This window comes from Corylus avellana, chromosome 11 (genome assembly GCF_965113065.1).
Source record: "Corylus avellana chromosome 11, dhCorAvel1.hap1.2, whole genome shotgun sequence".
NCBI classification, from domain to species: domain Eukaryota; kingdom Viridiplantae; phylum Streptophyta; class Magnoliopsida; order Fagales; family Betulaceae; genus Corylus; species Corylus avellana.
In genome coordinates this window covers 262515-316209 of record NC_142500.1, presented here as the reverse complement: position 1 = coordinate 316209, position 53695 = coordinate 262515, and the positions used below count along the sequence as shown (strand labels likewise).

At 36.2% G+C, this 53695-nt stretch overlaps 6 protein-coding genes across 10 annotated transcripts; 2 read left to right on the top strand and 4 right to left on the bottom strand.

Annotated features, from left to right (window-relative positions):
- Positions 1-209: 209 nt before the first annotated feature.
- Positions 210-4851, bottom strand: LOC132165324 (P-loop containing nucleoside triphosphate hydrolases superfamily protein). Its single transcript, XM_059575836.2, has 10 exons — positions 4667-4851; positions 4421-4493; positions 4195-4304; positions 3666-3809; positions 3447-3555; positions 3001-3350; positions 2848-2921; positions 1706-2010; positions 951-1197; positions 210-805 (listed from the first exon to the last, which is right to left on the bottom strand). The coding sequence occupies exons 1-10, from the start codon at positions 4803-4805 to the stop codon at positions 557-559; spliced, it is 1800 nt and encodes a 599-aa protein (XP_059431819.1). The 5' UTR covers positions 4806-4851; the 3' UTR covers positions 210-556.
- A 233-nt stretch (positions 4852-5084) lies between these two features.
- On the top strand, positions 5085-8666 carry LOC132165325 (uncharacterized). 4 transcript variants are annotated; one of them, XR_009438485.2, is made up of 8 exons: positions 5086-5614; positions 5862-5955; positions 6876-6994; positions 7081-7164; positions 7433-7531; positions 7621-7678; positions 7760-7907; positions 8382-8666. XR_009438485.2 is itself a non-coding variant. In XM_059575837.2 (7 exons), exons 1-6 carry the CDS (start codon positions 5312-5314, stop codon positions 7675-7677), a joined length of 756 nt encoding a protein of 251 aa, XP_059431820.1. In that variant the 5' UTR covers positions 5085-5311; the 3' UTR covers position 7678; positions 7760-8666. The 4 variants fall into 4 exon arrangements, 3 of the variants coding, with proteins under 3 accessions (XP_059431820.1, XP_059431822.1, XP_059431821.1); XM_059575837.2 differs by having other exon boundaries at positions 5085-5614; positions 7760-8666; XM_059575839.2 differs by lacking the exon at positions 7760-7907.
- Positions 8667-16822: 8156 nt separating this feature from the next.
- FAB1 (fatty acid biosynthesis 1) lies at positions 16823-24217 on the top strand. Of its 2 annotated transcripts, none has more exons than XM_059575998.2 (14): positions 16823-17597; positions 18818-19023; positions 19097-19300; positions 19728-19838; positions 19931-20026; positions 20175-20220; positions 20320-20399; positions 20874-20942; positions 21326-21410; positions 22432-22586; positions 22705-22785; positions 22967-23023; positions 23281-23441; positions 23774-24217. In XM_059575998.2, exons 1-13 carry the CDS (start codon positions 17240-17242, stop codon positions 23395-23397), a joined length of 1665 nt encoding a protein of 554 aa, XP_059431981.2. In that variant the 5' UTR covers positions 16823-17239; the 3' UTR covers positions 23398-23441; positions 23774-24217. The 2 variants fall into 2 exon arrangements, with proteins under 2 accessions (XP_059431981.2, XP_059431979.2); XM_059575996.2 differs by having other exon boundaries at positions 22967-23026.
- Positions 24218-25395: 1178 nt separating this feature from the next.
- On the bottom strand, positions 25396-36376 carry LOC132165389 (ARM repeat superfamily protein). Its single transcript, XM_088511719.1, has 18 exons — positions 35724-36376; positions 34198-34717; positions 33792-34052; positions 33437-33528; positions 32296-32505; positions 31798-32202; positions 31237-31415; positions 30960-31053; positions 30767-30835; positions 30253-30387; positions 30046-30117; positions 29260-29373; positions 28843-29004; positions 28584-28712; positions 28374-28475; positions 28218-28294; positions 26766-26915; positions 25396-26319 (listed from the first exon to the last, which is right to left on the bottom strand). Exons 1-18 carry the CDS (start codon positions 36186-36188, stop codon positions 25749-25751), a joined length of 3807 nt encoding a protein of 1268 aa, XP_088367845.1. The 5' UTR covers positions 36189-36376; the 3' UTR covers positions 25396-25748.
- A 2130-nt stretch (positions 36377-38506) lies between these two features.
- On the bottom strand, positions 38507-39926 carry LOC132165873 (Plant invertase/pectin methylesterase inhibitor superfamily protein). The gene has a single exon (XM_059576564.2). The coding sequence runs from the start codon at positions 39671-39673 to the stop codon at positions 39080-39082; it is 594 nt and encodes a 197-aa protein (XP_059432547.1). The 5' UTR covers positions 39674-39926; the 3' UTR covers positions 38507-39079.
- A 6387-nt stretch (positions 39927-46313) lies between these two features.
- On the bottom strand, positions 46314-47372 carry LOC132166307 (uncharacterized). Its single transcript, XM_059577105.2, has one exon. It carries the CDS (start codon positions 47162-47164, stop codon positions 46466-46468), a length of 699 nt encoding a protein of 232 aa, XP_059433088.1. The 5' UTR covers positions 47165-47372; the 3' UTR covers positions 46314-46465.
- Positions 47373-53695: the final 6323 nt, after the last annotated feature.

Below are 53695 nucleotides of genomic sequence, written 5' to 3'. Positions count from 1 at the left end.
AAGCCAAACCCGCATTTATCTCCCCACACTCCTTTCATAATTCACACTCCAATCTTTTTCTAAATTTTTTAATCAAGAGCTGTATTCAGTATTATCAGTATGATTTGAGTTATTCCACTTCAACATTATTCTGTATTGGGCCTGCAGGAAAGACAGTTGTTGAATAACCCAGTCTTGGGCTCAGGCAAGCAGTTTGGAGACAGGATCCGTTCACAAACAAAATGCCTTTATATTCTCTGTTTGTGTGTCAAAACTTTAATCACCAAATCTCAATACAAGCTCCTAAACTACAGTAGAACTACATGACCCTCAAATCATTCCTGAACTAAGAACAATACCTTTGGCATATGCAATTGCTTTGGCCCGCTGCAAATGAACCACTCAAAAGCATTGACCTATTCAATTCCCTCACTCCCAGCTTCCATTCGTTTAGCCATCGTCTGCTACCTAGACAATGTAAAAGCTATAAACAATTTACCAGCATAGCTTTAATAAGCAGCAGCAGCATCCCCCCCTCAACAACCGATTCACATTGTTGCTGCTTGATATTCAGCATTCATGTTTTACGCACAAACTTCCTCTTTTTCGACAGCCCCCTTTGCTTTTCATCTCTCTTTCTCTTCTTTGTTTGCTTTTGGAATGACTGTCCAACTAAGGAGGGTTGTTCTTTCAATGCAAAGCTCTTTGCGACATGCCCCAAGTGAAGTTTCTTCAGCATAAAAATTCTTTTCAGCTCACCACGATGGGCAGTGTATGCACGTACCCAGGAGCAAAATGCGTTCTTGGCTAGGTTCTTGATCGTAGGCTAAGGAAAGATATGAAAGGAAAAACATTAAATTTAGAAAGAATAAAAAGCAACATACTAATTGTTAAAGATGAAATATGTGATTATCCTAGTGTACCCAAACAGAGGGAGTAATTTATTACGGATCAATGTGCAAAGATTATACCTCGGATAGGATAAATGATTCAAGTGCCTTCTGCACAAGTAGCACCCAGGGATGAAACTCTAAAGTCAGAACCTTCTTGACATAGTTCTTCTCATTGTACAATGGAAAACTATCCAACACTTTAAGGAGGGGATACTCAGTTAGTGATATGCCATGTTTCTCCAGGTCCAGTAAATAATCCATTTCAACTGGTTGCAAAAACAACAATGAATCTCCTCTTTCACCCAAGCGAGCAGTTCTTCCAACTCTGCATCACGGATCAAAGAAAGCATTAAGCTCCTATGGACCATTTATACTACATCAACAAGAAAGCTGCATGGGCTAGATTTACATATTCTAAGGACCCAGCCTGGGGAATCTCAAATGCTCATGTAACTTTAACCTCCTATCAGAGCACTATTCTGACGATTCCAGTAAGATACGAGGAAAACACATTTGCTGTATTTTTCAAAGATGTTTGAATGACTTAGGATGCCTCTGTTCTGAGATGCATTCAACCAGATGAATCTGGTGTACTCTCTGCCCTGTATGAATCTCATGCTCAGACATGGGCATATTATATAATGATGTTTGTCAATTGAATTCTAGATAAAATTCATTGAATGGTCATCTTAGACCGGACATGAAATCAGATAAGAGAACTCCTGGCACCACTAACAGTCACCGAGAGAGAAAAAGACTAGAGCAGCAAAAAGTTAAAATAATAACAATAGCAATAAAATCTTGAAACAAAGAACTCAGGAAGTCTCTGATACCTATGCACATATTCTGTAGCCTCTCCTGGAGAATCATATTGTATGATAAATCTAACTTCTGGAAAATCCAAGCCTCTAGCAGCAATATCTGTGGACAAGAGAAGAGACAATTTTTCTGTTTTGAAAGCCTGAAACGTGGTTCTTCTATCCTCCTGCTTCATATTCCCATGTAATCGAAAAGTTTTGCAACGAACTAACATCTGTCTTAGTTCTTCATCTGGTTGTGAATGAGCCGAGAACTTGAATGCACTTAACAGATAATAGTGAAAATCTACTGCATCGCATGTTGAAAAGAATACCACAATCTGTATAATGAGTATGTGAGGGAGCTTAGACAAATTGAACCATAAAAAGGAAAAAACTATTACATCAGGAAGATAAACTTTTAGAATCAGTCTGGAAGTAGAGGCAACAATGGCCGTATCCTCAGGAAAAGTATAATCCTTAATAATAAAAGGACACAATTGCAGTAAGTAACAACATTTATCAGTGAAATCTGGCAAGTACAAAGAGCTTCACATTTTGCTAAAAATTTAGGAATCCGTGAGGATATCGCAAATTTTTTGAGAATATATATTATGGAAAATAAGAAATGCTATTGATGCTCCAGAACTGGCAGTGGACTATAGTCTCTTGATACACTCGGAAACTCTAAACATGTGAAGATAATTCACCAAGATATTTGGACTAGATGATCAAAATCAAAGTTAGGCAGCTCAGGTAAAGCCAGCTCATATAAAATTCATACTCAAAGTGATCACTGTTTTGGTCAATGGTGATTCCCTACAACTAAAATAAACCCCACACAAGGATTCTGTTTTACATTTGGCGGGGTGGTGGGCAGGGAGGATTACACTGGGAGCACAGAAGAATGTAAACCTGACACAAGGAGTCTATTTATATTACTTACTCTCTTCTTTCCTTTTGTGAGGTGGTGGTGGGCAAGAGTGGGAAGGGAAGGAGGGGGACGGGGGGTACACAATTACACTGGGAACAGAAGAGGATATAAACAGCTGTGGTTAAACATGTAGTTAAACCTTTTTACCCGCCAAATCCAGTTTAAAGCAGTTTAGGGCATTACAAAACTAGAACCTCACATGATACATAAAACAATGGAAAGTTTAAAAGTTCAACTGTCTTACCTTTTGGCTTGTTCCTCTCTCAAAAAGATGCTTTAGAATGGAAAGAAGTACAGCAAGCCGTGAGCCACAGGGTACTGCATAGAAATTGGATCAAGACTTTTGTATAACAATGCTGTGAAGGTTCATAAAATCAAGCTTTCTATCAGCATATACCTTTCACATATCTCTGAACTAATTGATCTGGAACCCGGAAATCTCCAATTGAAGAGCTCGTGGATTTAACAGGATATTCAAATTCATCATTCACGTTAGATCCCAAACCTTTAAATGATAATACCGGCTGTATCTTCTTGTCATCAAGGCCAATCATAACAGGATTCTCTAAACTAATTTTAGCAAGATGATTTACTTTTTCATTTAAGGTAGCTGATAATAACACATTCTGCCTCTGAGGTTTAGAATTATATGAATCATCATTCTCCTTGCCAACATGGCCCTTTTTCCTGGAACCCAAAAGATCTAGTATTTCCTTTATTTCTTTCCCAAATCCTAATTCCAAAATCCTGTAAAGCACAGGGAGATACATCGTTATAACAGTACTATATATGTCATGGTTAAAAGTACCATAGGAACCAGAGATTGTAGGGTTTAGACTATACCTATCTGCTTCGTCAAAGATTATCCAACGCAAATTAGTGTGCAAGAAGGATGTTGTATTCTTTAAGTGGTCCAAAAGGCGCCCAGGAGTTGCAACAAGAATAGATATGCCTGCAAACGGACAACATAGAATATCCAATATATTTTTATGGACGTGTCCAAAGATATGACAATAGAAAGGAAACTGATTTATTATATCAAAACTAGACACAATTTCTTACCTTTGCGCAGCCTGGCTTTCTCCTTTGACCTGTTTTCACCACCCGTTATATAACCCGGGACAATCCAATGAAATCGGTGCAATAACTTCTGCAAAATTTCATAAACCTGCATGCATAGCTCCCGCGTTGGTACAAGGACCAACGCTATAACCAGCAGATCAATTAAAGTTGAGGATTAAAAAAAAGAAAAAACGAAAAGAATAAGAAAAAAAAAAAGAGAGCCTATAATGGCATTGACAGGAATGAATGGCAATATATCTTGGTTCTAACAATAAAAACATGTTAAAAACCAATATTATTTCTCCAGTAAAACGTGATTGAGCAAAATCAGCTACAAAAAACTCAAAATTCCACTTTCATAACAATGAATAGAGTTACTAAGACGCTCGTTCAATGCCTGGATTTGAATCCCACCACTATCATTTTATGTCTCTCTAAAAGAACATAACATGGAAAGCTCAACAAGCAAAGCATATGCATGACTAAAGAGTACGAGGATGTTTTACTCTCCATTAAAGAGACCACGCACCAAAAGTTCCATCAGAGCGCTGAACACGAGGTTGGTCCCCCTGCAAGTGATGAATAATCGGAGCCAAGTACGCCACCGTTTTGCCCGTCCCAGTAGCAGCATTCACAAGTCTACAGCACTCAATATTGAAGAGCACAAAACAGCAAACAGATGAAACTCTCTAAAGAAGAGACAAACACCAACAAGTAGAAGAAGAAGAAGGAGAAGAGAGAAAAGAGAAGCATACACGTGACGCCCGGAGAGAATAACCGGAATCGCTTGGGCCTGTACCAGGGTCGGGACTTCGAAGCCCATCCTTTCTGTTTATAACAAAGCAATGCGTTTCCGATTAGTGAAGCTAATTTCAACCAAAATATTAAACAAAAGAAGGTTTCTTTATCCAAATTTCTAGCTGGGTTCTATGTAATCAGTAACATAGATTTCTCACAGGTTCAGTACAATGAGAGAGAGAGAGAGAGAGAGAGAGAGAGACCTCGGAGCTGGTCGCATAAGGAGACTTGGAGGCCGAGGCTGGAGAAAGAGCATGATGCGAATATCTCGCTATCTTTGAGTTCCTTGCTCTTCGTCTCTGCTTCTTTACTACTGGCTTTTTCGCTTCTCTTCGTCGCCATGACTTGGAGGAGGGGGAGGACCTTCTTCCGCTTCAGGTTCTTAACCTAAATCGGAACGGTGTCGTTTTCTTTATCCATTTTATAGAGTCCGGATCAGGGTCTTATCGGTTTGTACAGTACTTGTATTTCACTACCCGGAAACCGACCCGAACGCCAAGGTATACCATGCTCCACTACCAGTGGGCTTGATTGGGCCGGATCAGCACCGGAGCCCGATCCTAGAGCAATTATCAGGCCCGATCCTCCGTCTACTACTTGTAAGTCAGCTGCGAAAACTTCCGTTGAAAGAGCGTCAAATCAATTGCTCAGGTAATAAGCTTTCAATAGCTCTCGCCCCTTTCTCTGTGCCTGGACTCTGTTACTTGGCGTTGTTTGGTTTTAGGTATAGATTAGGGTTTTGCATTTCGGTTCTTGAAACAAGTTCCAGCTCGATTGAGATTTCGAAAAGCTTGGCTAATTTCGCTGGAACCAAACAGAGAAGTTGCCGAAGATTGAAGGCTTATTCGATGGCGTCGAGAAATGAGGTCGAAGAAATCGATAACTTGGAGAAAGGTTTGTTGTTGTCCCAGCAGAAACTGGAAGCCGAGGCCGAAGACGAAACAGTTCTGTATACGGCGTCGTTCCAAGAGACGGAAGAGAATTTCGTCAAGCATCAGACGGCTCAGTGGGTTCTCTACTCGTTGCTTCTGATTCTGGCCTGGGGGGTTGGTTTGTTCATGTTGCTTTATCTACCAGTCCGAAGATATATAGTGCGCAAAGATATCCGCTCCCGAAAGCTCTATCTCACTCAAAACGCCATTGTATACAAAGTAAAATCAGCAATTCCATTTTCAAGTTAATTCTTTTGGATCACATGCAAAATTGATATTAGAAACTGCGATCACTTATAGTTTTCGAATTTTTTGCCTTTGTTCCTTTGAGTAGTTCGTCGGTAATTACTCGTGAAAATTGTTGGATCCCCTTTCATGGATTTAAGACAATGCTTTTCTTGATGCTATGCGGAAAGTGTACTATATGTGGAAACCATTTGGATAATACTCTGTTTCTTTAGCTCAGGTTACGAGGCCCGTACCGTTTCCATGCTTTGGAGTGTTGAAGAAAGAGAAGCATGTCTTGTTGCCTTCGGTTGCCGACCTTGTAATTGAACAAGGTAGAAAGTGTTGGCATTACTCTTTTGCATTATCTCAAATTTCTGGCAAATTTCATCAGTGTTCTATTGTTGATTGTTTCTATCAAACTTGCTCTTTAATTAGGATTAAGTAATGGTTAATTGCTTTTTACTAGCCCAAAGTAAGGGGGAAAAAATGATAACTAGTGAGGACTGATGTAACGACCCAAGGAATAGCGATAGCCACATTTGTGCTATCACCGCAAAAGGACTAGTTAATTTGAAACTTCCCTAAAATTCTTTATAAAAGCCCAATTTCACCTAAAAACTAAGCAACATAGGATTTAACACCCATTACTATCTTTATAAACCACTCACTTTATGTAAGCTATTCCCCATCTTCCCAATATGGAACTATAGGTGTTACAAACTCATGCAGTGCTTCAGTACCACGGCCTAGCATTACTAATTTAGCTCTGATACCATTTGTAATGACCCAGGAAAAAGCGCTTGTCACATCTGCATTATCACCCCAAAATGATTAGTCAAAATAAAGCTCAGTTTCACTTAGTAATTAGGCAATGTGGGACTTAGCACTCATGAATATTTTTATAAACCACATGTTATATGTGAGTTACTCCTCATCTTTCCAATATGGGACCGGAGTGTTTCAATTTATGTTTCACCTCATAGTTAAAGTACTAGATGATTGCAGTTTGGTTGACCCTGAGTTACTGGTTGTTACATAATAGGTTTGGTAGAACCTAGTTGTTACACAATATTCATGCCCAAGTATGAACAAAATATATAACTTAAGTTGGACCTTCAATTATTCCTGCTGCTTTTGCTTTTCACATGCATGCAGATACGCATACGGGGCTATGTATTTGAATTTTCATTTGTAGGGTCTCCAATTACCGCAATCCCGGTAATATTTTAGAAATATTTATTGTTACCTTCAGGGTATTTGCAATCCCTGTTTGGTGTCTACTCTCTTAGAATCGAAAATGTTGGTGTAAGACGGCCTCCAAGTGACGATGTTAAAATCCATGGCATTGCCAATCCAAGTGCTTTCAGGAAGGTAATCTCTAGTTTCAAATCACATTTGTCTGGTGACTTCAAGTTGCTGGATATGATTTCCTTTATCTCCCTTGATGCCCTTTTCAGGCTGTTCTTATGCGTCTCGCGAATATGAGAACTGAGGCTTTCTCTAGACAGGTTTCCACAATTGAAGACATTCCAAATTTAAGGGTAGGTCATTCATCATATGCTTATATATGCGGACATGCTACTAGAAGCATTAACCGGTATCATCACTTAATTTTACGCACTAATGTATTGGATTATGTTACTTTTGATTCTTGTGAAATCATGATTCTAGCATTTTAGTCTCGAGCCTAGTAACCCTGTAGGGAAATCAAAATGCTAGCTATGTAGCCATCTTGATTGTATTTACTGAATCTCTCTCTCTCTCTCTCTCTCTCTCTCTCTCAATATATGTCTCACTTTTTGTCAACAGCTGGCGTCTCCATCAAAATATCTCAGGCATGATTCTTTTCCGCATTCTGGGGACCTAATACTACTACAAAAACTAGAGGAGGTTGGAAGTTCTATGAAGGTAGGAAACCAATACAAGACTTATTTACTACCATAAGTTGGGTATGCGCTCTTTTCTTATCATATACATATGTCTTGTATCCACCACAGAGAGTTCAAACTTTAATTGAGGAGCAACAGTCTCAAACAGAAGAACCTATAGAGTGAGGTAAGTAAGCTCATAATGCTCAATAGAATGACCATTTTCTGGCTTGTGGACTTTGCTTTATTGGACATCTCTTTTATGCAGAAGCTGAATCTTTTGAATAATAAACTGAATGGACATGTAGTTGCACCAACCTTAGTCTACTAGGGGTGACTGGTGGCAAGCTTCCAAGTGCATCACTATGTGGCAATCCTAATTGCTTCCGTCAAGCTTTTACTTGTCTTTCAAAAGAGTATGGACCCTCCAATGAATGGGCAGCCTCTTGGATTGGTAATCCATGGGGCAGTTTCAGAATCCTAACCATCCAACATGTGTGTTTTTGTGTGTGTGATATAACTATTTATAGTCGCATGGGCTTTAGCTTATTATTGTCTATTGACTGACTGGAATATCCTGATCCTTTGGAATGTGAAATTCAGCTTGTAAATACACTTTGAGAAAATTGTGTTGAAGAAGCCTGTTTAGGTTCATGGACAAAGTTAATGTTATATAGACAAGGTTCAACAGATTCATTTAGGCAGAAATTAACTTCAAAATACAAGTGAATTTGATGAAAGTTTAAGTTGATTACGCTTTTACTGTACTCTGTATTTATAGGATTGTTGCTTGAATATTCTTATACTTGGTTTTTTTGTGCTTGTCCTTAATTTTGTTATTTTGGTATACTGGTTATTATTCCTAAGATGACCTAGATCTTAATCTACAGTGCAGGATGCAAAGTGACATAATAATATCATATCTTGCCATTTGGACTGAGAACCAACACACATACTAGTATTTGTGTCTGAGCCACCATCCCAGGAGTGATACTTTAGACCTAGAAAAGTTTCATAATTACTATTGAATTGTATTTGCTTAATTGTTTACATGTTCATGTTGGTGGACAAGGTTGGACTAGTCCCATTGACTATATGGGGTTGGTCATTTCATTTAGTTTGTATTTTATCACCTACTGACAGATGAATTATCTTAAATACATATCTTGATTGATCATCCCTCTCAGGGTCTCTGTATGTTTTTTTATGTTTTTTTTATTTTGTCTTTAAATCTGGTTTACCCCTAGATATTGGCTGTCACTGTTGAAGAAAAGTGAGGTTGGTCAACTAAATATATAGATGGAAACAGGACATGTGATTGTTGATGGACTTGGCCTTTGTAATGTTATGAATTTTAATGCAAATGTGGTTTTTTCCTTGAACCATAAAATGATCTTTCTTGAGAAGATTCTTATAGCTGGATATGGTTTCTTAAACCCTTGGGTGGGCAAAAGGTGGCAGGACTTATCGGAATGAACGGCCCATGACTTGGTAAAATGTGCAATTTCTAGCGTCAATAGGGGCTGGGTACTGGGACCAACATTTTGGCAACCCTTTTTTCTAGTTCATGGGGATTATACGGCCAGTATTTAGCCCACTGGGCTATTGTCTTCTCCTCAGAATGTCGTCAACTTCTGTAAGTTGATGCTGGCAGGCTCTTCAGTTGAAACTTCTTGTTGTTGGGCCGTTTTGGTCAGCCCAAGAGGTATTGTGCCTAATTTACCAATTTTAACTATCTGGCTCACATAGGATAGGATCCTTTCCAATTCAAAATGGACCGGAGAATATTCAGTTCATGGTTAGGATTTCTAAGAAAAAATCTTAAAACCACAAATAGGACACTTGTCCACTAACTAAAAATAATAATAAAATATTATTTTATATTTAAATAAAATAAATAATAAAATATTAAGGGGTGGTCGAACCTCCCCAGTCTGGGGTTGGGGCCCCAAGGGCCAAATCTTAAAAAAAAATATATATATATATATATATCAAATCGTTTGGCCCTTGGGGGTGGCCGGACCACCCCTTAATATTTCATTATTTTGTTTTTTATTTTTATTTAAATTTAAAATAATATTTTATTATTATTTTTAGTTAGTGGACATGTGTTCTATTTGTGACTTTAGGATTTCTAAGAATAAATCTTAGCCATGAATTAAATGTTTTTCAGTTCATTTTAAACTGGAGAGGATCCTATTCTGACTTACATAGGTTAAAATTTTCCAACTTGTTAACAAATTAAAATAGGTTCTTGTTAACAGAGATTGGAATCCTCTTCCTTTTCAAGTCTTGATTTCACAAAATTAATATTATATATATGTTGTCGTGTCATTTTTAATCTTAAATTAAGTGGAACCCGCACCATGTTTTATTTTATTTTTATTTTTAAAATATTAATTGTAAAATAGTTTCTCTATCAGCTACAATGCCATTTTTTTTTAAAAAAAAAAAAAAGAAAAAAAAAAAAGAAATATTTATTGGACCTCCAATGTTTTTTCAACTATTGGAGATGAGAAGCTCATCATGGGAACCCATGTTATGTTGTCTTTTTTATGAAAGGCTCAAGTCTTAAAAATTTAATGATGGTTGAGACTTAAATGAAAGTTGGTCTTGACGTCATTCTCTTGGATATTTTTCTACTCACAGGGTCAAGTGTGTCGTTTGAGCGAAGAAGAGAGAATCTGGGAATTTGGTTGAGAAGATGGAGTTTGGGTCACCAATTTCTGACTTCCCATTTGGTTCTGCACTGCACGTGCCCTCTTTGCTCTTTCTCTCCACATATCATTTTTCTGTATTTGCATTTAATACAAATAAATAAATAAATAAATATTTCTTCAATCTATTCTTGCCCATATATATATATATATATATAGGACATCCTTGTCCACTATTCATTTAGCAGTTTGTACTAGGTTTTTTGCTTCTTCTTCCCAACCTCTCAACCACCCAATTGAATGCCTAGTGCTTTTAGTTTTTTCAAAGTCCCTGTACCTAAAAGAATAATTGGTTCAGAAAATGTATATGAAGGGCATCGTGATCCCTTGGAGTTTGTTTAGCGGTAATTTTATCAGGTTTAGTTGATAATGACTGGGCATAGGCATGATAAGATTTGGTCAATGGGTTTGTGAGTGATTTATCAAAATCATTAATAGCACGTGGATCACACAAATAGAGAACAAAGTACGGGATTTGGCAAATAATTATTTTGTTGACAATTTGCGTAGAATTATTTCATTTTAGTGCCGAACTATCCTTTTTAGCCCCCCAAATTATAGGGTGGTATAAAAAAAATTAAATTTTATCCCCCAATAATTTAAAAAAAAAAAGAATTGTGCCCCCTCAAACTAACAGTTCTAATCCCGCCATTAATTTTATTGGCCATGACTTTATTGAGTTGCATACTATTCGTTTGAAACGAGGGTGCATGATGTTGATTTCGACACGTATACATTTGTTAACTAAATCTCGTGCAATAAAATTGTATTTATTACATTGTAATAACGTGCGCATGTCTCACCAATTCTAATTTACATAAAGCTCCAAAAAAAATCCACAAATAGAGTTGGAGCATACTTGGCGTGGAGGTCCTTTTTTAAGGCTTCTCACACGACCTCGATTGTCTTCCCTTCCCGAGATAGCTAGTACCATAATTGAGCATCACCATTACGGTGGTAGGCTACTAAGGGTAGTCTCTCATTCTCGTTGGTGCCATGAAATTCGAAAAATTGCTTGACACGATATATCCAACTCATCAGATCATTGTTACCACAACATCATGGAAAGCCTAGTTTAGCCACCTTAGGGGTTGTAGATCCGCTAGTGCTTGAACCAATTTGGGTAATTCATGACCCTCTATTGCGATTATTAGATTCGCTCTCAGTGTTAGGGCTCCAATCATCAATCAATTGATCAAACTTGGAATTCATGGTTGCAAAGATCTCCTTCATCTCATAATCTAGTTTGGTCTCCAATTGTTTCAATTGTTGCTCAAAAGGTGATTAGGAAGATGAAGTCATTGTTGACTCTAATACTAAGTTATTATGAGCCCGGAAACATACCGCATAATAGGACCTTGGACATAAAAGTTGACAGGATAAGTCATGTGTGACTTCCCTATGGTTAACGTAAGGCCTTAAAGGGACCTCAAACCTCACAACACAAGTGTTGATTTCTGTTAAATAATTCTTTGCCAACTTTATTGCAAAATAGTGTTTATATAAGGTTACAACATTGTTATTTGGGGCATTTTTTTGCCAAAAAAAGTCTATTGATTTCGCAACGCTTGATTAGGGGCCCTTGGGACACGTCGGTTTTTATGGCGACTATAATTTAAGTTTGAAACGTTTTTTTACTAAAAAACACTTAAAAAAAAGGGACGTTTGGAACAAAGCGCCCCCTTTTAAAAAATGGAGCACTTAGTGGTAAAAACGTCGTCTTTTAAAAAAGGGGCACCTTTTAAAAAAGGGGACACTTTCCTTCTTAAAATGAAGGCGCTTCCTAGGCAAGAGCTTTCTAGTGATGTGGTTGGTCAACTTGGGCTAGTCGGATCCAGTACCATAACTTCAATTGGTTAGGTTTGTCAATATTTTTGTTTCTCTTCTCATGGAAACACGATTCACGTGTGGTAGCTAGAGAAAACTACACCATTGACTGCCGCTACAAACTCTGTTGAAATGCCACCCAAGCAACAAGGAGGTAAACCACGCTTCTTTCAACTCAAAGATTTGCACCCAAAACACTAAACACTCGATCTTAAAAACAGGCGTCATAAATAGCACTCTTTTCAAACCAAACACAAAAAGCACCGACAAAATGCATAACTAGTGGGATGTTCGGCTCTTCCGACACACAACAACTATTGAATTCACGTTTCCTACGTTGTTGCAAATGTTGGGTAGTTTGTTTTTACTGTTGTACATCATTGTTTCTTTCACTGCTGCTTCGTAACTTCCTACTGCAAGTCTTTAGCCTTCTTCTTTTTTTCGTTCTTTCTTTCTTTCTCTTAATGTCCAAACTGCTAGATATTTTAAGCTTAATTCTAGCATAATTATTAATTAATATTGGAAGAAATGAACGAAAAAGAAAAAGAAAAAGAAAAATACCCGAATTAATAATGAAAGAGACTCAAGAGAGAGGATTCTATATTGTTGATCATGGACCATCACTCTTGATCGACTCTCTTGATGCATGATGTGTATATATTACCAAACATTGTGAACTCAATTGCTCAATGCTTCAAATTCATTAATTACCCAAAACTATAAATGAAACTCCTCTCATATTGAAAAGCCAATGTTATTGTCTCAAATCTTATGGTTAATTTGTATGGTTAAAAAAAAAAAAAATAATTGCTGTATCGAAGTACCACGCCAACGGGTTCCAAAGAACGAAAAAGGTCAATAATGTTTGTTAAATCACCAATTATTTAATAAATTTTTTTCTAACAATATTTGATTCTTAATGCATGCTTAATCATCGACCAAATGAACAAAAATCCTGATATAATATATATATATTCGACCATACTCACGTGCTGGGGTGACTAATAAACTCCAGGAAAATAGGACTTGCTGATTTTATGTTTATTAATTTGTAGATTTTAGTTGGAGGTATGCAAAGCTACTAGTATATTATATTTCAGTTTTGTGGCTTCCCCCTCTTGTTACGCTTCGTTCTCTGCACCCAACACATGGCTTAGAAATAGATCGAAATAAAAGGACAGCATTTTTTTTTTTTTAACAATTTGTTGACACGTTTCAGTATATATAATTGAAGAATATAAATTTATTTTTAGCTAATTGAAGAATATAATTGAACAATTTGTTGACACGTTTCAGTAGATATATTAACACCTAAGCACGTATTGAAACGTGTATAAGTTATAAAAAGAGTTGTAAGTACACCCATGCATATTAATTTATTACTCTTTTGGCACTCATTTCCATATACAAGCAGCCAGGAATGAAAAGACGGATGGTCATTAACCGTCCGCTAACCGCACTAACTTCCTAAGTGAGTACAGTTAGTAATTTTATATTTTGCTAATTATTAACTGCTATATATATATATATATATATATGAAACAATGTCGCTTTTGTGTTTAAAATTTTAAAGATATATAAAATTTTAAAAACGATGTCGTATGTAGTATAATATTATTGTATTACCATAGAAACCACATAGTTTTGGGTTTTTTATTATTTTTATTTTAAAAAAATTATTAGAGTTACTAATCGCTAACCGCTGGTTAACGGTCTAGGCGGTTTAGCAGAGGGTTAGTGAATTTTATTAAAGGCGACTACGGTTAGCGGTTTTAGCCAATAATCACTAACCGTAACCGTTTTTTCACCCCTAGAAGCAATGCAACAATTTGTGACACTCTCCATCCACTAATGACATATGTTTTTTTATGTTGTCATGCTATGTAAAATTTTTAAATGTTGTGATACTATGTATACTATTAGATACCGTTAAGAATAATGTTGTTTAATAAATTTTTATACGAATGTCATATAATTAAAATGATGTGAAATCTAATATAAATTTTACTTAGTAATTAACTTCCATTTCATAACTAACTAATTAATTAATTAATTGAGCTACTACCTAGGACGAAAGCACCGTATTAGTTGATGCAAGAGTTTATGTAGGAGTAGTGACGTGAAATGTTGAACGTGGGAGTTGATGTAGGAGGTTGAAAATTGGTTGATGTGATAAAAAAATGAGTGTGAATATTGAATTTTTTGCTCTACCTTCCGTTTTGTAGGTGTTATGGACCCACATGAGCATGAGACGTTTTCAACGTGAGGGTAATTGCATGGACTTTAGATTATTATCATTTATGACATCTAATCTTATTAGGATTCTGAATATTAATTATCATTAAGAGTTTTGTTAGGGATTTGGATTAAAAGTTAAGGATGGATATATTATTCTTTAAGCTTTGTAATTTCATTTAAATTGTTGTTGTAAGGTCCCCAAGAGGTAGTTCAATCGGCTGGGACCACGCCTAATTAAGCGAATATCACTAGTTCGAATCCCCCTCTTATGCTGACACGTAAAAAAAAAAAAAAAATTCTTGTTGTAAGCCACCCTATCTTCCACAATAAATGAGAGATAACAAAATTGTTTGATAAATTTTTTTTTTTACTACCTTTTTTTTTTTTTTTTCAAAACAAAAATGTTAAACAATTTTAAATGCAAAATATTCAAAATTACTTTTACTTTTGTGTTACATCATAACACTTTTCGGGCAAAATATAAAAAGTACTCTTTAAAAAATATTAACAAATATAGGTTAATTTTCGGATTGAGATCTATTCATATTTTTAAAAATTTTAGCTCTCCATTACATTTAATGGTTCAAATAAATGTAGAGGTTTGTATATTTACTTGAGGTAAGTGTGTTTGGCATGCTAAAAACTAAAATTATTTATCTCGGTAACACTAACTTCTGCATTTATACTAACCGCTAGATATAATGGAGGGCTCAGATTTAAAAATCCAAAAATTTGTCACTAAACTTGTATATAAATGTCAATTGCGTCTCACAACAGGTTTACTACCACTTTAAGCAAAATCCCCAGCCCATGGCCGATGGGCAAAACAAAAAGACAAACACTAGAGGACCACAAAGTCTGTTGTTGTGGCCAAAGCGACAAATACAAAATTCAATCCTAAATTTATTTAGTAATAGGATTGAGTATTGGGGCTAATATAAGTGTTAATCAATAATCATAGAAGAAACTGGCCTATTAGCTCAGTTGCTAATAGAGGGTCGTGCTAATAACCCAATAATTATAGAAGAATGAATAAATTTGATATAATTTTTTTGACAACCCTTTTTTGTTAGGTGTTAATATGTGATTAGAGTTCATAAAATATTTTTTAGTAACCGAAGTGACTTCAATGTTTAATAACAAATTAGAGTAATGTTATTATTTACAACAATTTATCAGACGCATTTCACACATTTTGATATGACGTATTTCAAGTTATTTGTCATTTTGGTTATTGTTTTTTAATGACTATCATGAAAAGTCATTTAAAATAATATTACGTCAGTCGAGTGCAAAATAAGTGTGAAAAAAAAAAAAAAAACTACAAGTTTTTTCAACCCTCAAAATTTAGGGTCTGTTTGAGATTGCGTTTGAGGGCCTAAAAGTGCTTTTAACATTAAAAAAAATCTGTTTGAAGAAAAAAGTACTCGATAAAAAAATTAAAAGCGCTTTTAAGAGTCTAAAAAGCTTAAAAATGGCCAAAACGCACTTTTGACAAAAACTTAAAAATAGAGCTTTTGTCCAAACGTTCTTTTTTCGACTTAAAAGCTTTATCTCTCAAACACAATCCTAAACTATGGGTGAAAATGCGGTTGCAGTTAACGGTTAATGGCTAAAACCGCTAACTGCAACCACCTAGGTAGTTAGTAACCGCCTCCGCTAACTACTAGGCGGTTAACCACATCCGAATAACCGCTTTTTTACTAACCACTTTTTTTTTTTGCCGGTTTTGAGGCTCACTTTAAACAATTTTTCTTTTCCTTTTCATGGCCATTTTAACATTAAAAATTGTTATATACTAAAATTCTTGTTGGTCACCTTCTATGAATCTATACAACATATAATACAAATAAAATTACAACAATTTTTGTAAATCATCACTTCACTTATAGTCTTGTACACAACATACAAATAAATATATATAATAAAACTATATATGTTATATGAAATATACAAATAAATATATTATATGAAATATATATATATATAAAGTGGTTAGCGGTTAGAGGTTTTTAAAAACTCAATAACCGCTAACCACTCACGACCGCAATTTTTAATAACCGCTTTCAAAAGCGGTTAGCTATTTTAAATTTTTACCCTTATCCAAACAGGCTTTTATCTTTTATCTTTTTTCTCAAGGAAAACTTGAAATAAAATCTTCATCGTTTACCCAAAAAAAAAAAAAAAATCTCTTGTAATTATTTTTAACTGCACCAAAGTCAAATCCCGTGGGAAGAGTAGGATTAGCCGAGAAGTAATTATAGGTTAGCTTTCTGAAGAATAATCAAATATGGCTGCACATCTTAAAAAAAATAACAATAATACATATATATATATATATATATATATATATACAACAAGGGGAGGGTAGCAATGTCTTTTTGACAACTGGAAGGGTAGTGCTCAAAATGGCGAAAACAGGATGACAACCTTTGGCAACACCACCCAGCGTCCTATTGCATCCACCCTTTAATTAACAGATTAAAAAAAAAAAAAAAGTCCAATGATTTTTAAGATTATTTCTGGTCGAAGATCCTTCGATAACATTTTAAAAAAAAAAAAAAAATTGTAATGTGCTCTGGTCTCTCATATCATAATATAGTAGTCGAACAAAATAGAGAGGAAGAGAGACAGAGCACTTGGCATTCTCTTCCGAGGACGACTCAGATAGCCCAAAACTTGGCGTCTCCAAGCTTTCCCAATCCAAACACTCAAAAATCGAATACCACTTTCCCTTCTCACCCTCTGTTCATCTGCGCTATCACTGCCATCTCTCTGCCTCTCCCTCTCCCACATTTCCATCACCATCCATGAGCCTCTGCATCTTCTTCCTCGCCTAGATTAACAGAATCCAATCCAAGTTTGTTTCTTTCCTTCTGGGTTTTCGATTTCAGCTTCTGGGTCTTCTTTGTTTTCTTCATCATCTTCTTCTTCTACTACCACTAATACATCGAATCATCGCTCTCATGGCTGCTTCGTCCTTCACATCTCCGCTCTGCACGTGGCTGGTCGCTGCTTGCATGTCTGTCACGTGCGGCGCAGACCACCCCACGAGCCCGTCCATGTTCGCTTCCTGCAAGAGACCGAACAAATGCAAGAGGAGGGTCTTGTCCAAATGCAGTTCTGAATTCCAGAGGGGCTTGATTCCCTCCCTCTGTGGATCCAGCATTCAGGGCCTCATGAGTACGTGCCTCGCTTTCGAGCCCTGCAATGAGTACTATAGCTCCAAGGGCCTCTCTTCTATGGGATTTTCCTCCCTGTTCGGATCCAAGAGTGTTCCTCTGAATCGTAGACAGAGGCGTTTGAGTCGACCACCCCATTCCGGTAATCTTCTTTCTGTGATGCTATACTTAGTTTGAGCCGTTATTGGTGACTGGTAATTAAGTTCGTTTTCCTCTCTTTCTCTTTTGTTTTTTTAATTTTTATTCATTGAATTGGAAATCTGGGATTTTGTTAACATTCCTTATATTTCCTATTTGCTCTCGTGTGTTCATCTTTTATGGGTTTGCTTCGAATATCTTAATTTTAATGGGATTTCTTATGTGCATGTAGGTGGATTTGACTGATTAATTTAGTTTCTTGTTTTTCTTATGTGGTGTCGAAATTTGGTTTTATTCATGCTTCATTTGGTGCATAATGAACTATGAAAAGACGAAGAATTTAAATAATTGAGTCTGGAATTCTTTACAATATTGGACCTGCAGTCCACTCCAGTTACTGGTTTGGCTTATTGGAAAAAGAGTTCTTCATATTACTTGCATGCCAAAGCTATGGAAGGTGGGGAAATTGATACTAACAGGGGATGTTTCAATTTGTGTTTTTGTTCTGTGAGAACTGATTGTAGAACGCGGTTCATTCATTTATTCGTTTTTTATATATAGTTAAATGGGGATACCTGGAGTTAGGATTGAAAATGTAGCACATCTTAGGTTGTTTCTAGTTGCACATGTGGCTATCTTTGGCATGTTATCTCTGACAAGTATTCTGAAGAAAATTACAATCAGGTGGTTCTTGTTATAGCATGTGTATGAAATGGAAGTTCTAATTTTGCAAAGTACAAGAGTATTGTGGCTCGTCATTTTTAAATACATAGAATAATGCAGCTCTCTCTCTGTCTGTCCCTGGTGAATGGGTTGGTTACTTGAAAATGGTCCACTTATCTTGATTGTTATATTGTCATCAACAGACATGATTATTAATTTTTGGGCCTTGCTGGCGTATTCCCACTTTCTTGGCTTTGTAGAATTATTGATGTTGAGGGCTTGCAGCAGTCCTGTCAATTCAAACCTTAATGTTGATATTTTTTTCTTTGTGGTTGTGGACTGAATTGTCTGCTCAACCTAATGTAGATATTTATTCTTTGGTTTTGGACTGAATTTCATATCATAATCTTGATATTTATGGGTTGTCTTCACTTACGCAGGTGTTAGTATTTATTGTTTTGATACATGAATCTTTTTTTGATAAAGCTTTGAAATTATAAAGTTGTGCTGATGTGCTAACTACATACACACGCCACCTTTGTGAATTTATGAATACTCCAGGGGAAGCCATGGCTGTAGCAGTGCAACCTGTCGAGGAAGTCACCACAAGAAAGAAACCTCTCACAAAGCAAAGGCGAGTAGTTGTGACAGGGATGGGTGTGGTGACCCCACTTGGTCATGAGCCAGATGTCTTCTACAATAATTTGCTTGAGGGTGTCAGTGGCATAAGTGAGATTGAGACTTTTGATTGTGCCCAATTTCCAACGGTAAACCATATTTAAGATCTCTCTTCTTCTGCTGCTCGCTCTGCAGTTTGTTCTTAGAATTCTTTTTCTCCAGAGAATTGCTGGAGAGATCAAGTCTTTTTCAACTGATGGATGGATTGCACCAAAACTTTCCAAGAGGATGGACAAATTTATGCTTTACATGCTTACTGCTGGTAAAAAAGCCTTGGCAGATGGTGGAATTACAGAAGATGTAATGAATGAGTTAGATAAAACAAAATGTGGAGTTTTGATTGGCTCAGGAATGGGTGGCATGAAGGTAACATCAAGCCTTCAGCAGTTTGATATTCAATATATAATGAGAATGGAACATGGTTGAAAAATATTAAGTTAACCTGAGCTTATACTGATTAATATGCAATCTGATTGACAACAAGAGAATTCTGAAGACTGTAAGTTGCTGTCATGTCTGCTGCCTATGTGGTTTCCTCCTGCTCTGAAATTTGCAATTTAAATCAAGTTCTAGCATTTGCTACATGCTTTGGTACTGGAATGGTGCATGTTCCAAACTTGTTTTCTTTCTCTCTCTGGCTGTAATGAGTTCCTGGCAGGAAATGGAATCCAAATTATACTGCCTTACATGAAGCCACATGACCTGCAGATGGGATGGGAAATTAGATTAATTATGCGAGTTAGCATTAATTATGAATTGACTGCTTCTTTTGGGTGTTCTGTGTTTTGAACAGGTTTTTAACGATGCGATTGAAGCTTTAAGGGTCTCATACAAGAAGATGAATCCTTTCTGTGTCCCTTTTGCAACTACAAACATGGGTTCTGCCATGCTTGCGATGGATCTGGTTAACTTAATATACATATTTTTTAAACTTTTGATACGACTTGCAATTTGGGACTTGACATTTTAACGGCTCATTTGCTTATCAAATTACAGGGATGGATGGGCCCAAACTACTCTATCTCTACCGCCTGTGCTACAAGCAACTTTTGTATATTGAGTGCAGCAAACCATATCATTAGAGGCGAAGCTGTAAGTGTCTTGCATTTACTCTTGCTCTGCCATGGAACTGTGGGAGTCTTGTATTATTTTAGTTTGTATAGGTCCAACCTGGAAAAGAAAAACTAACAATGAAATAAGTCCAAAATAAATTGCAATATTTACCAAAATTATTGTGCAGGATGTAATGCTTTGTGGCGGCTCAGATGCAGCAATCATACCTATTGGTATCTCTTTTTTACTTCCCTATATCAAATTTATCTCATCATTCAGCAACTTGTAATGGCATGAAGTTTACATAATCTATTTTCTACTTGTTGATGCAGGCTTGGGAGGTTTTGTGGCATGTAGAGCACTTTCCCAGAGGAATGGTGAACCAACAAAAGCTTCACGGCCTTGGGATAGTGTATGTTATCAACAATCCTTTTGCTTCCGTATCTTCTTTTTTTCTTGTCATTGTTTACATCTCAGAACTTTTAGAAAATATTTTTTGAAATATGAAAATAATAAATAAAAATAGGAATGGATCAACTATACATTGTGTTCTTGTCAGCGAAACTAGTTATTGTAAGTGTTGTGATTCAAAGGGTAAACAAACCTGGATTTATGGGTCATGTGGATTTAGTGTTCTATTTTCTCATAGAAATAGGAAACTATGTTCATAATTTCTTGATATTATATGTAGTCAATATATAGCTCTTATGTTGATAACTAAGAAGTTCTGGATCTGATTTTCTCTACCAAATGAAATTTAAGCAATTCTCACAAAGTTACTTCATTCATTCTACGATTGCTGATTGAGGGAAGATATTTGAGACCTCAATCCTGATAGCTTCATGTGTACTACTTACCATGAGATCTGATTTTTGTTATTGAACAGAATCGTGATGGATTTGTTATGGGAGAAGGAGCTGGGGTTTTGCTCCTAGAAGAATTAGAGCATGCTAAGGTATTTCACCCTAAATTGAATATATGTCTGTAGGCACTTTCATTTTTGCCAGTGAGCTCTTCTTGTGGCTCACTTTCTTTTAGATTGTTGTCCATTACGTACCTTAACCCCCTTTCAATGGCATTTCTGCTGCCCCTCTGTATATCCATTGGTATTCAACTTACAGGAGTGAATCATGAGATGACTTTTCATTGTGTTATTCTCAACTGCCACTGCCTCTGATTCTTCATGAATTGATCTTCCTATCTATATTTTCGTGCTTGCTAAAAAGTAGTGAAGCTCAATCATTTCCTTGCATAACCTGTGATAAGATGTTTCTTCTGGGTGATTAATTCTGTCAGCTGATTTCCCTTTTTTTTTAAAATAAAAAAAAAAATTTGCAGAGAAGAGGTGCAAATATCTATGCAGAATTTCTTGGTGGAAGCTTCTCCTGTGATGCTTATCACATGACTGAGCCACGCCCTGATGGTAATTTGCCTTCTCTTTGGTACTAGAAAACGCCGTATTTCTTTCAAAAAATTTCTTTTTTGAAATTCACCTTCACCTGTATTTCTTTTTTGACTTTACTTATCCCAAAAAAGAAAGTCTTCAGTGAACATGCACAATGGACGCATGGCCTGCACCAACTCTTCTTGAATTCTTTTTCATCATGATAATTTTTGCTCATATTTATATGATGCTGCTCTGAAATTGTATCCCTGTTTAATCTTAACTATCTTGAAATTTGAGTTGCAGTTGACCAAATCATAAAATGCTTTTTTGTACCAAAAATATTGATAACAAAGGACTACGGTGCAGGAAGGACAAATAAAACCTGAAAACTAGTCACATAATTGTCAAAGCTCCACTCAGTTAGACTATCTGGAACCGTATCCTCTCTTAAGAAAGTATCTTTGTAAAAAAAAAAAAGGTAGGCCAAACCAACATGATTGGCAACCTACTTGTGTTGAAACTGCCAAGGTGCCTAGTTGACGGGTTAAATTCCATTATATACACATACAAACTGCCATGGATAAGTAAGTTTGATAAACATTTCTATATACAGTCATGTAGTAACTGTTCTGGTTGGTGTCACATTGGAAGCTGAGGCAGGCTCCTTAGGGAGATTCACGGCTAAGCGTGTGGTAGTGTCCCCGTGTAGGACTTTTTATGTCCAAAACTTGTGCCAATTTTGATACATGACATTCTTGTTCATGTCTATCATTGTTTAATTCTAAAAGTTTCAGCTCCTACTATCTGGACTAGTTTTCACCTAATTTATGTTTATAAATTTCCAGAAATAGTTATTAGTACTTGAAGATATTTACAAAATTATTCATGGCTTAGTACATCCAGAATTGCTACAAGCACTTTCTTTCGAGCATGCTTTTTTATTTTCCCCCACTCAAGTTAAGTATATTGTTCACCACCGCTTTTGGACCTTGTATCCTTCCATAACATCTTGGGCTAAAATTTGTAATTCATGTCTCTCATATCCCTTCAAAAACAGGGGCCGGTGTTATCCTCTGCATAGAAAAAGCATTAGCTCACTCTGGGGTATCCAAGGAGGATGTGAATTACATAAATGCACATGCTACATCCACACCAGCTGGAGACCTGAAAGAGTACCAAGCTCTTATTCACTGTTTCGGCCAGAATACTGAGGTAACTTGGATGCATAATGTTTGTCCGTCATGTCACTAGGTTCTAATATTATCATGTTGCAAATAAAAGACAGGATTCCGATATTGCCATTCTTGAATAAGATCTCTGCTTTCTACAGTTAAGAGTGAATTCTACAAAATCTATGACCGGTCACCTATTGGGAGCAGCTGGTGCTGTGGAAGCTGTTGCAGCAGTACAGGTAAACAATTTATGTCTCCAGTATCGTGATTTTAAATTCGAAAAACCATATTCTCAAAGGGTTTATAGGAATTGTTTTTCTTTTGTCCTTGAGCAGGTGTAATTTCAATTTAAGAAAGCAGACATAACAAGTTGCAGTTTTTTGCTTATTGATATGCATGCTGTTGTGTTTCTTCATATAGGCAATACGGACAGGGTGGGTTCATCCAAATATCAACCTGGAAAACCCAGATGAAGGCGTGGTGTGTTTGCCCATTTTATCTTTTGTCACTTTTCATTGATATCATGATGTTCCATGGCATTATTTCTTCCTTAAACGTGATGATTTAACTTCAATTTAGTTAGGCTGCGGGACTGCAAATCCAGGGAGCCTGGGATTCAACACTCCCTGGATGCGCACACTTACATTATTCATCCCAAAAAAAAAAAAAAAAAAAAAAAAGATGATTTAACTCCAAGCATCGTATTGTCTGATGTTGCTAATGTATGAATTCAGGACACAAATGTGCTGGTGGGCTCAAAGAAAGAGAGACTGGACATTAAAGTGGCGTTGTCTAATTCATTTGGGTTTGGTGGTCACAACTCATCAATCATTTTTGCTCCTTACAAGTGAAATAGATCTGGTGGGCTACTCCAACCTGCTGTTTGATGCCGAAGGTATGTAGGTTCCAAGGTATCTTCTATTTGTAAGCAATAGAAATTTGGATGTGTGTCTGTGTGTGTGGGAGAGAAGGGTCAAAAACATTATACAAGGAAATTTAGTCGATGAAGGTCCTTTCTTTTTGCTACATGATAACAATGAAGGTCCCTCATTGCTGACATTCAGGTAGAATTTTAGAAAGCAAAAGGTTTTACATTAACTGTAGGATATAGAACATTATGAGCATTTTTTACACCTGTTTGCTTAATTTACTAAGAGAAGTATGTTATAGAAACTATAGTCTTTGTTAGGTTTATTGTAGTAATTATGGGCTGGCTACATCGTGCAGTTGGTGAGTGCCAGGAAATTTGGTTGGTTGCCGGGCGTCACGCAATCGAATTGGTTGGACAGCTGGTCACAAGAGAATTCTGATAGCCTTATGGATTGAGATAGAGAAAGCATGGAGTTACACCGGCGGGTTATCATGCAGTACTCTTGCTTCCATTGTTAAAAGATTTTACTTTTATCAGACTTGACGAAGTAGGCCATGATCTACTCGATATCCACAGTTGAACCAGTGTACATTGCGATACTGGCCTTGTCTTTGAGTTTCTTTTTCTTTCTTAAAATGTACAAGTAAATGGCCGATCTAATTGTTGTAGTGAATTTTGAGATGGGCAGTTTCATAGGTTATTATGCGATGCCCTATAGGCATCCTAGTATGTCTGCATCATGACCCTCGTCTTTTCTTCAATGCAAATACAATAATATCCCTCCCATGATAGTCTCGTAATGTTGTGATTTTATTTCTAACTGTTTAATGGCAAAAAAGTAAAGGACACTTTTTTTTATTATTATTATTATTATTTTTTTTTCTCTTTGGAGAAATTTTTCCCAACTTATTTTATAAAAATGACATGTATCCTCCATATGTGAGAAATTACATCCTTTTTCTAATTACAATAACAAAGTTGAAATAAATTTTATTCAAAAAGCATGTATTTTTTACATGCTATTTAAAAAACATGTATTTTTCACATAAGAAAAGTGACATGTCATTTTTATAAGGAAATTCTTTCAACCCAGTTTCAAAAAAGTCCAACGATGAGAAATTGACTTCTAGAGCATCCTTAGTTGACCAATCATTTCATTTTTGTGAGGTAATTTGCTAAAAAGTGTTCAAAATGAATCCCAAGCAGCCTCACCAATTTGGTGAGTCCCAAGAAAAAAAAACCATTCAAATTTTATGCTTTTTCTCTTCTTCCTTTTTTGTTTCCTTTTCTCATGCACACTTCACCTCCCTTGGAGTGATGATTCACATCACGCCGGGCGTGCATGAACAGTCATGCACACTCGGTTAATTTTTTTTTAAAAAAAAAATTAAAATATTATATTTTAATATTTTAAAATATTAAATCAATCGGGCGTGCATGAACAATCATGCATGCCCCGCGTGATGTTTATCATCACTCCCTCTCTTGAGGTGAATGATAATTGGAGAGGAAATAATCTTATTTATATTGAAAGCATGACATTTAAAATATATATATGACCATTAGTAAAAGACAAATTTTTGAAAGTATGACTGTTAGAAAAAATCAATTTTTTAAAAATACAACCTTTTACAATAAGATAAATATTCAAAAATATGATTGTTGGGAAAAGACAAACATTCAAAAATTAAAAATAAAATCTTGAAAAAAGAAAATTTAAATGGAATAATGAAAAAGGGATTGCTAAAATGGTAAGAAGGACGGAAATGCTTTAAAAAAATTGAAAGCTAAAACAAAAACAAAAAAATAATTTTTGAACTATTTTGGCCAGTAAATTTTGGTGACCCTCTTGACTGACAAAAAAGTTGGGATACCTCCGGGTATCCGAAATAATAGCACCTGTAGGGATCCTTGGGATTTAATTAAATTTCATAATTTTTATGAACATAATGTCACACCATTTAGCAAAATAAACACCTAACCCAAAAATTTTAATTGGACCTGGTTTTTCACTTAAGATTTAACATGAAATGATGCCAGAAACTTTAATTTGTACAGTTGCGATGATATTTATAGCATACATACCATGAAGGAAACAAACCTCTAGGTGAACTACAAAATTAATTGCAAGCAAAACTGCTCATTTAAATTATGAGCGTTTCCCTTTTACATTGTAATGATACCTCGATTCCTATTATCTATAATTACAACATACATAAATCTGAGCCTCCAAATTAAATAACCAAGAAAAAAGAAAACACATAATCTAGAGTTGCAAATCTTCAAGATGGTGTGTACTCTAAACAATGTAGATGGTTCTTTTCACCTGCTTCATTTCTTGCTGCCCTTCTTCTTTTGACTCCTTTTAAACTTCAAGCCCTTACTGGAGAGTGCCATTGAGGCACTCTTCCCTTCAAGCTTTTTTGTCATTTTTACCACACCTGCCATCCCTTTTCTTGCAGCAGCCCTATGCTCAGGTCTACGGCTCATCATTTTGCGATCAAGCGGCCAATATGCATATGGTTCAAGCTTATCCTTCCTCTTCACATCCCCACCTGCCTTCTTGCTAGAGTACTCGTTACCTTTGTAAGCCCAACCACCAGAGTCTGAGGTTTTCCTGCGCTTCTGGATTCTCCTTGAGTTCACTGACAAGTGACTGCCTGCTTCACTCTTGGCATCCAAATCAGGGTCGGAGGGTGTTTCCTTCTTTGTTTCTTCTCCTTCACGAATAATCAAGCGCCCTTCAGGGTCCAGTTCTGGCTCATCCAAATCTACTTTCCGCTTTAGATGCTTAGCTCGAAGAGATAACATTGTTTTTTGCCTATCAAGCAAGTCAAGTGGCTCATCTTCTAATTGGTCGAACAAGTGCTCGGGCAAGTTCTTAGTTGCTCTACTCTTGGATCTGGAGAGAATAAACGAAAATTGTATCAGTTGTGACTTGTGAAGCACAAGTTCATAAAAAGCATTGATGATGTTCAATGAAGCAGCTACCAATACTATCCTAGTAAAGGAAATTTGTCTTGTCACGTCAGGACAATTTGATGGTAACAGTAGAGAAAGAGAGAAGAGCCCATACTGTTCATGAGTGGACCCGACTTTGTCAACTATAAGATCTCCAGAGAATAATTGATCAACAGAACTCTATTTCGACGGCCTAAAATTATTAAACAAACTAAACTGCAGGTTTGGGATGTGTCAATTACACAAATGTCTAGTGTCCAAGATTATAAATGGTTTTTTTTTTCTTATAAGCATTGTATAAATGGTATATCCTGTAATGGCTAATCTAACATACTCCAACCAGTCATGAACATGAAATAAGCAGACTCAAATGTTCAACAAACCAACCGCAATAATGATGCTTTGGACTTTAGCTGTGAGGAACCGTTGCTCTGTCGACCAGACATTGTCCTGGCGTCCATGTACTCAGCATCACTTCCCTCGCTTTCATCATCACCAAAATCAGAAAATATTTTTGTATCATTCCATCTGCTTAGCCTGAAAAGATAAAAATAAATAAGTACAAAAAATCATCAATTATAATGAGTAAAAAAGATGGCTTCATTTCTTTGAACGCATTTGAATTTGCATATGGACTCACACAATGACAATGGGCATTAACTACATTAATAGCACCTATAGTTCAGAAATAATCAAGGAGGCTAATTGTTAGAACTGGGATACCATGTGAGTACCATGGAGCCAAAAGTCCCACTGCTTGTCCACTAAACTTCTGGTACAGAACACATGGCATTTGTAAAAGAGAATAAATTCTATAAGGACCAGGCATAAACCAAGTCCTTTGTGCCTTCCAATAAACAATGGACACATCAGCATATTACACCAAATAAGATAAAGAGGAAAACGCATGATTTTTACTCCTCTTCAGAAAACCTATCGTTCCCATTCAGATAAAAGAACCCATAGATCCACCGCCCACCCCACTGCCCACACCACTGTCACCTCTGTCTCCTCCGTCAAGTGCCACTAAAAGTTCCTCCGTTGCTACTATAAGTTCTTAGATTTATTGTCTTTCTCGCTCTACTCTCTAACTTTCTTTCTCTATCTACTTCTCTCTCCCTATGGTTTCCACCAGAAAAGATTTCTGGAAATGATTTGTGGGTTTTAGATTTTGGAGATAATCAGATTAGTGGAGAGTTACCTTCTTACGGGTTGTTGAATTTGCGAGTTTTAAGATTGAGGAGTAATCAGTTGCTCGGATTTATACCAAAGGAATTACTAGAGAGTTCTGTGTTGGGGGAATGGGATCGTATTGGCAATGGGTTTACAAGTAGATCATTACACCTTGTTCAATTAACAATTGCTTGAGCAAAAGCGTTCAAACAAATAAATGTGATGAGATTGATATTTAAGATGGCGTACAACAGCATTGACGGAGGAGAGGGCGGTGGCGGTGGCAGTGGCGTGGCAATGGGGTGGGCGGTGGGTCTGTAGGTTCTATCTAAATGGGAACAGTGGGAGTTTTTTTAGGAGAAGTAAAAATCATATGTTTTCCTATTTATTTTGTTTGGTGAAATATACTGAAGTGTCAATTTTTTACAGGATGGCACAAAGGACCTAGTTTATGCCAGGTCCTTATAGAAGTTATTCTCTTTGTAAAAAAGACCAACATGGTATCATTATGCCTTTTACAGGTAACTAGAAATTGGAATGTTTTAAACACATATCAGAGCAATAGATTCATGTACTTATTGATGGCAGATACACAAAAACATGTGTGTACATCTGGGTACATGTAGTGTACATACATCATTAATATTATAATGCAAGAGATTAAACCTGGATGTAGTTGCTTTTGACAGTTGAGAGCTTGCTTCTGATTTAGTTCTTAGCTTCTTCTCCTTCCGTTCCTTGATCTGTGTTTGACAAGAATGGAATACATCAAAAATGACACACTCAAGTTTTCTTTCTAGCAAATGATGACTTTCAACAGACCTTCCGTATATTAGTAAGGAGTTTCATGTGTTCCTCGGGCATTACAGCCTTAACTGCCTCAAGACCGCACTTCTTGACCAGAATTTCAAGGAGATGCTTAACCTGAAAAGGAATAAAAAATTATCAAAGAATTTGGGATGATCAATGAATGAAATCATGGCCATTTGCCATAGCAATTGAAAGAGTTACAAAAAATTCTGATTAGCCAACCTTGGCTTTAAAGTGGTTTTTGGTGTTATCTTGCCACTTCAACAAGCCTTCCACCATGCTCGTCAAATGCATTTGCAACCCTTCAGGCTGTGATTTAGCCACCAACACCTTTAACAGACCTAAATTAGCCTGCATTGAAAAACAGTACAGAATACCTTAAGATAAGATCAGAGAGAGAGAGAACAATGACTTATTAAGTGGTTCAGTGAAACAATGTAAAATGAGAATAAACTATATATATCAAAGGAGAGGGAGAAACCTTGATAATTTCTTTATTCTTTCTCTGGAGGAGGAGAAACGTGGATGGAAGTAAATTGCATGCAGTTGAAACAAGATCTGAAAACTCGTAAGCCAAGCGAGCTAAGCCTTTGACTGCAGCACTGACCATGTGAGGTGTCTCACCAGCTAGTCCTCCGGCTACCTGTCACATGAATGAATTTTACTTAGCACAACCACCACAAGTCCAATTTCTAAAAAAAATGAAGATTCACCATATAAAATCAATTCAAGATGATAGCAATTCTAGTTGATAGTTTAGTCAACAGCAATCAAAAGAAAGAAGGAACCTTGACAGTATACCTTTTGGCATTCTAAAATGTATCTAAAACTTCCATTAAATAGAGTCAGCACTTCAATAAATTTAGTAATGAATTTCGAACAATGGTTCAATTCGTACCATGTTAAACAATTGAAACAAATTTTCTCTATTTCCGCCTTTCTCTTCATCCCCACATGCATGGCCAATTTGGACAAGAATATCATATGCTCTGTTTCTTGTTTTTTTATTTGCCTGCAAGAAAAATTATTGTATAAGACAGATCAGAATATATAAAGCAGCAAGTTCAGAAGCCAGTGTGTGTGTGTGGGTGTGCATGTGAGAGTAATTCAAGCCGACACAAGTTACAGTTTTTTTTTCAATAATAAATGTTTTTATAGATGCAACTGAACACCATACAAAACCAATGAACCATCAATACCATCATTATCATAACCACCACCAAAACCACCATTTATTTATTACACATCCTCAACCGCTGCAACTAAAGCAAGAATGCAACCAACATGCCGTCTGTCTGTCATTTCATCAATCAAGATATTTTCAACAGAACCAATCCAAAAAGAATCACAAGAGTTTCTTGAACTATATGACAATACAAGGATCATTACAAAACAGAAGGAATTGTAAAATAATTTTTGTAAGCCACTGACAGTTTTTAAGCAGTAACAAAGAGAATATCTTAGACAGACAGAAGAGAAAGGAAACTTTAAACCCAACACTTTAGGTAAATGATAATGACAGCAAACTTAAAAGTGAAGCAAATAATTTCAACCATGAAAAGAGCACCATGTCCAAGAGATTTAAGGATAAATTTAAATGAATAAGGCTCCCAGAGCAACCAGCATAATATTCTACCACCAGTCGAGAAACAAAAACAAAAAATGGATAAGGCTCCCAGAATACCTCTTTAAGTGCAAGTATTGTTTCTGTTAGGAAAGAACTAATGATGTCAAGTCGCCGCTGCTCTGAATCATCCTGTAAACAACAGCATAAATTCTAATGTCAATATTAAGTTGCACACTTATCAAGTTTGAACCCAAACGCAGTTGAGTATTGCATTTTAAGGTGAATAATACCAATAATAATAATGTCACTCCTCTCTTCAACTACCTTGGCAACATGTACTATTAGAAAGTACAGGCAATCAAGTCTGTGACGTTTGGCGGAAAAGTGGCATGAAGGTAGCACTTCAATCATAAGCCCAAGCAATTCCTCGAGCTTCACTGAAAGAAACCCATCACAGTTCTGCCCACACAAATCCCACACAGCAAAGAGTTCATATGTCAAGACAACTTTATTTGAAGAAGACAGGGACAAAAGAGTTTTTTGATGTGGCTAAAAGATGCCTTAATTATAATGGCTCTTCTAAATATAGGAGAAATATGGGGAATAATCCACAAAACAAAATGCACATCCTGATGTCTGGGATTTGCCTGCCGCTACTACTTAGACTTCAGTCAGATAAACCACCCAACTTGTATCAGTTAGTCAGTTACCATGGTTCCTCCCATTCTACAAACTCGTGATATTACAACAGGAAGGTAAAATGGGCACGGATTATCTGCAATATGCTGCATGCAATAACATGATGGTAAAGATAAAAGTCAAAAGCCTCTGCAATTACAAACAAAAATACCTTGAGAATAACTGAAAGAACTTTGTACGCCTTCTTTTGTATCAGACCTTCAGCATCCTGCAGTTCAAAAGCTCTTCACTCTTAATTACATCATCCTTTCCATTATAAGAAGTGCCTTCTAGAGATTTCCTCCATAGACAGCAAAGGTAAATCACCAAATTATATAGAACCATTTACAAACCTGTAATGCAGGCTTTATTGCGACAAATAAAAGATCAATCTCTTTAGTGTTCAAACCAGGCAAAAGTGAAACTGCCAAGTCAAATAGCCGTGCCCTGCAGATAAGATGAAGGAATAATTACAATGCCAATATCACAAAACTCTTAACACTTTTAATCTGATGAAAGAAAGATATTTGAGACTTTATAATTGAAAATGATACATATGAGACCAAAAAGCTGTCACATGTGACCAAACATGTAGCAACATATAGTAGGAAAAAGGAGAAAAAGGAACACCTCAAAAGTGATGGTGAACTTTCATTTGAGGCATGGTCAATCTGCATAGAACTAGAATTTCTTGAATTTTCTGGTTTTCCAGCCGCTTGAGTGACCTTCAAAAGCTTCTGCATTGTACTTTTGAAAAACCTTGATACTACTTCTTTCTCTGATATTGAAGCAAGTTCACCGATTGTGGACTGCACAGAGCAAACAACATTATTATAAACTTTACCCAAAACCTAAAAATACAATATTAAAGCTACAAGCTTCAAAATTGTAATTAGCTTTTCCAAGGTGAAAAGCACTTCTAAAACAGAGGTTTCATTCAAATGAAGAAGATTATGTTGCAATCATCTGGTGATCTTCAGAGTGAAAACTGTCTCCCATTTCTGGGCCTGTAAGTAGAGCTAATGCATAAACTTCCCAATAAATAAATAATAAACACAGAGGTGGGGGTGTGTATATACATATAAAGAAAATGCACAAATAAATTTAATAGAAAATTAAAAATAAAATCTATCTGCATCAGCCAAGATGCATGGTAGCGATGTTCTCAATTGATTGAGATGGTTTAAGTACCTGTAAAGAACCACCATCATCCTTTTTAGATTGCATGAGGACACCTGACAAAACAGTTAATAACTCACGAGCAGATGACTTAAGCACACTCATATTATCTGCTGCAACCTGTTGGCTGTAATGGGCCACTGCTCGCTGTCTGGGAATACCTTCTTCAGTATCAGGCATCTCAATTTTCTCTTCCAAAATTTTCTTATTCTGTTGAATAAGAATCTGCAAACTGGAGCATATTACTCCGCGAGTATCAGGCTCTTCATTAAGGGCACTACATAAAGCTTTCTCTAGATCCTTGAAACTTTCAGCAGTATCCAAAGGATAGTTGCAAAATGAAGGCAATAAAGACCACAGAGAGTACACAAATGCATTTGCAGTCCTTGATGAAATAACCCGTCCATGTAGCTCAAGCTGCAAAAAGATAGAAGTGATTAGCAAATGCCATTTAAAAAAAAAAAAAAATCAGAGAGAAAAACAGCATCTAATTGGTCTGAAAGGTTTTACCTTTCGAGATTTCTGCTTCATCAGTCCAATCATACCCAAAACTGAATCTGTGAAGAAGCTTAAATGGGCACCTATCGTATACTGCTTCAGAATTGGAAAGAGCCAAACATTTGCCTCAGATAGGTCTTCAGCCTCCAAATTAAGAGGTAGAAGGCCCAAAAAAGTTTCAGGTCCTAATGCACCAAGAGCTGATCCAAGGCATTCATGCAGCTGCATATTGATGAATCAGAATGTTAATACATAGTGCAAAGCTGAAAACTGGTAGATAAAGTAAGTAAATTGGGGGGGGGGGGGGGGGGGGGGGGGGGGGGGTGCAGACTTCCACATTATCTTCAGCAAAAACCATAATATCAGCGCAATTTGCAGCCAACAAACAGTATTTTGCCAGTAAATGAAAAGAAGTGCTACACTTAAAGTCTTCAGAGCATAGATAGTATGTGTAGATCACAGCAAGCCCAAATGACCTAGACGCTCAATCGTTTTGTTTTTAGTAGTGGCTGACACTGCATGCCAGTCAACAAATAACATGGATGGATCACAACATTAATGAAACCCATTAACAAATTCAACACGCAATGATTTGCAAGTATCAGTCTGTTATTGCAATCTATCCCTTGAACAATTGCTATTGGACTGCGAAGCTCCATAAACTCTTCCGAGAGGTTATAAACAAGACATTAAGTCAATATCTACCATTCATAAGTAAAGTTATAAAATAAGTTTTAGTTCCTTGGATCTATGGTTTTGTGGCACAAGGTTCTGAATTTGTTCCATCTTGGATAAAGATGATTCTGAGCAATGCAGTTTAAACTAGAATGAAAGGATGTAGGGATACAGGATATTTTCATAGTAATCACCAAAAACTATAGAGATAAAGCAAAGACATACTGAATAAGAAAATCCAGAACTCCAAAAAGAATGAACTGTTAGTCATTCTAAAAGAATACATATTCTAACACTTCGCTGACATAACAATTCCCAAACACTTTTGATGCAAACCTCTGTAAGTGTTTGGGACTTGTTATTTTTATTAAGTAAAATAAACAAGTCCCCAGAACTTGCAGAGGGTTAGATCAAAATGATGATATTATAGGGTCATTACTAGCTATAATACAATGCAACACTTGAAAAATACCAATACCTGTTTCCTGAAAGGAAAATCTTCATCAGGCAACTTCTGCATGCCCGCCAAGCTGCTAAGGATCCCCCTCAAAAGATAAGAAGAATAACGCCCTGAATGATAAAAGTTTTGATAACATTATAAATTTAGATCCATGAATATAAAAATAAACATACAATAACATAGTAGAAGATGTGATATCAGAAAGATGCAACCATCTGATGAAAGAATGAGGGAGATCATCCCTGCACACAGCATCAGATGGCATGATCTTCTATACATGCAATACTTCTGATACAAACAACTGGGAATCAAATAGAAATCTCAAAGTGAGCACGACTAGAACAAAAGAACTTAGAAACAGCAATGGGAATACCTAATTTATCAAAAATTGTTGAAACAACTTGAAAGGCCATGTCCCAGACAGCAGCATAGTGATAATCAAGTAAGCTTTCAATAGTTACACATATTTTTTCAATGATAGTAGGCCTGGACCTCCTTGCATCATTGTGTGGATTCATCATAATCTGATCAACACCTTGTTTGATCAAGCTTTCATCAATGCAAGCATTTATCAGACTCTTCAATGCATTCATGGCTGCATATATGGCCTCCTCATGTTCACATGCCAAAATATCTGCAAATACGAAAGAGAAAAATATACTAGCACATTGTCACTTTTGTTTAGCTGATAGTTAAAACTGATACATGCACTAACTTGGAGAAAGGTTCTCTAATCCAAGAAAAGTGAACATAATTACATCTTAAAAAGAAAATCAAACCTTTGAGTGCATTGAATACAACAGGGAGCTTTGTTACACATAATTGCCTATTAAGTGAATACATTTTAATCATTCCAACATCAAGCAAGCGAGCAGCGAATGTCATGGCATCCGCAGATGTCTCATTCGTGGAGACAGACAGAGCTATTGAGCTCATCAAATCAAGCAATGCCTCAGGAGAAACATCTAAATCTGGGACAAGAAGAAGTAAATACAAACTATCTGTTATGCGCCTTGTGACTAGCGGTTGGTGCAGTTCCAGTAGACTTTTGTAGTACTTGAGGATGCTCGTTGTGAACTTCATTGACATAAGAGGAAGACACTCTTTCAAAGCATCCAAAACATAAAGGACCTCCTGAGCTCCTTTGGATCCTTCAGTGGCATTCGAGTTCGATCCACCAGCAAGCAGAAGAGACCTTTCGAATATCTTTGTAACCCCTTCACTTGCAGGTGCCAGCACTGACACCTCTTGAAATCTTGATAAGGCATCTCGAAGACACAGATGTGATTGCCTTCTTACCTATTGTTCAGAAACAAATTAGCACACAGCTTCAAAGGTCAAACCAAACAGCAAGCTTGATAGATAAAACTAACACGTAAAAAGCACTGCAAAGATCAATTGCATCCCACCTGACATACTGTTGCATAATATATTGTTCCAAACACCTAATTGACTGTAAAGCTTTAATCCCCTTAAAGATTTACTCAAGATATGAATAACAAGTCCAAAAGATTATGCCTTACATTTAGATTGATATTTTACCCAAAGCAATTACTACAGTTTTGCAGTTATTTGGTAAGTACAAGAGTACCATACAAGCAATTACATTCTCTCATACACCAGGAATTGGTGTTGTATAATCATTATAGCCAACAAAAAAAGGAGGGTACAATTTACAGGCTACGTTATATGCGTATATTATTGAGCCACCTTTCTTTTAGAGTGAATATATTATGATGCCATCTTCTTAACGCTAGACAAAACAAACCAGTCACCATTGTGCTACCCTTCACTACACCACCACATTACTAGCGTCCATAGCCATCCGCATTAGATATTAGATATCCTAAGCCCCTGACAACATCTTCAGGTCTTATAAACAAAAAATTCTCATAGCAAAGACATCACCTCTATCCTTGCACAAAATTTGATTGCGCTTATTTACATAAAGTGCCAACATCTTTTGTAGATGAAATTATACAATGCATCTCATAGCCTAAACTTCTTATATACGGATTTAAGAGGACTCTTAAGCACATATCTAATCAGTACAGTAAGAATATGATTTACCCACTAGCTCACAGTCTCAACAGATATGTATTGGGTGTTCATAAAAACGAACCAAACCCCATTTAAAAGTCACCGAATTGTACATGAGATTTTTGCAATTCCACACTTGCCGGACAACAAAACTCTCTACAAAATGTGCTAGACTAATATGGATTATCCACGTCGAAAATACAGGAAACTCCCACAATTTATGTCTAAAACGAAGAGAACAAATTACGATTTTTTTATATATCACCTTAGGACGCGAGTCCGTGAGGAACCCCAATAGAACACCGTATAAGTGAGACAACTGAGACCAGCTGGGAGCATCTCGGACGATCAACAAATGGGAAACGCATTTCAATCCAGATGTTGCAGCGCCGTCTGACAACGACGGAGACCGAAGAACCCGAAGCAATAGGTCGGACAAGAACTCGGCCTTCTTGTGGAGAATTGCTGGGGGTATTCTGGGAAGGACAATGTGGAGGATGCTGAGAAGGGATTGGACGACGAGGAAAGGCTGGTCGGGCTCGGAGACGAGGCGGTCGAGGGAAGAGCAGGCGGCGCCGAAGTAGGCGACCGGTGTGGAAGGGAGGTTCTGGTCCTTGAGCTCCTGGGACATGGCGCCTATGACCGTGCAGAGGTGCTGGTGGTTCTCGTTCGTGGAGTTTCCGAAACGAGAGAGTATCGAATCGCAGAGTTCGTCGGAAGTTCCTTCCATGCCGTCGTCTCGTACGGTGGTTGAGTGGCGCTACTCCGTTGGTTGAGTGGTGCGGTGTTGCAGTGCTGCTGCGGTGGTGCAGTGGGTGCTGTTTCCCCGGTGACCGGCTTCGAAGTGAGGAGCGTTGCGGTGTGCAGCCGTGTGAGGCAACTGTTGGCGCTGCAATTTCGTTTTGTGATTAGTGAGTCGTGCGCTTAACTAGGTTATTTTGTGGAAGAAGAAGGCTGTTTGGTTGCAGCACTTGGTGGGAGTTGTTATTCCAGCGCACAGATAGCCTTATTCCCGCACAGGTACTCTCCTATTCCGATTTGGTGTTAAATTGCAATTTTTAATAAATAGCTTATTGATTCTAAAAAAGTGATTAAGCATTTCTTGGAATAAGTAAAAAATAATAATAGTCCATGCAGTTAGAAAAATTGACAGAATTTATTACCGTGTCACATCAACATGAAATAGATCGGGTATAAAAAATTGGTTAAACCACTCTCATGGCAATTGTAGGCGGTTCAACCACCCCCATTGGACATGCTCAAAGGGGTGATTGAATCACCCCAAGGCCATTAGGTGGTTCGGCCACCATCATTTAACACAATAACGAATTTTGTCAATTTTTTTAATGACATATAATAATTTGTTCTTTTTTGCTTGTCTCATGGAATGATTAATCATTTTTTAAAACTTATGGAGTTATTTGTCAAAACATCAAGTCACAAGAACAAAAAATTCATTTATTCATACAATTTATAAGTGGAGTGAGGGCGACTAGAGTTCATTTCATGAAGAGTAGTGATGTAATTGCTTGTAACTGCAGATGTAGTGTGACCTAGTGAGTTGCATCAAATAACAACAATAAGAAACGGATATGTATTTCTAGATATTGATTCTATCAAGTAATCTAAGAAATCTTCTCTAAGACGCTAGATACTTTATAGGTTTTAAAAGAAAATCAAGAAGAAACTCAACTAAGAGTAATTTTGATTAAACAAACTCAATCATAAACAACAATTGCATTCTAAGGTTTATAAAGTATGTATTTATAGGCCCCCAAACCCTAAACCTAATAAAAGTACGAAACTAGTTCGTATTGAAACCCTACGGCGCCCGTCCGAACGAAACTTAAGGCCCTCTGAACAGGAGCTAACATAAAACCCTAAAACCGCAATTCTACAATGGCTGTCCAGACGGGACATAACTCCGTTTGGACGGTCACTCACATAAAACATAAATAATAATAATAATAACATAGGCATCCGGACGGTATCCGGACGAGGACTTTAGACGAGGCTCTCGGGTTTAGACCCATCTGGACAGCCTGCATACAAGGCTTGCCGATCTACATCAACTACCCTTCTCACTTGAATTGGTTCTCACGTTTGATTATAAGGTTATTGTCATCATTATTATAGTTTTAACGTAACCTGAGTATAGCTTATGCTCACTATTTTTCAATTATTTGTATCTTTAATTATTTATAGGTGTTACACCTAACTCCACTTATGGCCATGACATTACCAATTGGCACAACCACTAACTCACACACATGGTTAAGGTTAACAATTTTTTACACGACTCACGAACCCAACATGAATTAGCGAGTTATAGTTGAGGAATTTGACTCATTTAATTAAAGGAGTTTGATTAGAGTTGACCCACAAGCCCGCAAACCCAATACAAAATTTACCGGATAGGGTTGAGGCGTAGCTGTCTGATTCTACATGTGAATACAAATTGTAAGCCCTACCCATGGCTAAATGCCTTCACGTTACCACCGTACACCAACGGCAATAGATCAAAGGTGACAATGATGAGCAAATGGAATGCCAAATGTCCAATTGAATAAAACCTTAGGGAGTTATTTCCTTCTTCTTTCTTCTTTTCCTTTTTTTTTTTTTTTTTTTTGAGAACATTAGGACTTTGACCTTAAATGTATCACTAACAAGGCAAATTATAAAGTCGTTAACGAAGAAACGAGATTTATTATGTCGGCTACTTGTTGGTCCAGAACAAGCCTATTCTTTGAATGTTTCACCTACAAATTTTGAGTGTGCTCACAGCCGCAACATGACTTAAAGCATCAGGAACATCAAAATTTGCCTTTATATTAAGACCCCATAGGAGTAGGGGGCCTTCCAAATAACCTTCCCTAAGCTAAAATTATCCCAAACAACTATATGAGAATTCACTTGGTCCCTTAAAAACCAAGGGAATGTTGAAAAGTTGAAAATGTTGGACCTCTTTGGTATGGATCTTTAAAAATTTAGAAGGCTCTGAAATGACCTTCATCCAGCTTGAAATTTGACAATGTGAAAAAGCATCAATGTTTAAAGGCCATTAATATGATTGTCTTCAAATAGCTGTATCACAACACCGAAAAAGACATGTTACGCAGTTTCCATAATAGAATTACACAAGGGGATGGGGCAGGGGCAGGGGCAGGGGAAATGATGGATGACATGAATTTATCTGGCCAATTTTGTTCCCACTACCCTAGAAAGGACCAATTTTTGTTGCCTCAACAGCTAGCTTAGCTAACACACGCACACAGCGGAATTAGATATGGGCCCTTCTTTTCTCAGGCCCAGCAAGTAGGGGCCTCCTGGAAAAGCACAGGCTGTCATGAACCCGAGGCATTGAGATTTGAAACACCAAATGGACACCTGTCAAGGTTGTCAGCATAACATAATAAACTTTTACATTGAAGAAAAATACTACAGCAGTAAAAACAAAAACATAGTCATAGCAAATACAGGCTCACACTAAATTACAAATACATACAGCTTTTGGACGACAAAAAGATAATTTTTTTTTTTTTTTTTTTTTTAATAATGATCGAAACTAGCTCAGAAGCGGCATATTATATCATATCATATCATATATGGGGCCGTCCATCATCAAAGATGTTTGCCACGACTCTCATCAAGGCGATTGATCATGTAGAGCGCGTTACTAGTAACCCTAGCCAGATTCGTGACCTTCCGCTTCACATCCGACTTGACCTTCCCATCAACGCCCTGAAACCCATCGAGACAAGTGTCCTCATTGGTCATGGCCGCGCTCACCCACGTCTGCGCGTTGCTCATGTGCCACCGGAAACTCTCTCCCTCTTGAAGGTGCTTAAGCTCCCCCAGCGTACTACTCAGTGAGTCCACCGAGTCCGATATCTGCTCCGCGCAGTCACTCAGCGCCTCACGCTGTCTCTCGCTGTCGCCGGCAGAGACATGGGCCAGGTACTTGGACACTCGGCGGGTCCGGGAGAGGCTGACCTTGACGGCGGCTCGGGCCAGGTCGCGAGGGGTCTTGCAGGAGGAGGAGCCCGCGTAGGACGAGAGAGTGCGGAGGCAAAGGTTGGGGTAGCTGGCATGGACGCACGATGAACGGACGATGTCATCTGGGGGCGCGTCGGATTTTCGTGCGGCGGCGGAGTTGGGGGAGGAGAAGAGGAAGAGTAGGAGAAGGAATGTGAGGATCGAGAATGGGAGACTCATCTCTGTGAGATGACGGGACGCTGCGTTTTGAAAACCTGCGAGATCTGTGAGCTGCTGAGTAGAGGAGTAGTGCAGTGTGGAGTGAAAGCCGTGTCGTGTGTTGGTTTGGTTTAATAGGTGTTTGTGCGTGAAGTTGGGAACTGGAATCTTATAGTGTGGTCATAAAGTTGGCATTTTATTACTTAATTGCCATTTTTATTAAGCTATCATAATGCCATTGCAAATCTTGCTGGCGGGAATGAATTTTGGACGCTTATAAATGATCTTAAATGTTTTGCCTTGGTGTTTCTGTAGTTTTAACTGTCTAAATTTATTTGAAGTTATTCATGAAATCTGAATGATTAAAAAAAAAAAAAAAAAAACTACTACAAGAGATATACCATTTACGGGTGTTTTTCGTTTGATAATGTCCTCACTTTTATCGCCATAAAATTGGCTAAATGCAATTTTTTTTTTTTTTTTTGGAATTATATATGAGGCTAATTTTACATATAAAATGATAAATATTAATATGATATAATAATTAATTCAAAATTAATAATTAAGATTTTTGTATATATACTAAAATATCGTACAAATGATGAGGAAAATCAATACTGCACCGATACGTGATCAGCCACATCCTTCAGCCAAAACTATCTCCTACTCGCTGGAGACCAATTAAATATTCATAGTGTCAACTGTCAAGTTCAATAGCTGATGGAGACCAGCCCACCTGATTGCCCCCATCCTATAAAAATATCATCTTTAGCATTCCCATGAAGAACATCCAAGACTCAAATATTTAGTTAAGATTTAATTATAATTTTTTTATTATTTTTTTTTATTTTAACTATTTATTTTCTTAAAACACCTCTATCTAATTCAGCATTTTAGTTACAATGTTCAATAAATTTGTTAGACACTATAGGCTATAGCCTATAGTAGTTAATCAAACTCTTTGTCAAAATGGTTAATCGGATGTGAAGCTTGATCTTTTTGGTACTTTTTGCTACAATGTTAACTTAAAAGTTTTAACTTTTTATTATTTTTTTAAAGAAAACTTTTGTTCTTTTATTAATTAGTATTCTGAAAGTGGTAGGAATATCTAGGCCCAACTTTCCAGCATACAATACCAACTCCCTTTGGCTGGCTGGTTAATTTATAAGTTTTGCCATCCCATCATAAAAGTTTCAAAGTTTGGTGGAGGGAAAAGATGGAAGAAAGAAAAAGTTTGCATATGTAAATTATTGAATGCACTCACCGGACGGGATGATCCAATAATAGCAGCCCCAAATTATTACTTTTATGGTAATGAAGGGCAGCAGGCAGCAGCAACGTCTAGAAACGGAAAAGTTCAATTGAATTATATAATATCTAATTAGTTATATTTTATGAGAATTTTTATTCATTCAAAAAGTGAAAATATAAAAAAATCCCTCAAATATAATTAATTTGATATTATCCAGTTCAAATGAACTTGAGAGAATCGTGTTCCCTGAAAACATAGGTGTTAATGAAGTCTCTTCAATTTATGTAACCATAGATCACCTAGGTCGGTCTTAATGAAGGCTCTTCAGTTTTGTAACAGTAGATAACTTTGAAGACTTATACTATAAGTCTTCTTAAAGTTCTCCCAGAATCATTCCAAATGTGATGTGACTTTTAAAATTTGCTGAATTTGAGATGTGATTTATTGACTTTTGATCTATTAGTAATTTTAAAAGCCACATCACATTTATGATGACTTTAGAAGGACTCTAAGAAGACTTATAACATTACTCATATCCTGCTATTAAATGTTTGTGGATAATGTAGGTGTATACATATTAATTGATGTAGCACATCGGTCTCAGATTAGAAAGATAGTTATAACTTATAAGTATTAGGGGAAGTTTTGCAAAGGCCTTCTAAACTTTCACGAGTTTTGAAAAAATTCTTCAAAGTTAAAAAACTCTCAATTTTACCTCTCGTATTTCTAATTTGATGTAATCTACTCTATCTGTTAGGGTTTGACGTTAGATAAACGTTAAAGTTAATGAAATGATCTTTTATATTTCTGAAAATTTTATAAAATTTCAAATTAAAAGTTAAAAAATCAAAGTTGATGGTATTTTGGTATTTTTTATAGTATCTGTTAGGATTTAATGCTAAAACTAACGGATGGGGTATATTGTATTAAATTGGAAGTTTGAAGGGTGAAATTGAGAGTTTCTAAACTTTGAAAGATATTCTAAAAATGTGTGGAAGTTCAAGAGATTTTTGTGAAATTAGCCCTAAGTATTAAGTCTTACACTACTTAGTTATTAGGTAAAACTGAACTTTATAAGAAATTATAAAAAAACTTCAAATTAACTAACTCTTTTAAGATAATAATGCAGATGTTGCTATATATATATATATATATTCAGGTGCATTCACGAGCCACCCAAAAGTAGCTCGGAAAAGTGAGTGTCGATCAAAAAGCAAAATTATTGAGATCATGTATATCCAAAAGTATGTATTGTGGTACGTGCACTGTAGCATGGGCCATGCTGTATATAATTATTGAATGGAGCTTAAAGTGCTTTTGTGACCTTAGCTTTTCCACTGCAAATGCATTATTATAGCTCTGAAACAGAGCATGTGCGCCATCGCGTGCATATTATATTGCACAGGTAATACAATGACCCCACCCCAGACATTCAAACTACGTACACATGCAATCTAGCTAGTGTTGAATTTATTGCCCATCCAATTTCATTGCAATTTCACCAAATCCTGCACGCCAAACTACACACACATGCAAATTCTGCAAAGTTAGATATATATAATGAGCCAACAAATTAATTTCAACATTAAGAAGGAATATTCTCGTATCAACAAAATGGGATGCGATAAAAGCTGTTACTAGTAGTACCAAATTATGTTGGGCCTGTGACTAAGAAAAGGTTAGGGATCGAGGAAGGAAGGCTCCGTAGAAGAAACAAATGTGTCCAAAACAGGTGTTGGGTGAAAGGGGGGAGAGGACAAAGGTGGTTGGTTGGTTGGAGTTTTGGTGGTGGAGTATGGGTGATGGGTATGGCCACGTGAAACTTGGCTGCATGCAAAAGGAGTTTGGAATTGGAAACAGGTGGTGGGCTTTTCACAAAGCAAGACTTTGGTGGGGGTCCGTTTCATTTAATATTGGATGGTACTGCTTCAGCGAACCGATTGCGGCAGACTGGACCCCGTCCACCGTCGGATGCAACCGGTCATTGGAGTTGTAAGTGTGTCGGTTGGAAATGGATCGACCATCGTCCAGTAGTTTCCACTAATAATTCACGCGTTCTTTCTTTTTTTTGGTATATACTAAATATCGTAATGCATTTTGTGTGGAAACATCAAACATGTTTTGGCATCCTCTGCCTGCATTCCAAATATACATTTCCCGTTGGTTAGGTTTATTAAGTAACTGTTTGTTTGTTTGTTTTTTTCGTTTCTTTTCTTTTCTTTTCTTTTTTGGTTGTGTTTTGATTTGAAAAAATGTTTCATGTGATTGAAAATTGAGAAGCGTCTTCTATGATATTCACGTTTGTATGTGAGATTTATTTTAGAAAGAGACAACTCTTTTTTTTCTTTTTAATTTTTTTTTTTTAACAAGTAAGGCTTAGTTTGGGTTTCACAAAATCTACTATATATGTGGACAATGTTTTCTCAAACGTTTAAACAAAATTTTCACATTAATTTATGTAATGTAAAAACAATTTTCCAAACAAAAAAACATAAAACACTATCCAAAACAAGTTAAAAATCTTAACCCAAATATTCATGTCACAAACAAGTTTGTACAAACCATGCAAAATCTCGTGTCTTCTTATCTAATTTTTGTTCCATATTCTCTACGTACCCCAATATGGGAAAGAATATGGAACAAAAAACAAACACAAGAGTGCCTTTGAATGCACTCATAACACTCTAGCATGAGCCACTACAACTACCTCTATTGTCAGCTTTCTCACTCGCTAGCTAGCTAGCTTCCTCCATCTCAAGATTTCCTCAACGGCCAAAGTTGTGGAAAAGACATGCTTAGATTTCCTTTTAAGGATAATATTTTTTAATTGGCATGTAATGTTTTTGATTAATGTAATTTTCTTTCTTGTATGGTTTCTCTAAATTTCTATTTCCCCATCTCATCTATTGAAGAAAAAAAAAAAAGGAGCTGGTAAAAAAAAATTTGTGCCAAAGGGGTCGTGATAAATTCTAATTAAGGCGAAGATCAATCCTTAATTTTACTGTGCTTCAAGTACTTTGATACTAATTATAAGCATGCCTTTAAAGTTTAAAAAACGGTGTCGGATAATATGGTGTGAAGGCCAATTAAGAAGATGCTCCCTTAAGCAATTTTGTGGCTATTTGCTAATGAGAGAGAGAGAGAGAGAGAGAGGTTGAGAAATTGCATTTGCAAAGGAATATACCACCAATTAGATTTGGGTGTAGCCGCCGGCGTGTAGGCAGGGCTGCTGAGAATTTTGGCGGGGAGAAGTAATAGCCAAATTTGTAGACCTCAATCATACGATTCATACCCCAACCCGTGAAATCAATAATTCAAACAAAACAAAACAAATATATATATTATAAAAATAAAAGCATTTTGAGGTCTAAATTCAGTGCCCTCAGCATGCATGGTCAATCATGAGTTCCCCATCACTGTTGTCGATCAACATCATGGTGTGGCTCGTAATCCATATCAGCACAGATGAGCCATAACATAACCAATATACTTTTCTTTCAGTCTTATTATATGTTTTTAGCCAACAACCTTCTTTTTCCTTTTTCTTCTTCTTCAATCTTTAGTTTCGTTTTGTTCTTTCATGTAGTCTTCTCCATGGGCCTCTTTCAATAATTGCAATTTAATAGACTATTTTAGTGTGTTTTATTTGTGAGCATATACCAACCAAACACATCAACCTCATTGGAACACACTATTTTTTTTATTCCCCATACAATATGATTAATACGTAAAACCACTTGTTTGTATAATTTTAATATAGTGGGCCCTTGATTCAACCGGTGCATTTTTTTATTTTATTTTACAATTATTCTATAATATTCATGATAAATTGGGATTACTAGGTGAACATTATAAGATAATTATCAAATAAAAATGTAATTTATAAGATTGCTCATAATTAAGAATTTTGTAGATTTTGTTTATCAGGGAAAAAATTTAGTAGCTGTGCATTAATTGGAAGTGAAATGAAATAATAAGATACGAAAGTAATGAATATTTCTTAAATATGCGGTAGCAAAAACAACAGACATTAGCCTTTAAAAAATATGATGCTCCTTTCCCCATCACATTATTATAAGCGTGATGGCCTCATTACGGGTGTTTTATAATTGTGGAAACTCCTTTAGCAACGCACCAGAAACGCTCTTCCCCAGTAGGCATTGGCTGAAGTTGATTGACGTATTGCTATCACATTATTGCTCTTCAACCGCTCCTAATTTTTAAAGTTTATGTGACATGATTTTTTTATAATATTTAATATATAAAAATTATTTTGTGATTAAAGGATAACCTTATATAAATTACTCTATGCACGTATCTAATCAGCATGTTATCAAACAAATTTCTTCTTTAATAGACTTTTTTTTTTAAAGAGTTTCTTGCAAAGTTCCAACTTCCAACCGAAAGCCCATGCCATTTGATGTGACAAATTTCAGTTTCAAAATTAAGATAAAGTAGCATGTAACATCAATTTGCGTATAATCCTTATACTCGTGTGTACTTCCTTTTTCGAATTTTCTTGTGATATCACGGAGCCACAAATGAGTTAATTGACGTGAACATGCTGGCTTGTTTGTGTTATTTATATATTTCTCATGCACAAATTTTTTATGTGTTCGGATTTTAATTTGAAACCAATTATACGAAGGTGAGTCAATACATTCGCCAACAAAAACACGTGGGTTGACGTGTCTGGATAGTTATCTGGACAGCTCGAGATGCAAAACTTATATGCTTGAATAGTTAAATTTATTGGGGTCTCTCTCAATTGGCTACAATTGAACAACCAATTATATGGTCATAATTATTTGAAATTTATTAGCCGAATTTGTTCGAGCCCGAATAAATGATGGTCTCAATAAAAAGCTTTTGTCCAAGACGTTGAAAGCGAACTCCATCATAATTCGTAACCCTCTCAATTGACTATCTAAATTAATTTAATTAAATGTAATTAGGGATCCCAATCCTATAGCATTAGGGGAGCTAAGTGGAGACGTCAATTCTTAATGAGACGTGTTTTGCACGCTAAATCAAGAGGCTCACTTATAGTCTTGGGCTTTGATTGATAAACTTTTTTTCAAAACAAAAATATTAATAAACAATTAAAAGTATTTCATCTTTACATAACATTTTTTCAACAAAAATACAAAAAGCATTAATGACACTAGGTCAGTTCTTAGAGAAGGTTAAGTAGGCTGCAAAATCACTCACTCACTTTTAACTTGTCAGTTCCATCAATGGAGAGGACAAGGGCATGGTTATGGTGTATTAATGGTGTTCATCAAATTAATATTAACATTTTTGCTTTAAATCCTTATTATTGTATGAGTATCCATTTCAAATAGGATGATGGCCGGTATTCCAGGCCGGAGAGAGTGCAAGAGAAAGAGAGAAGCAGAGAAAAGTAAGTGCAATCAAACAGGCAAAAGTGCCAAAAACATTGCATATATGGTTGGAATGATTGGTTGTTGCAACCAACAAAATAGATACACATTTTAATTAATTATATACAACTTTCATAAACTCCAAAACCAAATCCCCCTAAATAATTCCTAATCAAACTACCACGCAACACAGCTTGAGCTGTACCTTAAACTCCTGGTACAGGTACTGCTGTCCCACAATCTAACGACGTTTCCGTTAAGCACCGTCAAGTCCTGGTAGCTGTACCACCCCATCTCCCCGGTTCTCGTCCTCAAAACTCTCTCCCACCTCTCCCACCAATCTCCACAACCCTCATCATCACCATTCTCCTCCCACTCATTCGCCGACGTTAACTCGCCGTCACCTTCCCGGTCATCGTCACCATAAAACACAGCAACAAACTTCGTGCCCTTAGTCACTCCGTCGTCCACTTTAACGTCGTCGCCAACCACCATTTCCGAAGCTGGGGCTGGGGCTGGTGGCTCGTCAGCCGAGACGTCAGGGACCGATATCTCGGGAACCAGCTCAGACCCACTTGATCTTTGATCATTGCGAGGAGGCGGTGGAGAGCCGTCGGATTTCAGGTAAGTGGGAGCACCACCAGCGGCTCTGATCCTCCAGAAGCTAACGGCGGCCGTTATAACCGCGACCCACGTCCATAGATTATTGACTATTGTGAGGAACCCAACGCTCAAATAATTGAGAGCAAGGGCTTCCAGAGGAGAATCCAACAAGTCCATTGCCGGCCGACCGAAACCTGTTGGGTTCTTTTGTTTTGGTTGTGTGGGTTGTGGGGCTGGTGCAGTGCTTGAATGAATACGAGGAGGGGTGGGCATATGATTTATGGGGGAGGTGAGAGAAGGTGAGGATTAATAGGAGCCATTCGATGAGACAACTTGGGGTGCGGATCTGCTGGAGATGCCGAGAATCGAGAGCTAAGATGCCAATTCCTCAAGTAGATCCGAAATTTATACCGAATTTTTCACAGTTATGGTTTTTTCGATGACAAGTGTAAGGTCAGCAATGTATCTCGTATATTGTGTATTTCAGGGGGGCTGGGAAGTAGTAAATTCAAGAAATGTGAAACGTACTTAATAACAAAAGAAAAAGAAACGTGAAACGTGACTTTGCGTCGTGACGCTGTAGCACGTGGGAACACGTAAGCGGGATTGTACCGAATTTTTACACGCTCACGTTTACCTTGTTTTAAATTAATTCATCTTTGTCCACGTACTCTTTTTAGTTTTTACTCTACTAGCCATAATGGTGTGCGGCCGATGAGCGTTAAACGCGATGGACCTTCATTTGGATTCTCCTTTGGATTACAAAATGTATGTGGAACTGATGGCCTGTGATGCAGTTGGTGGTAGGTAGAGAAGGTTTGGTATACCATGTTGGACGGTAAGGCAAGAGCTATAGTAAATGGTGACTTAGAAGACAGTAATAACTAGATTAAAAAAAAAAAAAAACTAGATGAGAATATATAACACATTTAAGCAATTAGGTCAGTGTGAATTTATTTGTTCAAACTTGCACGTCATTATTCATATGGTTATCCCTAAATTAAATTTTATCCTTCCACTCGGCATCGATGTCGGATCATTAATACTGACTTTTGTCCATATTTGATGGTTGAGAAGATGTTGAAATCTACACAATCAATTTCATGTTGAAAAAAGCATAAAATCATTGAAATAAAGTGGCTTATAAGCCTGTTAAGGTGAGTTGACGATAAATATCCCGGATGTATAAATTAGTTGGTAGTTCTATCAAAGTCCTTGCATAAACGCGTGTTCAATTGAATAAATTGGTGGAAAACTTAGCTCATCTTTTAATTTTTTATCCCTTTAGTTGAAGGATATTTTTCTTTCGTATCACGTGTTGTTCATAAATCATAGTCATGGGCGCTAGCAAAGAGTGTCCCTAATAATTTTTTCTATATATGTTACGAAATATTTGGAGCAGGATGAGTACCCTTTTTACAATTATACGGGGAAGTTAATCTTCAAGTCTCAAACAAATTAATTTATTTCTGGGCAAAATGGATTAAAAAAATAAATAAATTTAGTAGGCACATTGTTTGTAATTCTTCCTATTTTTCTTTCTTAAGTGAAGTAGCACAAGTTACCTTCCGAGGAGGATTTGCTTTATTATAACTTCTTCATATTTATGATACTAGTTGTAGCCTGTAGGACCCGAAACACATAAATAAAGCAATATAAAAAGTAAAATCAAAGCATGCGTTGATACAGAGAGAAAAAATATACAATATAAAATCAGTAAATTATATTATGACAGCTGCTAAAGATTATTGTATAAATTTGTTTTAATATTTCTTATTATATATAAAAAAAAGAAGTTGTTGGAGTAGTTTAGACAATTGAGTAATAAATCAAGTTGGGAAAAAAATAAATAAATAAAAAATTTGAAGACTAAGTGTAGAAAAGAAAGATCTTCAAATCTTGATATAAAACAAAGTCAGGTTGAGACTTGCTATTTGTCCTTTCCTTCACGCCTTCAAAACCCCTTTGAATAAGCTTCATGAATCATGATACAGGCAGGTATCACATGGAAGAGAAAACATTTGTCACATTTTTCTATGAACAAAGTTTTCCTATAAGTTGAATTCCAAGCCCTCAATTTAGTTTATAAACTTGAAATATGTGAGAATCACATGTTTATTCTGTTAATTACATACGTTAGTTTTTTATAGATTGGATTAAATAAAATTCATTGAACCGATCGATTTTGGTAAGTATTGTGATTGAAATTAATTGATATTGGACTCATATGAATAAGTTAGAAAAAGGGACTCTTTGAAAGAAGATTATTTTTTAGGCAATGCATATAAAGTTGACATGAAACTCATGTGATTCTATTTGGAAAATTAGTTGGCTTACCCTTACATGATGATACCAATACTATAAATAAGCCTTGGGCCTAGTTAACAAAAGAACCACACTACTTAAAGGTCCGCTCCATAGAGAAGTCCATAAAAGTTTAAAAGTATATTGTATGATCAACAATTGATAATTTTTATTAGGGCTCACTTAAAAAGAAGTCTTGTATAAAGAGATTGAAGTGCACGAAAAGATGTATGGCCTTCGCCACTTAACATCCCGGCCACCTTCGCCACTTACCTTTTTTTTAAAAATTTTTTTTAATTTTTTAATTTTTTTTTTTTGATCTTTGTTGTTATTTTTTGTGGGTTTTCACCCCCTTTTACAGAAGTGGATGGATCTTATTTGAGGGATTTTTGTTGCCGGTGGTTGGCCTTCTACGGCTCCGAATCGGTTTCTGCAGTATTTGACCTGCAACAACGTGGTTGTTGCCTTTACTGCATCAGACTCTTTATCGAGTTTCTTTGCTATTTGTAACCGCCTTGTGTGGCTCTGGAAAAGGCCCGACTTGTATGCTATTGCCTGCTGTTTGGTCCTTTTGGACCAGATCCAGATTTCGTTCTTAAATTTGTACTGCATTTACCTTTTGGGCTGTGTTGTTGGGGTGCCCACTCCTTTTGAGGTCTATTAGTCAATCCTGTAATCCGCTTCCCTTAATTGAATAAAAAAAAAAAAAAAAAAAAAGAGTACTTTCTCTCAATTAACTCTCATAACATTTTCTCATTTTTCTCTCTCTAATTCAAGGATGCTTTATTAATTTATGCATCACAGGCTCTCCACCGGCTCCCAATCGACGTCATTCCAGTGATTTTCTTCTTGTTTTGCAAGTAACCGTCGTTCGGTTCGGCCATCCCAAAAAATGCAGGGCTCTATGCACTGCAAGGGTTATACAGGTCATAAGAAAAAGGGGAAAAAAATTAAAAGAGTTTGAAATTAATGACTCTTTCACTTGGAGATTTCCAAACATTAATGTCGCAGATGCTTTCACAAAGAACGTGGATTCAACAAAGCAAAGCAAGAGTGGGTTCCTGTTCTCTAGACAGCTAGGCGTTGGATTTATTGCATATATTTTTTTGTTTCAATTTCGGTACAGACTCCAGAGACTAAGCAATGGATTTTAGTTCCATTTGAAAACCAAACAATCAGCTGTGGGCTGGGCTGACTCTGTGAATCTACAAAGTACATGAAGGACTACTTTTATACTTGGGCCTAAACCAGGAGTCCAAATGATGAAAGACGGGTTTTAATTGCTAACACCCGGTATCCGGTCTTACAAAGATCTTTTCCATTTAAAATAATTTCATTTCCCATGTCTTTGACTTTGCGTAAAAAAAAACTCATTTATGCAAATGTCTTTATGTTCTCATCGTATTTTTCAGATTCAGCTTAAATGTTGTTATTAAAATAACATGTATGTTGTAATTTAATCAACGGTCAATATTGAATCTTAAAGTTGACCTACTTTTATAAGCTTTTAATAGGAAAGAGAAAATAAAGAGAGATTTTGTGAAATTAAATCTTAATTGTTAATGAAAGTACAACATACATACTGCTATTTTATTGTTATTAAAATAACAGCATGTAAGCCGAATATGTGTTTTTTTAATATTTTCTTGGTCTAAAGTAGATATTATTCTTTTAAAATTAAGTAAGAGAAATAAGAGCCAATTTCATTTTTACTTCTTTAAAAAATAATATTTATTTAAGATTAAAAAGACACTAGAAGAACACCGTAGTATAGTATTATATTGACTAATAATACAATTTACGCTTGGCGTGCATCACTGTTGATGCAGGCCGGGCGTAAACTATATCATTACTGGTATTATATTATGTATCATTGTATTATATTATGTATCATTGTATCTGTAAAATCTGAAAAACCATAAATGATTCATTTCCGTATGGATAATAAATAACAATAATTAATAATAATAAAAAGTAATGATCCATGCTGCAGGTATTTTGTATAGGAAATTCTTATAAATGTTATAATATGTAGTGCTGCAACCTATACCACATAAATTTGATAAGATTTATTTATAAGAAAAAAAGCATCGTACGGCCTGAATTCACCCAAAAGGAAAAAGTGGGAGTTGGGTTCGGGCCGGTCCAAAACTAGTGTCATTATTTTTCCCCTTCTTCTTCTTCCATCTTCGTCTTCAGCTTTCAAACTTCTCGTGAGTCGTGTGTAGAAAAGTTGTTCAAACTTCAAACAACATTATAAATAATTCTAAAGCGGAAAATTCAAAATCATACAAAAGAATTTCACGTGATTTGAAATTATTTTTGGGCTAGATTATATTATTAAAGTATTTATTAAATGAATAAATTTAATATAGTATTAAAGTTAAAAATTCTGAGTTTTTTTTAATGGAATAAATGGTAATTTAATATATATATATTAGGATTTTTTAGACCAATTAACTACGTATTATATCATAAGTGTAAAATATTCATGAAATTTTGGGCATCAATGACAACTAGAAAGGGTGCAGTGTAGGTACGGTAGAAGTGATAAATGAAACGAAAAGGCTCCTTCCTGGTAAAATTCGAGACTTCTTTTTGGGCAAGGGAGACTATATATTTTTAGGTAGAAAAGACCAGTTTGGTAGAATTTTTCCTTGAGTTATTAAGCTATCTTAAATAAGCAAAGTATTGGTCCCCCAAGGTAATTAATTTAATTCGTTGGAGATTACGCCTTATGAAACTATGATAACTGTTTTAAATCCTTCTCATCATATTCATTCTCTTTGTGTGGACATGCATATTAAAAAAGAAAAAGAAAAAGAAGAAAATTAAAGTAGTGCAATTTAATACAACTCTAGTCTGAACTCAACTAATAGATCCAAATCATAAGAGATAAAGAATCCTACACCAACTAACTACCAATTCTTAATAGACTCATCTTCAATTATAAATGTTTTCTATCTTTGGTTGTTGTATCTATATATTTTACTTATATCTTGTCCAATTCATGGTTTGTTTAGATGTGTTGTTATATTATTTAAAATGTCAGAAGACAAGGTATTATGATCATTGTTAGACAAATATATAAATAAAAGACCATAAAATGAATCATTTCCATTTCATCCATCTATGATAGAAAGGGCAAAACAGACAAAAAGGAAATCGAGAAAAGAAAAGGAAACAAAATTTGTAATGCTACTCTTCATCAGCTTTACACTGCTGTTAGCTATATCAGTCACTGTGAAAATTTAAAATGAAACAGCATTACGTACGTAAATTATATATATTAAAAAAAAAAAAAAAAGGCAGCATGGAGACGCCACCCATGTGGCAAAAAACATTTTTGAGATGGAGACTTGAAGTCAGAGACAAGAAAGTTTTGATTCAAACATGTCTATTGCCATATATTCAACTTTCCATACATACATCCAAGGTCTGCATCGCAATTGCATCATGTAATATTCGTGCCCATGACTTCCAATTCTCGTGTATTTATCACATCAAAGGCAGAGAGAGAGAGAGAGAAACAGAGAATACAAAAGATGTTGAGTGGTCTTGAACTTCTCTCAATCCAAAAGCTATCTTAAAAGGTGTAATCTTCCATTATACTTATAAACTGATCACCAATCCATTCCACAATCAATGTAAAATAACTCAAACAGAATAAGATAAAGTTGAGGTGTGCTGCTATGCATAAACCTGACTCTGTTGTGGAATCCGCCACCACAATATGTGGACAGATCGAGGATAGAATCTAATTAATGGGGTTTGAAAAGTCATGATAAAGATTAGTGTGGAGCCACCAGTGCCACACACATTATTGTTCATGTTCATGCATGGGGACTCTTTGTTAGGTATTGTCTCTAATAATTGTACTTCACCATTTCCCCTTGCTTCCTTTTCCTCCAAACAACATGCTTGGAAAGTGTTGTACTTGTCAACTTTCTCCTCATCTAATAATTGGGGTTGTTTGCCATTGGCTTGAAAAGAAAGAAAGTGGTATATATGTAATTGTAGCAAGATTTGATTGATGTGTAACAACTCAATGCTCTTATAATCAGCCGCCTTGTTGTAGATTTGATGAGGCTGATCAACATGCATGTACAAGTCAAAAAAACAGAAATGGAAATTGCAACGCACCACACCGAAATTATTATTTTTTTTTAAAAAAGGTCAAACATAAAAGAAAGTTTAGTTATGTTTGATTGAATTATTAAAATAATTAGCAAGGATCGAATGAATGAAGACGTTGCCAGTCATAGCTAGCATATATGCAGCTAGCTAGCAATTTCCGTCGGTCAAATTGAGCTTTGAAAACTGCACTAGTACGTAGTTTTCATGATTTTCATTTGAATCAAGAAACTGCATGTCAACTTAAACGTACTCCATGTGTGATTTACTTTTAATTTTAAGTAATATATATTTTTCAATTTCTTAGCTATAGTCGCTCAACTAGATCTGCCGTGGTAAAAGGGTTTAAGGTATCCATTTTTTGGA

Excerpts from the sequence above, each read along its gene's own strand:
- LOC132166307 (XM_059577105.2), bottom strand. The coding sequence starts at position 47,164 with ATGCCCACCCCTCCTCGTATTCATTCAAGCACTGCACCAGCCCCACAA.
- LOC132165873 (XM_059576564.2), bottom strand. The coding sequence starts at position 39,673 with ATGAGTCTCCCATTCTCGATCCTCACATTCCTTCTCCTACTCTTCCTC.
- FAB1 (XM_059575996.2), top strand. The coding sequence starts at position 17,240 with ATGGCTGCTTCGTCCTTCACATCTCCGCTCTGCACGTGGCTGGTCGCT. Across the intron at positions 20,221-20,319 it reads TGCAGCAATCATACCTATTG|GCTTGGGAGGTTTTGTGGCA; the intron begins GTATCTCTTTTT and ends TTGTTGATGCAG. Across the intron at positions 20,400-20,873 it reads CTTCACGGCCTTGGGATAGT|AATCGTGATGGATTTGTTAT; the intron begins GTATGTTATCAA and ends GTTATTGAACAG.
- LOC132165325 (XM_059575837.2), top strand. The coding sequence starts at position 5,312 with ATGGCGTCGAGAAATGAGGTCGAAGAAATCGATAACTTGGAGAAAGGT. Across the intron at positions 5,615-5,861 it reads AAAACGCCATTGTATACAAA|GTTACGAGGCCCGTACCGTT; the intron begins GTAAAATCAGCA and ends TCTTTAGCTCAG. Across the intron at positions 6,995-7,080 it reads ATCCAAGTGCTTTCAGGAAG|GCTGTTCTTATGCGTCTCGC; the intron begins GTAATCTCTAGT and ends TGCCCTTTTCAG.
- LOC132165324 (XM_059575836.2), bottom strand. The coding sequence starts at position 4,805 with ATGGCGACGAAGAGAAGCGAAAAAGCCAGTAGTAAAGAAGCAGAGACG. Across the intron at positions 3,351-3,446 it reads ATCTTTGACGAAGCAGATAG|GATTTTGGAATTAGGATTTG; the intron begins GTATAGTCTAAA and ends TGTGCTTTACAG. Across the intron at positions 806-950 it reads AATCATTTATCCTATCCGAG|CCTACGATCAAGAACCTAGC; the intron begins GTATAATCTTTG and ends ATCTTTCCTTAG.
- LOC132165389 (XM_088511719.1), bottom strand. The coding sequence starts at position 36,188 with ATGGAAGGAACTTCCGACGAACTCTGCGATTCGATACTCTCTCGTTTC. Across the intron at positions 30,836-30,959 it reads CAATAAAGCCTGCATTACAG|GATGCTGAAGGTCTGATACA; the intron begins GTTTGTAAATGG and ends TTTGAACTGCAG. Across the intron at positions 26,916-28,217 it reads TCAAAAGCAACTACATCCAG|GCTAAGCAGATGGAATGATA; the intron begins GTTTAATCTCTT and ends TTATCTTTTCAG.